We start from the raw sequence: 70,289 nt of genomic DNA, 5'->3' as shown, positions 1-70,289 counted from the left end.
CTCATCACGACCTCTATTGACCAAAATGTTCAAATGCACTACAACACAAACTATAGAAACGTACCGTCAACGTAGTTTGTCCGGCTTCATCCATGATACACACATCAAATCTCTTGTTTGAAAGCAATGGGCTAGTTATCCCCAAACAAGTAACAGCAACGACTTTGCTTTGCTCTATCCTTTGCTTTATCTCTTCAAGACCATGAGTGTCCATCACTGTAGGAGAAAGTCCAGCAGTAAATTAGTATTCTGTGGGCCAATCATGAAGCAAACTTTTTGACAAAGTTACCAGAAACCAACTTGATAAGCAATTCTCTCGAACTTACTCGTGTACAACCTCATATCTTCCAAACGAATAAATCTATACCCTGCAACGGTATATATGTTAGTCCCAATGTCCATGGAAGTGGTAATGCAGTAGGATTGTATGTAAATGTAAAAGCACTACATTAATTGTGCCTTGTGGTTGGCAGTCAGCAGAAGCATACCAGAGAATGAAAGCACTAGGAAAAATAAATGATACTCCGTAATATGTAGGTGAAGCATGTCGAGAAATCATTCCTAGCAGGACATTTCAAAAAACCATGCCCTTAGAGGAATAAGAAAAGAGAGATTTTCCTCGATAACGCTTACATGTCAGTCAATCATCTTCATTTTACTAGCAGAGAGGCTGCATATAGTTGAATATTTAAATGGATAAAACGAAGGATCTTTAACTTGATACATTTATACACGAAGAGGTAATTGCGTTATTTTTTACCTTAGGAATCAGTAGGCTCTTGATTTGATCTAAATGTATGTGAGGAGAGTTATAAAGATAGAATTTTGGTTTTCTGCCATGAAGCTAATAGATTATATTTGTTTGTCCCTTCACCTAAGCCCCACTAACATACATCCGAACAGCGCTATCTAAAACTTTTCATGGTGAGACCAAGTTATACATGATCTACAATATGGGGCAATCAAACTTCAAAGTAAATGACTTGTGTTTATCCATTTGGACTCGAGATATCCGTTGTTTAGACTTTCTGATAGACATTTGTTAGTTTTCCTTGAAAATGCTTCAAGTTACAAAACAGTTTACACTTTAAAGGTTGTTATTAATTATGTAACATCCAATACATTCGGACTAGGTGGATTTATTAAATGGGTATTAACTTGATATTTTAGACATATGAAGTCCTAGCGGGATGAGTATGGGTAAACATAGTTGTTTTGGAATCAAGATGGAAAGTGAGGTGCATAAGATTTGACAAAATCGACTAAGTTTGCAGAAGGTCTGTCTTCCAGCAAGGTTTAGTGAAAATGTGTAAGGAATTTGGGAAAATTCAAAGCATGAAAGTTGTAGGCCTTTAAAATAACTTTCCAACGATATATTGTGGAGCCCAAACGGAGCTCTGTGCAAAAAGTTATGCCCGTTTTACAGAATGGTGCGTAACCACCGCGTTCGGCCGCATTTGACCGCGATCGCGGTCGTGAGGCAGTGTTCCAGCGATTTACCGCGGTCGGGACCGCGTTCAGGCCTACTGGGACGCGGTGGCCAACTTGGGAAGTCATTTTTTTAGCCCTATTTCGTCCTCCACGGCCCCAAAACATAAAAACTTGCTCTAGAAAGGAAAGCCCTCAGAAACCTAACTCCTTAAAGGTCCCTCCACCATCCAAGGTAAGTTCTAATGGTCATTCTAAGTTTATTTCAATTCCCCAACACCTTATTAACATCGGTAAACCCTCCATATCATTAGATACTCGATTGGGACACCATTGTTGAGAGAAGAAACCCTAGAACTCGAATTCAAGAAGGTTGAACGTCGAAAAGGTAATATCTTCACCCTCTAATTGATTCTATCATTGAATTAATTGATTCTAATTAGTTCATGAGATATGAGTTGATGGGTTTGATAGAAAAGCATGAACGGTTATAGGTTTGGGTTGTTGATTGTTGATTATTGGTTAAGGGTGTTGTTTACTTTATGTGTGATAAAGAATAATATTGATTATAACCATTTGAGACTTTAGAATTTATCTAGAAGCAAGAGAATGGGTTATTGGGTGTAGAGACACCATTAATAAGAGCTATGAAGCTTTATGCCACCAGGTGTTTGATAAAATGCCTAAGTGACCAAAACATGAGTATTGTTGCTAATTTTGAATCCCTTTGACTTGTATTGATATAGATTAAAGTTAAAAGGGTTGGCGAATGTTGTATTACGCTCAAGGACAGGAAGTTAAGGTATGTGGGGCTAACTCTCTATGTTTGGGAATGTTAATGATTCTCCATACACTACGTTTCTTTTACGACGTTACTAATTGCCTCAGAAATATAGTTAAGCTTAGTTCCTTGAATAGTTGCAGAACTTCTATTCTTTAGCTTCATAACTCTTTCATGACTTTCGTTCTGAACGTTGTGAGCTCAGTGCGTATTCAATATAGACTTGGGTTTGATGCCCCCGAGTCTTAGTATAGATTACTCAGTATGCCATAAACAGTTGAAGTTTCAGTGTTCATAATCAGTTCAGAATACATGTCTCAGTCTAGTCCCATTCAGTATTCCAGTATTATGTAACTCACTGTGATCCAGTATTCCAGTATCATGTAACTCAGTGTAATTCAGTATTTCACTATCATGTATTGCAGTATGATTCTCAGTTCCTGGATGTTGAACACCTGTATTTGGGCCTGAGGCCGCAGTTTATGCTTTATGCATTTTGGACATGAAGTCGCAGTTATGTATATGTATACTTGGGCCCGAGGCCGCAGTTTGTGCACATATATATATTGGGCCTGAGGCCACAGTTTAATATTTAGATAAACAGGTTCATCATTCAGAAGAGGGAGTATTCATATCCTTACTTCCTTTGTTCAGTTTTGATAGTTATCAGTTATCAGTTATCAGTTCAGTTTTGATAGTTATCATTTCAGTTATCAATTATCAATTCTCAGTTATCAGCTCAGTTTCAGTTTCAGCATTTATATTTCTTTCTTTCAGTTCTTTACATACCAGTGTAATTCAAATGTACTGACGTCCCTTTTGCCCGCGGCCTGCATCTCACGATGCAGGTAATGATTTACAGGTTGACGATTCAGAGCGCTAGGACTCTCGTACCAGCTATTTGGTGATCCCCAGTTCTTTCTGTAACACCCCAAAAATTCGTCTTAGGTATGAATGAGTTAAAGGAGTAGTAAGGTTATATTTTGAACATGTGAAGTCCCGTCGGGATGATTATGGGTGAAAATAGTTGTTTCAAAATCAAGATGGAAAGTAAGGTGCATAAGATTTGACAAAATCGACTAAGTTTGCAGAAGGCCTGTCTTCCAGCAAGGTTTAGTGAAAATGTGTAAGGTATTTGGGAAAACTCAAAGAATGAAAGTTGTAGGCCTTTGAAATAGCTTTCCAACGATATATTATGGAGCCCGAACGGATCTCTGTGCAAAAAGTTATGCGCATTTTACAGAACAGTATGTGATATGCGCGCCCGGTAACGCGCCCATAGCGCGACCGCGCTAATTTTTAGGCAGTGTTACTGCCGTTTTGCGAGGTCAGTAGCGCGGGCAGGTCTCCAGGTGCGCGGGCGCGCTCGTGGGGGGTCGTTTTAAAGCCATATTTCGTCCGCCACAGCCCCAAAACATAAAAACTTGCTCTAGAAAGGGAAGCTCTCAAAAACCTAACTCCGTAAGGGTCCTTCCGCCACCCAAGGTAAGTTCTAATGGTGATTCTAAGTTAATTTCAATTCCCTAACATCTTATTAACATGGGTAAATCCTCCAAATCATTAGATATTTGATTGGGGCATCATTGTTGAGAGAAGGAACCCTAGAACTTGAATTCAAGAAGATTGAACGTCAAGAAGGTAATGTCTTCACCCTCTAATTGATTCTAGCATTGGTTTAATGATTTTAAACCTTAGTTCATGAGATATGAGTTGATGGGTTTGATAGAAAAGCATGAACGATTATAGGTTTGGGGTGTTGATTGTTGATTATTGGTTAAGGGTGTTGTTTACTTTATGGGTGATTAAGAATAATGTTGATTATGACCATTTGAGACTTTAGAATTTATCTAGGGAAAAGAGAATGAGTTATTGGGTGTAGAGACACCATTAATAAGGACCACGAAGCTTTATTCTCACCAAGTGTTTTATAAGATACTTAAGTGACCAAAACATGAGCATCATAGCTAATATGGAATCCCTTTGACTTGTATTGTTATAGATTAAAGTTGAAAGGGTTGACAAATGTTGTATTACGCTCAAGAGCAGGAAGTTAAGGTATGTGAGGCTAACTCTCTATGTTTGGGAATGTTAATAATTCTCCCCACATTATGTTCCTTTTCCCACGTTACTAATTGCCTCAGAAATATAGTTTAGCCTAATTCCTTGAATAGTTGTAGAACTTCTATTCTCTAGCTTTATAACTCGTTCATGACTTTCATTCTGAATGTTGTGAGCTCAGTTCGTATTTATAGACTTGGGCTTGATGTCCCTGAGTCTCAGTATAGCTTACTCAGCATGTCATAAACAGTTAAAGTTTCAGTGTTCATAATCAGTTCAAGAATACATGTCTCAGTCCAGTCCTATTCAGTATTATGTAACCCAGTGTGATTCAGCATTCAAGTATCATGTAACTCAGTATGATTCAGTATTTCAGCATCATGTATTTCAGTATGATTCTCAGTTCCTGAATGTTGAACACCTGTCTTTGGGCCTAAGGCCGCAATTTATGCTTTATGCATCTTTGGGCCTGAGGCCACAGTTTATGCTTTATGCATTTTGGACTTGAGGTCGCAGTTATGTATACGTATACTTGGGCCCGAGGCCGCAGTTGTGCACACATATATATTGGGCCTGAGGCCGCAGTTTAATATTCAGATAAACAGGTTGTTCATCATTCAGAAGAGGGAGTATTCATATCCTTACTTCCTTTGTTCAGTTCAGTTATCTGTTATCAGTTCAATTATCAGTTCAGTTATCAGTTATCATTTTAGTTATCAATTATCAGTTATCGGTTCAGTTATCATTTCAGTTATCAGTTATCATTTCAGTTATCAGTTATCAGTTATCAGCTATCAGCTATCAGTTATCGTTTCTGTTTCAATAGTTATCATTTCAGTATCAATTATCAATTCTCAGTTAGAAGCTCAGTTTCAGTTTCAGCAATTGCAGTTCTTTCTTTCAGTTGCTTTACATACTAGTGCAATTCAAATGTACTGACGTCCCTTTTGCCCGGAGCCTGCATCTCACGATGCAGGTAATGATTTACAGGTTGATAATTCAGAGCGCTAGGATTCTCGTACCAGCTGTTGGTGATCCCCAGTTCTTTCGGGGCTATTATCATTACTNTAAAGAGGGCTGTGGCTGAGGAGCTGCAAATCAAATTTCATACTTAAGTAGAGCATTCACCTCCAGATCAACTATCATCTTCCTCAGATGAGAACTCTGCTCATTTTGCAGAAATAGTTGTATGAGGTTGTATCTTCAAAACCAAAGCAGGAGTAAATTACGCTTGGACAAAGATATGTACTTCAGATGGAGATAATAACACATGAAAAAATTTGAATACCTCATAATTGCAATCGAACCCATAAATTCATCTTTATGAATTCGCCACAACTGCTGATGAAGATCTTGTGCCTGTGAAGTCCGGCTGCTACCTGGAAGCCTTAAGCGTTTGGAAAGAGATACCTGAATTATGAAAGCAAATATTGCAAGTTAAAATCTGCGCATGCTTTTTTCCTTTTACATATTATCGGACCCAAAATCTAAAGGAGTACCCAGGGCATTTTATATTCCAAACTTGTTAATTAGTGCCAGAATTATCATAAAGGACTATGACAAATCCACAAATATTTTATTTCTTAAATCAAAGACATACAAGGGAATGTAGCCTGGCTCACTTCAGAATGAGTGACAATGGACCTTTACCACTTGAAAACAATACTATGATAAGATAGACAGGCTAGGTCGTAGGGAAATCTTGTATAGATATAGATATATTAACAAAAGAATGCTTTAGCCCTAACAAAATACAGTAAGCTAAACACTAGTATGCTTTAGTTGTAATTTTTTCTTAAGACGAACACTGGTTTAGAAGACTTCCGTATATGGACTTCTTTAATTTTCATTTTGGAAAAAGCTTTCCAGGTCCTGAAGTAGTTTTTCTTTTGAAAGTGGGATAAAAAGGAAGAGCCATGTGAAGCTTTAGTTTTGTTAATGGTCAGGGCTCTAACTTTTTTGTTATGTTTTGTCTCAACAAATCAAACTATTTCATTCTTAATCATCTCCTTGTATAGTTTGGAGCTACCTTATTTATTAAAGAAAGGCAAAAGCTTTTCAGCTGTTGAAAGGGACAAAAGTGACATCTAACAGCATTAATGAAGATAATTGGCAAATGAGAAATATAAGTTTCCTACTTTTCAATGGAACAAATGAGATTATTTGAAAAGTTCGGGTTGCTCCATCTAAGGAGAATGAAAAGAAGGAACTGAAACATTCTAGGCTTTTTGCAGCAATGACAAACACTATAAAGTAATAGCTCCTTGCATTGAAGAATTAATACCAAATAAAGATCTAATACTCACCGAGATGCGAGAGCAACTCATATCTACAACAACTCCAGTAGCTATTAGTATACCACCAGGTTCAGTGCTCAATATCTGAAAAGTTTAAAATTTATATTGTCATACCGTCAATTGATCATGACCATGAATAGAACCAAACATACAGCGCTTATAAGACAGCACTTTCAATTCAAACGATCACAACTCATACACTACGCTGAGCTGAAAGTGCAGGGGCGAAACAAAAAGTTCAGCTAATGAGAGGCTCAATGAAACTAGAAATTACTCTATTTGCAGGCAACTTATACAAACATAAGCCATGGCCCCAACTAAATCAGAAATTACTCCATTTTTTAAGAAAATATTGACTATTATTCTGTTTTTTGTTATTGAATAGTGAGAACTCCCTTTCCTCTATGAGCTTCACGAAGCCTAGCGGTCCCAAACCCAAGTAAAGCCCGAGGGTTTGACGCTAGTAGAGAATTACTAAATTTGTGGGATGATCCCAGAGCCACCAAGGCATGTGCTCCCTGATAGAGTGGAATGAATAAGAGGATTACTGTAGCTGACCACAACTAATTCAGGATCAAGGCATAGTTGATTCATTGAATTCTAAGAAGCTTCATTACTTCACCAAAATAACTAATTGAACTATTAGTTCAAGCCATCCAATTAATATATTTCACAGGGACAGGATCATGCAGTTTGCTATAGATGCATATAACTGCTCTGTCTCACTACTTTTCTCCTGGAGGCAAACAGATGATGTTACAACTATGGACAAGTAATTCTTGCTTCAGCTGATTGCTGTGAAAATATAACATTCAGGAGTGCATAAAACAAAAAGAATATGAGAAAGAAGAATACCACATAATCCCCATTCCTAAGTGAGGATTCAAACTTTTTCATAGGAAAATTATAACTATTAAGAGCATCTCCATCCTGTTGATGAGTGCCCAAGGAAGTCCAATCTCGATGTACAAAGTGATAAGTAATTGATTTCCTTTGCAAAAGTTTGTTGGTGTGGTTCGTTCTGACGTATCAAGGACAAGAGAAGATAGAGCGTAAAGGTCATTCTTTGAACTTTGTGAACACCAAATTTCTTTCTTTGCAACCTAAAAAAAAATAACAAGTAAAGAGATATTGAATTGCCATGAAGTGATTTCTTAATTTACGGTCAACAATGAATTGTACCTCAACTTCTTTAGCCTCCAAGTCAATCAACTGATCCCATTTTTGAAGAAAATTAGTATGTACATTTGTTAGATGGCTAACAAGTGAATCAAACACACCGCCCAAACCGCTACCTTCTGTGGTGCCACCATATGCCTATGAAAATTTTCAGGATCCAGTAGTATAAGTTTTTAATTTCAACAAAGTCCCAATAATATTGAATATTGATGTTACCCATAATACGATGTATAAGCACAACTAAGATGAGAATAAGTATTTGGGCATACACCAAGAAAAGATGGCTGATTTTCATGTCAACATTGATTAGGCTCATATGGAAAACATGCATGTTGATTTATCATCCCCATTATTTTACCCATTTGGTTAACAAAAAAGGAAGCAATTTCTGCTCAATTGCAAATATGTTCCTTTAGTCCTTTCCACATTGCACACTGCAAAACTGCTGACTCCTCATCATTAGGCAAATCGATTCGTATTCAGAATGCAGTTAGATTGCCTTGATTACATGTCTAGCTTCTTAGGCGCTACCAAGTTTTGGCACCTTTGTCAGAAACTAAGANTTCGCATCTAAAAGGGTCTTCCAGCCTTTTCTAAAGGGATATCATCCAATTCCTTGATGGCTCCTTCAACCCCTTACTCCATGAGAGAACACATACTTCCAGCAGAGCTTCAAATGACAGCTGGAGATACTCCTTAATGCCCATTCACTGACCACATTGCATATGCATCAAATTCTCACAAGTGGAGGAAGTGATTTCAATGAATGCGACAATTTGGTGATTCAAAAAGGATTTTATTCGATGGAGTTACCACCAAGCAGCTTTATGCTAGAATTTATTTCAGGTTATTTGAGGTAGTAAAATGTGAGGTGTATGCTTCTAAATGATCGAAGGATAAAGAGGAAATAATGATGTAATACTAATACCAGTAGAAACTAGTGTAGTTGCCATAGTAGGCCCTTCTTAAATCAACCAGTTTCATCTAATGCTACACATCAACTCCTATGCCTACCTTGTACCAAATATAGATTTCTTTAGTTTGCTAAATCTAGCTTTCCCAAGATAATTTAAAGCAAGAATTTTATACTATGTTGACACCAGTTCTACAGCTTATACCTTCTAAATTTTTGAGATACAGCGTAGTAGTTAAATAAAGATCAAAGCAATAAGTTTCTAATAGAAGCATCAAGGATGGAGACCTGAGCCTTCAGTTTGAGAAGCAGATTATCAACAGCTGAGAATGTATAGGAGGTAAGCAAAATGGAAGAACCTCTCATCAACAGCGCCTTCACAGCTTATACCTGTCCCTGGCATTCCTAGTATCAGCGCATAATCCTTTGCCGTAAGTATCTGCATTAATGACAATTATATATGACGCTGTTCTGATAATTCACAATACAATTCTGACAGTTTGATATGGTTGAGGGTTCTGCCAACTCGAATGCTGTAAATTTTGCTTTGTATCTGGTTTATCCAATTAAGATTCTGATAATACACAATACTTTTGATTTGCAGGTGCAGATATAAACCCAATTATAGAGAGTTTCTATAACTTTTCACCTTAAGTATGGCTCGGCGTTGATCGTCATTCAAGTTTTTCTCTGACCAAATGTATGAGATGGCAGGCTCTTGACTAAATTGACATCCACTATCAAACCTAGGCACCTGCAGAATTTCAAAGGTAAGATTTTCTTCTCATTCATTAAAGAGGGCTGTGGCTGAGGAGCTGCAAATCAAATTTCATACTTAAGTAGAGCATTCACCTCCAGATCAACTATCATCTTCCTCAGATGAGAACTCTGCTCATTTTGCAGAAATAGTTGTATGAGGTTGTATCTTCAAAACCAAGCAGGAGTAATTACGCTTGGACAAAGATATGTACTTCAGATGGAGATAATAACACATGAAAAAATTTGAATACCTCATAATTGCAATCGAACCCATAAATTCATCTTTATGAATTCGCCACAACTGCTGATGAAGATCTGTGCCTGTGAAGTTCGGCTGCTACCTGGAAGCCTNTGTTAAATGAGTTCCTCTTGGTCAGGTAATAATCTAATTCAGTTTTCTGATCCCTTTTATGGTGTTTACTTATAATTAAGGCGATAAATGATTGTGGCCTGGGATAGTGGTGGAAGATGACAACCATGCTTAGGTCTCTACAGGAAGAACTAGTATTCAATACTAATTATGAAGGTGTATTCGGAATGAACAACACTTAGCGGGCAAAACATTCACCTCTATGAAGACAACCAAATCAAGGGGAGGGGGAGGATATATTTCAGTAGAGATTTTTATGTGGTACCAGAGAGAACAGGTTACAGAATACAATTAAGAGCCTTCTAACCTTAACAATTTCTATAAATTTACAGGACTGTGCACGAACAGAAAATAATAGAAGGACACAAGGAAATGCGGTGTAACCTGAATGCTTAGTGGACAACACGCCATTATGTGGAAACTGATCAGCCACATATTCAATGACTAGACAGTACTAATGCAAAATATTCAGTTCTAGCAAACACTATCTGTATTTAACCCAAGTATAACAGGATGAGACGGAGATACCTTACCTGTAACATTGGTGGCAGTTGTTGAGTTATAGTGGTCTTGAGAAGATCATTTGCAAGTTCATTACGGCGCATTATTAGGCCAACCAAGTCAGATCTTCGAACAGTAATTCCCTTGAAAAATGAGTGTAATTTAGAAGGTTGCAAAAAAAAAAGAACAGAAAAGCAATCTTTATAATTCTTACAGATGCTAGTTTTCACCTACTTCTCAAAATCAAATGCTTGATTTTACCTGCGTCTGATCTGTGTGCAGATAATACAGGAGACCATGTCCAATATGCTACGAGTATCTAATTAGGAGAAAAATAGATGGCAACGAGATGAATCTATGAAGAAGAACTAAAGGAAAATCTACATGGCAGTACAGCATATGCCAACAGTAGGTGAATAGTTATGCAAATAGGCAGGGTTCGGTGCACCTTTCTGACATTAGAAGGGTATACAGCATCACTTGAGCATTATGTTCCATAGCTGTCTGCAGAATGTAATGCCAACAATAGCCTAGAGGTTAGGTGCCTAGCAAGAACGTGTAAAGTGGAAAATTATCATCACTTCACAACTAAGTGGTACTATTTTGCAAATGCTCAAAAAGACTTGCCTGTCCATTTGTTGCCTTCCCAGTTTTAAATTCGAGAGGCATAATCATCTCATTATGTTTACAGGTGTTGAATTTTACATTTACTCGCAAGGATGCATCAATCATGCCTTTCAACCCATATTTTGGGGCCCATGCCATTTCTTCAATATCAAGTACCTATATTAAAGGACATCCAAAATGAAAAGAATATAAACTCAGGGAGGATAGACAGACTGGACAGGGTGAACCATGTTATATGCATTTTCAAAACAATTATAGGTGAACATATGTTCTTGACATGTAAGTAATGTTTCTCCTTTGTTTCCAGAAAAGAAGGGTTTGTCATGTAGATAAAGCTACAAAGCACCAGTAGTTTTGCATCATGTTGCAGTTTATTCTCCTTTAAGACAAATAATGTCCTTCAGAAAAAACTGCTCAATATCCAGTCAAAACTAATAAATCAGGCATAATCTTGGTTAAAGAAAGCAATCCCAAGTGCATATAGCTAACTGAACTGAAGCACAAATCCTGTAAACCACTTTGGGAATGTAATATTAGTTAAATGTTAGATTAACATGTTCCATTGGTTGCTCATTACTAGACATCCTCTAACAATCTCGCTACCATAAACTTTACAAACACAATTTGTATCTGACGTCCCATAACTCATCAATTAACAATGAACCTTTTCTTTTTTTAAAATCTTAACGTTATACTTTAGGAGGACAAGTTACATGTACTTTCATATTCCAGTTGCGACACTACAGTATAGTAGATAGAGTGTGAATTAAATTTCAATTTGAGGTTGCTGCGTAGAAAGCTTGTCGATTATTTCTTATTTTGTTCATCATAAATAAAAAAAGACACTAATGTTAGAGATAAATGTGTTAAATTGGAATGAACCATTCCTTTTTTTTTTTGATGAAGTAATGAGTTATATAGAAAAAGGCATCAAGAAGATGCAAGAAGTACAAGAGGGGGAAAGAGTCAGCTTTGATACAAAAAAGAAAAGAAATACTAGGCTAAAGCAAAAGAGCTGACAAAATCCAAAAAGTTAATATGGCAATCTACGGGGGCTAAATACTGCCAACTAAATAACCAAAGGAGACATCTAGCTTTGAGTGTGTGTGTTGGAGTTGATATCCCATCAAAACATCTGCGATTCCTTTCGTCCAGACATACCAAAAGATACAAGCAGGGATCATCTGCCAGACTTTTCTGATGGCTCTATCAACTTTCCAACCAGACCAGCATTCATAGACTTCTCTGATGCTTTGTGGCATGACCCAACTGAGACCAAAGATAGAAAGAAACATGCACCATATGTCTGAGGCAACTGGGCAATGTAGCAGAAGGTGTCTGTTGGACTCTGAATGTTGCCGGCACATAAAACATCTGTTAACAATTGGCATACCTCTTCTGTTAAGGTTGTCCTGTGTTAAACAAGTTTCATTAAGGGCTATCCAGCTGAAGCAAATGATCTTTGGGGGAAGGCTTGTCTTCCATATGTACTTCCAAGGCCATCTATCAATGATTTCATTAGTTGAGCATAAATGAGAGTACCCTGCTTTCACTGAGTAGAGGCCATCCATCCACTTAATATTGTCAGCAATGTTGTGGTTGACTGAGTATCCCTCTAATTTAGCCAGGAGACTCAACAACTGTGGAATTTCCCAGTCTTGGAAATCCCTTCTGAATTGGATTTGCCAGCAATTGTCTTGCCAATTCTGAGAGATAGAGGAATCTTGATCATTACTATCTGGTAGAGGTCTGAGAATTCATTCATTAGGACAGTCCCTTGTAACCATCTATCCTTCCAAAACTTGATGTTGATGCCATTTCCTAACTTGAAAGAGGTATTCGTAGAGAATTCATTCCAAAGTTTCCTGATAAATTTCCAAGGCCCTACTCCATATGTCAAGATCTTGACAGATTGGTGCACCAGTGGCTTTGAGATCCATGAATTGCAGTCACCACCTGTTTCCATAGCGTATTCCCTTCTTGACAATATCTCCATAGCCACTTCATAAGCATGCACTTGTTACGTATGTTGAGGTCCCTGATACCTAGTCCACCAAGTTGCTTTGGCATGGTAACTTTTGACCATTTGACTAAGTGAAGTTTGTGACCTTTACTTGCCTCCTTCCCTACGAGAAAGGTTCTTCTCATTTTATTCCAACTGCTTGACTACCTTGTTCGGAATTGGAATCAGAGACATGAGATAAGTAGGAATACTATCCAATACACTATTAATGAGTGTCAATACTTCCCCCCATAGAAAGATATTGTCTCTTCCAAGAGGCTAACTTTGTTTCAAACTTNTCGTGGAATCAGAAAAGTTACCCAGAAATCGTATGACTTTATTAGCAATATCAGTCCACCCAGTGTTGTAATCATGTTCTGGAATATAATAGCATCTTTCTGTCCCCAAGCCATGCTTCAACCCTTAGGAATCTACCATGAATGTTGTAGTTTTGATACACTCTGTATGTGTAAGCTTCAATCTTCCGTCCCCATCTTCTACAGAGGTTTCCTCTCCCCAGTGATGCTTGTAACATAGCATCGCATACCCAGTGCAGATTATCAGCATTGATGATAAGCTTGCTAACAAACCTTCCTCTGCGTTCCGTGATTGAAAACCATCTGTTAAAGTCAGCGCTAATGTTTTGAAGCTCGAAAGATTTTTTGCCAGATATAAAGAATAATTTTCCCATCATAACTAGTAAGTCAGAAAACTGAAAAATTGAAGAGCATAGTAGTTAAGAACAGGAAGATAGCCATCGGAAAAGAAGAGAATCACCGGAAAGAGTTTTTGGGCTCTCTCCTCGAAACTCGTGTCTGAGAGAGTTAATCAGTTATGAACCATTCCTAATGATCATCCTGATGTGGTTAATGCTTTGTATATCAGAATATTTGCAACATATGCTTCTGAGAACTAACACAAGATTACTAAATTATTCAAGATGGATAGCCTTAAGAGATATAGATTGCAAGTTTTAACTCAAGCCTGCATTACCAAGAAAGATAGAAGGAGGTTCCTTACTTCAGATACTTTAATCTTCTTAACTCCATCTTCACTTCCAAAATCAATACTTGGGCCTTCTGAAACCTAACATGAGTTAAGCTCATAAATATGTTAGGTAAACAAGGAGAGAAACTATATCAATGTGGGAACAAATGCGAGAATGGGCACAAATTATAATCAAGATGTACTGAGAATCAAACACAAAGAACTAGCCACCAACAAAGTAGAAAATAGTAAAGGACATGGGAAAAGGACAAGTGTTGCCTATTTTACATGGATCCTTCAAAAAAAACACTGCACCAAAGTTGATCCAAATTGATAAGGGCATGGGTGTGAGATACCACCGCACTTGGTTAATTTACCTAGGCTGCATTGGCTACAACTATGGCCGAGAAGCATAGGTTGGCTTTGTTTTAGGTTTCAAATTTTGGGTTTTACATAAGTATTCAGATAAAGTATTCTGAAAAATTTAATTGTATGTGATATACTTATGGAATTTGTTTTGATAAGGAAATTGTATGTGATATACTTATGGAATAAAAGCTTAGATATTTAAAGCAATTTATTTGTATTTGTTTTTGTCGGATGATCTTTCAAATGAGTTAGTCATACAAATATACATGTTATACTATACATTAGTGGTATCTCAGCACCCGTATCTGACCACCTTTCCTAATTCCCCAATCCTAAGATTTAGGTGATGACATATCATAATCCACACCCATAAAACCACACCTGTATCCATCTATCACACATTTTGGTTGATGTGACTAAGAGGAGGACTAGCCTATGTACAAAGAATTTGGAACAAAGTACTTTGAAGATGGCTCTAACTATGCTTTCTTTAGGTACCATATCCTTTTTATTTTTCAATTGTTTCTGTTAGAATAGTCATGTAAATAGGAGTAAATAAATAACCCTAATCCAATATATATTAGGAGTAGGACATGTTATGTGTGTATATATATAGGGCTCATTGTAACATATGAATATACATCAATAATATATTTTCTCCCGTGCTTTCTCACATGGTATCAGAGCAACCGTGAGAAATTTATCGTTGTGCGTCATTCCAACGATATCCGGGAAGAAACAACTCAGTCACCGTGCAATTTTCCGGTGACCTAAGTGACTAATTGCGTCAAAGTCACTAATTATCAGTGTTGTGCAAAAACCAACACCACCACAGGGTTCCCAAGGCTCCGGCGACCAAACCCCAGTAAACCCCACCGGAAAACACCCCCTCACGCGCCCTCACGCGCCGGCGATATTCCGGCAAATCTGACCCACGCGCCCCCACGCGCCGGCGCGTGANATGTAGACATAAGCTGAATGTAGACATAATCTTATGTAATATACATAGCTAGCATAATTATAGGGATTCACAGCAGATTTATAGGATTTTCTTTTTTATTCTTTCCATAGTTAAGGCTCTATGTACTTGTATATATACTTGTTATTTCTTGAATACAACACAAGAGAGATTTCTCTATTGTCTCTATACTTTACATGGTATCAGAGTCGAGCTTGTAGCTCGCCGGAATTTGTCCGCTGCCTAGCCGGAGTTTGTCTGCCGCCTTGCCGGAATTTGTTCACTGCCACGCCGAAATTTCTGCAAACTTTTGAAGTAACAGTCACAGCCTATCTAGGGGGAATCGCCTCCCTTCGATCTGAAGAAACCCACCGGATTCTAAGTTCTTGAAGTTCACGCGCCACTGATAACTTTCTGGCAGAATTTCGTTGGCAAGCACGTGGAATCAAATTTTCTGTCCAACTGATTTCGTTGGCCAAACCTGGTTAGACCATTCCTTTCTACTTCCTTTCTTTGACTAGTTGTCTGATTTGGTAAGTGCTGTTGTTTGGAGAGACTCTTGGATCAGACTACTTCTCTGATTTGTTGGAGCATATTTTTTTGGGTCTGATTAGTTATCTGAGTAATTGACTGGTGAGAATCACTGTGGTGATCAATTAGTGACTTGATATTGTCTGTTGGGTCTTTCCTTATCAGAAACTTTTTTGGTCTCTATTTTTGTTTGAGTTGGGGACAAATTCGTTTGATTCTCTGATTTGGTTGAGTGGATTATTAAAGTTGAATCCTGTTCAATAGATTGTTGATTTCATATCCTATTTGGTTGAGTGGATTATTAAAGTTGAATCATGTTCAATAGATTGTTGATTTCGTATCTACCAGGATCTGTTTGAGTATCTTTTAGCTTCGGGGCCCTCTGTTAGTTTAATCAGTTTGTTATTGAAAGGAAAAAAAAATGATGGTAAAGAATAATAATGCAACAACTCCTAGTCCAACAATATTGGTTTCGGACGAATTTCTAAAATTCCTTCAATATCATAAATCAGTTAAGGAATCTTCTTCAGTTACTGCCTTTGCTGGGTCAGATAAAACATATCATATCACCTCTTCCAATAAATGGGTGATCGATTCTGGTGCTACAAATCACATGACAGGTAATCCAAATATTTTTTCTAGCTTTCGCTCACATAAAGCACCCTCTCCGGTTATTGTAGCTGATGGATCAACTTGTAGCAGTGTTGGATCTGGAACTGTTAAACCAACTTCCTCTATTACCCTGTCATCTGTATTAAGTCTACCAAACTTGGCTTTTAACTTGATTTTTGTTAGTAAAATTACCAAAGACCTTAATTGTTGTGTTGCATTCTTTCCCGATCATTATTTGTTTTTAGATCTTAAGACGATGAAGGTTATTGGTAAAGGATATATATCTGGTGATCTCTAAATTCTTGATGAATGGGAGTCACGGTCTGTTGCATGCTCTAGTATCGTGTCTCCTTTTGAAGCACATTGTCGACTTGGACATCCCTCTTTGCCTTTGTTAAAGAAGCTCTGTCCTCAGTTTCAGAATATTTCATCATTGGATTGTGAGTCATGTCGATTTGCAAAACACCATCGCATCTCGTTAAGTCCAAGGGTTAATACGCGAGCTGAGTCAACTTTTGAGTTGGTCCATTCTGATGTTTGGGGACCATGTCCGATTGTTTCTAAAACTGGGCATAAGTATTTTGTCTTCTCGAATGACTTGGATTTACTTTATGAAGAGCCGCTCTGAAGTGTTTACTCATTTTCTGCCTTTTGTGCTGAAGTCAAAACTCAATTCAATGCTTCAGTACGTACTCTAAGGAGTGATAACGCTAAAGAATACATGTCAGAGTTATTTCAGTCCTACATGAGACAACATGGTATATTATATCAGTCTTCATGTGTTGATACACCCTCTCAAAATGGAGTTGCTGAGAGGAAGAATCGACATCTACTTGAGACAGCTCGAGCACTTTTGTTCCAAATGAAGGTTCCTAAACAGTTCTGTGCTGATGCGGTTTCTACGGCTTGTTTTCTGATTAATCGCATGCCATCTAGTGTACTCGATGGTAATGTGCCTTATAGTGTTCTTTTTCCGAATAAGTCATTATTTCCGGTGGAACCTAAGGTGTTTGGAAGCACATGTTATGTTCGAGATGTTCGACCATCTCTTACCAAGTTGGATCCCAAGGCCGTGAAGTGTGTTTTCCTGGGCTATTCTCGCCTTCAGAAGGGGTATCGATGTTATTCTACCGAGCTTGGCAAATATTTAGTGTCAACTGATGTGGTATTTTTAGAGACTATACCATTCTTCTATGCACCTCCCATTTCTACAAGCCAGGGGGAGGAAGATGAGTGGCTAGTATATCAGGTTACCCGTACTTTGACAGCACAATCAGATGATACTCTTCGATCTCCCAGTTCTTTTATTGAGCACCAATCGACTATTATGCCTTCAGTACCTGCTCCAGCAAGACCTCCAATTGTTCAAGTTTATTCGCGGAGGCGAGAGACAAATGATACATGTCCCTCACCAGTTCCTGTATCATCTGATTCTTCTTTGCCTGATCCTCCAGATAACCTTGATCTTCCTATTGCTCTTCGCAAAGGTACACGTACTTGCAAATCCACATATTCTGTTGCTAACTTTGTTTCCTATGACCACTTATCCTCTACGTCTAGATCTATGATTGCTTCTCTAGACTCCATCTCCGTACCCAAAATAGTGAAGGAGGCTTTGAATCATCCCGGATGGTCTGATGCAATGCTTGAGGAAATACATGCTTTACAGGACAACCACACATGGGATTCGGTAGATTTAACAAAGGGAAAGAAACCAATGGAATGCAAGTGGGTCTCTACCGTTAAAGTTAATCCAGATGGTTCTGTGGCAAGACTTAAGGCCAAACTTGTGGCGAAAGGGTATGCTCAGACTTATGGGGCGGATTATTCTGACACCTTCTCCCCGGTTGCCAAACTCACTTCTGTCCGCTTATTTATCTCTACCTGCGTCCGAGAATTGGCCTTTACATCAGTTAGATATCAAGAATGCGTTCCTTCATGGTGATCTTCAGGAGGAAGTGTATACGGAGCAACCACCCGGTTTTGGGGTATGGGAAAGTCTGTCATTTGAAGAAGTCCTTGTATGGCTTGAAGCAGAGTCCACGAGCTTGGTTTGGCAAGTTCAGTGAGGTAGTTCAGGAGTTTAGGTTGAAAATGAGTAAGTGCGACCACTCAGTCTTCTATCGAAAATCAGTAGCTGGCACTATTCTCCTCGTTGTATATGTTGATGATATTGTTATCACAGGAAGTGACTATGCTGGGATTTCTTCCCTCAAGTCTTTTCTGCATACTAGGTTTCATACAAAGGACTTGGGCCAGTTGAAATACTTTTTGGGAGTAGAAGTAAATAGAAGAAAGAAGGGAATTCTTTTGTCTCAGAGAAAGTACATTCTTGACTTGCTTGCAGAAACTGGAAAGTTGGCAGCTAAACCTTGCAGTACTCCAATGATTCCTAATGTGCATCTTATGAAAGATGATGGTGGTCCTTTTGACGATCCAGAGAGATACAGGAGGTTAGTTGGGAAATTAAACTACCTTACTGTGACTCGTCCAGATATTGCTTTTGCGGTAAGTGTTGTTGATCACGCTCAACTGAGTCTCGCAAAAGACTACGCGGGCGTTGCAAATATAATCTGAGTATTTATGCCCAGAGTCGAACCACAGAGAATTAATCTATCAGTTACTATTGTCAGATTTACAAAATTCACACAATCTGTTTCCCCAAACTTTTTGATTCACAATGGTTGATTTTTCTAACAACTAAAGACTGAAAATAAGTAACAGCTGGAAATTAGCTATGCTTGATGTGTAAACAGTTGGAATAAGGTCTAAGGCAATGGTTTCCCCCGTTGGTAATTTCCTTGGTTGTATATGTCTTATAACTATGATTTAGTTGTCTCTATCAATCATGAACGCTCCAGCTATCATAAATCTTTCTCAAGCAAATATGATAATTTACTAGACGCACTCTCTCAAGCTACGCTAGCTAGATTCACAATATGGTTCACTTAGATTGCACCCGAGGTATCGTTATCTCTAATGCAACCTCTAAACCCTCGGTTATGACTCTCGTCTATACTCCGGGAGTGATGTTGTTCATACAATCACCTAAATATGCACTCTCTCTCAAGTAGATACATAATAAATAGGAACGGATAATTGAGGGCCCTTTTAACTAACCACAATCAAAACATAGATGAACAAATAGAGATTAACAACCAAATCCAACTATATTAATAAAACAACCAAGTCATCCCCAACGGGTTCCACCAAAACCTTAGATTAAGGTATTTAGCTACTCATAACAATGGAGGAATAAACTACTAGAAGATTCATAATCGAAGATTGAAAGAAAAATAAAAGAGAATAAGAATAATGATGTTTTTGGTGATCTCTCACACTTGTTTCTCTTGCCAAAGTACTCTCAAAAGTAAAATCTGCCCTAATGTGGCCGAATTCCTACTTTTTATAAGGGTTTTACACCAAGTTTTCCCGACTTAACACTTTAGTCCCTGGCTTTTCCGCGTTCTGCCGCGGTCCCACCGCGGTTACGCCAGGACCGCGGCCAAATAGGTCCTCTGAAATCTGCAGCTCTGCTCTGCCGCGGTCCTACCGCGGTTACGGTCTGACCGCGGCAGGCCAAGTTTAGCTCTGCTTTTGTCTCTTCACTTGGTGCATTTCGTGGGCATTGTTTGATTGGCCTCCTTTTCTCCGTAATTGATCCCAAACTTGCTCCATCGACTTTATTCGTTGGATATAGCCTGCAAAGCATGAAAAGCACTAATCAGAGCATTTGGTTATCACTTTTTTACCACAAAGCTATACAAAAATGTGGTTCTTTAGGGTCCAATTATAGTCTAATTCACCTATTATCAGTTGTTAGCCAGTTCATGTCTGCACCAACGGTCAAACATTGGGCAGCTTTGGAACAGATTTTGTGTTACTTGAAAGGAGCTCCTGGACTTGGCATATTATATAGCAATCACAATCATACTCGTATTGAGTGTTTTGCAGATGCTGACTGGGGTGGATCGAAAATTGATAGAAGATCTACTACAGGTTATTGTGTCTTTGTTGGAGGAAACTTGGTATCATGGAGGAGTAAGAAGCAAATTGTTGTATCTCGATCTAGTGCAGAATCCGAGTATAGAGCTATGTCACAGTCTACATGTGAGATTATGTGGATACATCATCTGTTGACTGAAATTGGGTTAGAGCATCCAATACCAGCAAAACTCTGGTGTGACAATCATGCTGCCCTCCATATTGCGTCAAATCCGGTGTATCATGAAAGAACTAAGCATATTGAGGTTGACTGCCATTTTATTCGTGAGAAGATTCAGGAGAACTTGATCTCCGCTGGCTACATGATGATAGGAGAGCAACCGGCTGATTTGTTCACAAAGGCGTTGAATGGAATTCGAGTTGATTACCTTTGTAACAAGCTGGGCATGATCAATATCTACGCTCCAGCTTGAGGGGGAGTGTTAGATAATGAATGTAGACATAATCTGAATGTAGACATAATCTTATGTATATACATAGCTAGCATAATTATATGGATTCACAGCAGATTTATAGGATTTCCTTTTTGATTCTTTCCATAGTTAAGGTTCTATGTACTTGTATATATACTTGTTATTTCTTGAATACAATACAAGAGAGATTTCTCTATTGTCTCTATACTTTACACTAACCAAGGCACCCCTTCATCCTCTTGAATCAAATCCATTTCACCAGTATAATGGCATATCACTCAACATAGAGTCCATCCCACCAAAATTCCCAATCTTTGATGGAAGTTTATTAGGAATAGGGTTCTTCTTAGCACTACTTGGCAGGGGCGGATTTAGGTGGGCGCAAGGGTGTTCACCCGAACCCCCTTCGTCGAAAAATTACACTGTTTATATAAGGCAAAATCCGGTTTTTACCTCTATATATTATGTTTTGAATCCCCGTCAAACAGCCCAAAAGCATGGCTTAGTGGTCAAGGGGGTTCAAAACCATTATGAGGTGATTGGTTCAATTCCCACTAGATACAATCTCAATAAACTTTTTTAACTTATTAGTTTTTTGAACCCCTTAGCAAAAGCTCTGCCTCTGCCACTGCTACTTGGCTGGCCTTGCATCATAAAGGGCAGTTCGGTGCACAAAGTATCCTGCGTTCACGTAAGGTCCGGGGAAGGGTCGGGGTGTGATATAGGCAGCCTACTTTAATGCAAGCATCAACCTAATTCCACTGCTCGAACCCATGACTTATGAATCACACGAGGACAACTTGACCGTTGCTCCAAGGCTCCCCTTCTGGCCTTGCATCATAATCTGACCATTTTCCCATACAAGCTCAACCAAGTCATTCTCAGGACTGCATAAATATCAAGAAAGAATCTCAAAACAAGCAAACAACCAACTAACTAAATATTAATCGTAGCTTAAACAAAAATGCAAAAATGGAAACAGTAACTCACAAAGAAGAGAGATGAGTTGTAGATGAGGTTTTCTGCTAACTCAGAATTGCTCCAACTTTTGGGCACTCTGGCTTTATTAGATACTTTAAAATAATAAAGCAACCAACTTGAGCTTTTTTGAGTTGAAAAGTTTAATCTTTTCATTTAATTTCAATCATTAGAGTACCAATCCCTTCAAGATTTCCTATATTAATTAACAACCCACTATTTATTAGACTAATAATAATAGAAAGAATTAGTTAATTTAAAACAAAACCCACCTCTTCAAAACACACTAAAAGTAACACTCTTACTTTTTTATTTATAACTAAAACATAATTTTCTAATATAAAGTATGTAATTTTTTTTTAAAAAAAAATTACTCATTAAAATGGATACACAAGTAATGCTCAAATTTAACTATATAAATTCAACATTCATTATTTCCGGAGCTTATGCTTTTATTTGTGACTCAGCACTATCAGAAATTCGTTTTATTTCGACTGACATATCCGACTACAAAAATTCAGAGGGAATTTTGATTACTTTTCCGACTGAAACAGTCGGACAATAAATAATTTCGACTTCTAATATTAAGTGGGCGTTTGGACATAAGAATTGTAAAATTCTGAAAAAAGTGAAAAAAAATAATATTTGAAAGTTAGGTTTGTATTTGAATATAAATACAATTTGGGCTATTTTGAATTTTTGTGAGTGATTCGAAGTGAAATACAAAACAGCTTTTTAAAAATTTTCAACTTTTCGAAAAATTCTGAAATTAATCTTATTTCGTGACCAAACACTGATTTCAAAAAAAGTAATTTTTTTTGAAAAAAAAGTAAAAAAATTTGTATGGCCAAACCGCCCCAAAATATTCGGACTAGTTGGAATAGTGAGCCGTGAAAATTACCGTACTCGGAATTTAAAAAAAATTATTTAATTTTCTGACTAAAAAAGTTTTAAAATAATTTCAAATTATAACCTACCCATTCTCTCAACCCTCTCTCTAACCCAGCTGCCACTCTCTTTCTCTAACGGCGGCATAGGGCGGCGTTGGACTGGCGGCACAGTGGTAAGTCTCTCTCCCTTTCATCTCTATTTCGTCCAACTCCCTTTCCTCTCTCTAACCACTTTCTTCCTTTGCCAATTTCAGGCGGCGTTGGGCTCGGCAGCGCTGACGGCGACAGCACACGGCGGCGACGGGATCTTTTGAATTATTTCCCTCCCGGCGGAGGCAGCACAAGGCATAGTGGTAAGTCTCCTGAATTCTGCTGCTGCCCCGTTTTTGAATGCTGCTGCTGCCGTACAGATTTATTCTTGATTAGAAGGATCGTTTTGTATTTGAATTGAATTTAACGAACTTGATTCCTTCAAAAAAAATCCACATATTACTGTAAACTCAGCCATGCTTATAAAAAAAAAACTGGAGGATTGTTGTGTAGTTAATTTTCGAGTTATTAATTCCTGATGTGCAATATCCCAAACCATTAAATTGAAACAAGCATAAAGATTTATTTTTGTACAGTTAAGAATTTGGTTTCCTTGTTCTGACGGAGGACTTTTTTCCTTCCTTTTTCCATCTTTCATCTTTTACTTTATCAAATGAGGAAAATGACCCCTACCTTCAATTTAAGCTTCCAACTCCTTGATTTCTCCCTATTCAGGTTTCTTAAATCTGATTCTTATACTGTCGTCATATATGGGCTGCGATTAATTGTATCAACTTAATTTAAAAATAAAAAAGCTAACAAAATCCGATGAAATGATCTATGAAATCTACACTAGAGAAGTCCTTATCAATTAAATTTATTTATATTTGAAGTAATGTTGTCCATATCAACTTACTTTAGGAGCAAGGCTCCCAAAAATCTACTTTTTTCCAATCAGATTTCTATAAAATTCTGACTGTTTTCTGGTTGTTTGGCAATTTAAATTGTTGGACCAGGGAAGTCGGAAATTTCTCACTAATGTAGTTTCCGACATTTCACACACTAGAGGTCTCCGTTTCGAACCCGGGCTCTGACAATTTTTTGCCTTGAGCCGAGGGTCTATTGGTAACAACCTCTCTACCTTCCAAGTAGGGGTAAGGACGTAAGGTCACACTACCCTCCCCAGACTCCACTTGTGGGATTATTGTTGTTGTTGTTGTTGTTGTTTTCGACATTCATATTTCCGAGTACTCTGAAACGGTCGGAACGAAGTCGGAAAATTGGATTTTTCGACTACTTTCCAGCTGATTCGGTAGTCGGATAACGGTGATTTTCTGGTAGTGCAAACAAAATTTGTAATATAATATTTATGTGATACATTTATAAAAAGTTTACTCATTGAGATGGGGTACACGTACAGTAAGACTAGTGATCATAAAAGCTTCTAACATGAGAAAATTATAATTTGCAATCTGGAGAACATGTAATATTTTGAGTCATAGATGCATAAATAACTTATTACATTATATTTATGTGATACATTTATTACATTATAATTTATTACGCTGTCTCCTTCAGTCAAGACTCAAGAGGGTTTCTTACCCCAAGTCTCCAGAAATCCTAATTCAAAGATTTATAAAAAGTTTTTTTGGAGCTGTGGAAGATGTACGGTTCCAACCCTAGCACCGACGATGAAGAGCGAACCGCTTTTAGAAAGGCTGAAAAGAATTACAAGCTGTATTACGACAATACCCGAAAGTAAGCTTTTAAAGTTCGATAATTTTTAACAAGAATTTTTTCATTCTCTTGTATTTTTCTTCCCCTTCAGCAAATACAACAGTTGATTTACTTTAATGGGACATTATTATGTTGTTAAACTCAGGAAAAAGCAACCACGACCAGTGGATTTGTCGGAGGTAATTGATTTTAAGTCAATTTCAGAGTCTTACCGACAAAATGGTGAACTTCCTTCAGGCATTTTCGCAATTCAATGCGATTTTGATAGTGTTGTCTTCTGCTTGGAGAGTCATCCAGGGTTTTATTTCATTCCTGGAGCATTAACTGTTGAGGAGCAGTGCCGATGGATAAAGGAGAGTTTAACAAGTTTTCCTCAACCTCCAAACAGGACCAACCATAATGCAATTTATGGTCCTCTACAGGACTTATTTGCTGCTGCCAAGGATAATAAAGCTTTGATTCAAGAAGATAAGTACCGTGGGACCAATATTTCTGAGGTGGAAATCATCCAGAACGACATAAACATTCCCAAGTGGAATTTTCTTGATCAATCAGGTGCATTATCCAGAGGAGCTACAAGCAAATTAGTGCCAGCCTCCGTTTTGCTTCGTAAGTTACGGTGGAGCACTCTTGGCTTGCAGTTTGTCTGGTCGAAGAGGAACTATAATATTTCTCTGCCTCACAACAAGATACCTGATGCACTTTGCCTGCTGGCTGAAAGAATGGCAGCAGCTGCCCTGCCATCGGGTGAAGTGTTTCAGGCAGAAGCAGCAATTGTTAATTACTTTGGGCTAGGCGACACGCTTGGTGGCCACGTTGATGACATGGAGAAGGATTGGAGTAAACCTATTGTTAGCATGAGTTTGTGCTGTAAAGGTATTTTCCTTATCGGGGGAAAGTCTAGGGACGTTCCGCCAGTTGCAATGTTTGTTCGAAGTGGTGATGTTATTCTTATGGCAGGTCAAGCAAGGGAATGCTTCCATGGTGTCCCTAGGATCTTCACTGATAAAGAACACGCCGATATATCCTCCCTTGAATTGCAGTTTTCTGATGAAGATGACTCTGCTTTCTTGGAGTACATTAGGACTTCTAGAATCAATATCAACATTAGACAAGTATTCTAGACTTATTTTTCTCTTGAAAGTTCTGTAGAGATGTGATACTACAACAACAACATACCCAGTGGAATTCGGAATTACACAAGTGGGGGGTCTGGGCAAGGTAGTGTGTATGCAGATTGTACCTCTACCTTGATAAGGTAGAGAGGCTATTTCCGGTATACCCTCGACTCAAAGAAAGATGATGTTCTTGACAATTTTGAAAATACCCATATGGTAGGTATGGAAAAGATTGGAGAGTACAGAACCAATTAAATGATTGCTTCTGTAGAGATGTAATACGAAGTTAGATTATTTTCACAGAATAAGTAACATTATTTTTGCTTAAATTCTCACATAATTTTGGTATTATACGAGATGCTCCACATGGATTGTCTTGGAGCATGTGTGAGTGGACAACTTGGAATCAATCATTGAAATTGTTTGGTGATATTATTACTTATCAATTCAAAAAAAAAAAAAAACTTACTTACTCAATAATACTTACTATTTCTGATTCTATTATTTGCTTTACTAATTAAAGTTAGATTTACGATTATGTTCAGTTACTTTAATGTGTCAAACAGAGTTTTGTAACTCTATGTTATAGTGAGTAATGTTTAGTGACTTTATTTTTAGTGGTAAAGTTAAATTACTTTATTTTTGAAATGGATAAAGTTTAGTAAGATTAACCCATGGATAAAGTTCAGTAAAGATTAACCCTTATGTCTGCATCCGCTAAGTTTGTGATCCAATAGTTTTTTATTTTTAGTTTTAAGACTCCGTTTCTGTTTTTACACATGAGAAGTTTGTTTTTACACATAAGAAATCAATCATTTACATATAAGAGATCTAAAAAAAATATTTTTTTTAATTTCAACACTAAAAAGCCATGAAGGCCTATTTCCTCTATAGAGAAAATATTAGCTGAATATTTGGAATAATGACTTTAATACAGAATGATCAAAAGTAAGATCCAACCAGAATAAAATCTCCAAAAATGTGATTTGACAAATTGTTGTTTCACTTTGCAATTCACTTAGGACCTGTTTGGCCATAAATTTTCCCAAAATATACTTGTTTTATTTTTGGCAAATACATGTTCATAAATTTTTCATTTTTGGCAAATTCCCAAAACCCAAATCCCAAAGGAATTTTTTGTTCCTATACAATATCTGAAACTTATTTACCAAAATTATCTTAGTTTTGTACTACACGCTCTAAACAAGGATTGTTTACAATTTATATATATTTCATTATTAGTGCCTTAAATTAGGGATTCAGTTACACCATTCTCCTTTTATCTCTCCTCTCCTCTTTCCCTATTCTCAGCCGCCTCTCTCCATGTACAATCCATTATTAATGCCTTAAATTATGGGATTCAGTTACAGAAATTTAATGGGATACTTTGTATCTTCTTGAAAGCAAAAATCATGATGCCACTTGGTAAAAAGCTTTGTTGTGCCGTCAATTGTCGACTTGTCTTGCACAAGATTACATCAAATATTCACATAAATATTTTACATATCACCTGACTACTAGCCTGGTTGGCGAAGCTGGAGAAATCAGCTTATTTTGATAAGTGTTTTTTCTAAAAGTGCTTTTGACAAAAGTACTTTTGGAGAAAAGCAGTTTGTGTTTGGCTAATTACTCTGAAAAGCACTTTTGAGCAATAATTTGTGTTTGGCCAAGCTTTTCAGAAAGTGCTTTTAAGTATCAAATTATGAATAAGGATATGAATAGATTTACTTTATAGTTAATATTATAAGTAAATAAATAATCTCAAAAATTTGTTATTACATGCAATAATTAAATCTTTTCATTTTATTTAAGTAAAATATGAAAATAAAATTAAAAAGTATTTAATTCTTTTAATATAAGTTAAATATATTAAAAATCATTCAACAAATATAAAAGCATTCACCGCTAAAGTCACTATATATTAGAAAGCTATCCTAAAAATAAGAAGAAATATTTATACATTAATATCCTAAGTATTAGGTTTAACGGTTATTTTGATATATACTATATTTTGTTAAGGACATTTTTGGTAAGAAGAAAAGTCAAAACTGCTTCTGCTTCTGCTTTTGGGAAGAAGCTACTTTTTTCTGCTTCTCAGAAACTGCTTCTGCTTTTTCCCAAAAATACTTTTTTTCCTCAAAAAAGCTTGGCCAAACACCTCAAGTTAGGGAAAAAAAGTATTTTTGGGAAAAAAAGCACTTTTGGCCTCCTGAGAAACTTGGCCAAACAGGCTATTCTTCATGTCTTTTAAACAAGAGGCCTTACAGTAATGTCAAAATACATATGCCTTGACTACTCAATATTTGTTAATTCAAGATAATCTTTGCTAATTTTGAATCCATTTTGAGTTCATGAATTTATTTCTTTTTTTCACTTTGGACTAATGATGTTCATATACAGATTTTAGAGAAAGTAAAAATGTCCGGGAGAGAAGAACAACTAATTATACGGTATACAACTTATTTACAACTTTCATTCATAATTCTTACCCAGTTAAATATAACTACAATATTATACAATTTAAATACTATTTTCATACAAATTTTATGCAATTTTTTTTTGTATATATTTTGTATGTGGTGTGTTATTCTTCCTCTCTAAAATTCCAATCAAAACTTTCTCTTTTAATACAATTTTGATACATATAAACAACTTTATTTAAAAAGATAGTATTTATAACTTGAATACAAATTTCACACAATGATTCATATATTATACAACTATTTTTCAACTTTCACATAACATTTCTCATAAAAAAATATATATAACTACAACAGAATATAATTTAAATACGAATTACATACAACTATAATACAACTTTAATACAAATTCGTAACTATTGTATGTCATGTGTTCTTCTTCTTCGGGTTTCAATCTGAAATTCAGCTAAAATCAAGTCTAATCTTCATTAAACACCCTCAAAATTGAGATATAACTCCAAAGAATATTTCCAATAGTTTGCAACAATACTCAATCCAAACAAACAATAGTTTTTGCAAACCCAAATTTGAATTCAAAGTTTCGGAACTTTTTAATGGCTGTTAATGATGGAGAATCAAATACCTTCAAAATTTATTGATTGACAATTTCAATCCTAACACCAACTGTGCAATATGAAAAAATTGCTAAGTTAAAACTCTATATTATAACAACTGAAATGCATTGATGAATTTCCTGGAAAAAAGAGAGGATGAAAAGCAGTGAAAAATGAATGAAGAAAATTGGTGAAAGAACAAAGGAGAGAAAGAGAGAGAGACGGAGAGAGAGCACGCGCGCATTGAGGCTAATATAAAGTGATACTCATTAAAAATTAATTTGTATATAATTGGTAAATTGTATATGAAATTAAATTAAAACTAGATTAGTGAGTGTAATAAAGTTTCATATATAGTATAGGAAAGTAAAAATCCCAAATTTTGGCCCAAAATATTACTATTACATTTTTTAAAAATTACCCCAAACTTTTATAATTTATGAAAGAGCCCACATTTATTATTTTGTAACAATGTTGTTTCGTCGTTCATTATAAAAATGATAATTTTGTACCAAATTTTGCGATAATAGAATAAATGTATTGATGAAGGTATTGTTGAGTATTTGTGATAATTTTTAGAACTTGTGAGTACAAGTCATTTTTTTTTATTTTTTTTATAAAAAAAGTGAAATATATTTTTGAAAACTAATAGCCAATACACATTTTTCATCTTCAAACCAAACTTCAACCAAATCAAATTTCTCAAAACAAATTTGGAAATCTATAGCCAAACACTAGCTTAATTTCAAGCAAAATATATCATCGATTATCAACAAACTATTACAAAATATAACATTTAAGATTCAAATCTGCATTTAATATATTTTGAAAAATATTAATGTGACTGATCCTTTACAATTTGTTGGTTTTAACTTTTTATTTTTTATTTTTTTATAGATGTTTGACGTCATAATCCAATCACATAACAAGTCTGCAATTCGACAAATATATATGCATAAAACGGAATACCAACCAGATAATCTTAAAAATTTTAATAGGGGGTGGGGGGTGGGGGGTGGGGGATGGGTATCACAATATGCCTATTCTTTTTCCCGTTTTTCCAAAATCTAAGGGGCTACAATAGATTAAAGAAAAATATCAAGCACTTAGCGTAAACAAAACACAAAACTGCACCCTTAATCCAAAAACCCCTAATACAAGATCATAACAACCCTAAATCCCCAAAAACCTGCTCAAAATGATCATAACAAACCCTAAATCCCCAAAAAGAAAATGATCATTTGAATTTTTTTTTAATCATTTGATTTTTTCAATAATATCAGAAATGACCTTGTCCATGTCCAATGCCTTCATTGGGCCAAATGGCCTCTTCATATCCAAAAGGCTAACAAATTTCTCCCCATTTTCACCAACCTCCCTTATTTCAAAGCAACCCCTTCTCGGCTTTTCCGGGTTGACCCGAACTTCCAAACCGGGTACTCCATTTTCCAACCCTTCTTTCACCTTCACAGCCCTGATCTTGAACTGGTTGCACTGTGTACAGTGCTCAATCACAACACCCTTTGAAGCAGAGTCAACAGCAGCCTTGACTTCGGGTTTGGGCTCGGATTTCGGGGTGGACTTTTTGGCCCGTTTTGGCTTGGGTGGTTCTGGGTCAGCGTAGTTGGGCTTGGGGTTGACACTGCGAGTTGACTTTCGAGTTACACGGGTCGTGGGCTGCTCCATATTTGGCCTTTTCTTAGGTGCCATTGAAAATCAGAGGTTTTCTTTCTCCTCTTTGGGTGTTTTAGGGTTTCTGCGATTGGGGATTTGTGGATTGGATTTGACTTATTTATGACTTGTTCAGCTTCTTGTGGACGCCAGCTTTTTGGTCTTTGATTTTAGTTTCCCGCGCTTTTTGACGGCTAAGATTAATTGAGAACTTTTTGGAGACCAAAATGCCAATATTCCAACTTTTGGGGATCAACATCAGGACAGGAATTTATGGGCCCTGTAATTTTTCAAATCAATAAAATTTTAGTGTTAAAATATCATGGTATAGCCAAGTTTCACACTGGTCAATGAAAAATAGCCAGAGTTTATCAAGTCAATGAAAAATAGCCACTATTTTGCTGCAACAGGGACCGGTCCAGTATAATATACGGGAGTTCTGGTGCATTTGTGTACGAGCTCCAGCATATTATGCTGGACCGATATACTTTGCTAACTCCTGTAAAATTTGCGGGAGACTGGAGCACCAGTGCTCCAAACTCCAGTATATTATACTGGACAATTATACTTGCTGGAATTCCTGTAAAATTTGCGGGAGTTCCAGCATAATTATGCTTGAACTCCCGTAAAATTTGCGGGAGTTCCAGCATAGTTATCCTCGGGAGTTCAAGCATACTTATGCTGGAACTCCCGTAAAATTTGCGGGCGTATTTTTCCGGATTTTGAACAGTGTTTTCGCTCAGATTTAAAGTGGCTAAATTTCGATGACTTTTGAAACTTGGCTGTTTTTCAACGACCAGTGGTAAATCTGGCTATTTTTGAATTTCTCCCAATTTTAGTACTATCTCAATTTCAAACTATTTTTGACAACTTTATGCAAATATTTTATATTCATTTTCTTATTGAGAGCTGCTATTCAGCCAAACTCAGTGTGGCCCAAAAATGATCACACTGGTGAAATACCACTAATGCCCTTCATTTCACATTTGGCTTAATGGCCATTTTTCCCTCCAAAATATTTCCCTCCAACATTAGTTAATAAATATTGATTATCCCAAAACATTGGTCTCATAAATCATCATTCTCTCATGGGAAGATCAACCAACTTCATATGTATACGTATACTATTACGTATTTATTTTATTTTTAAATAAAATTTATACGGATAGGAAGATCAAAAGCCTTCGTATATGTATACCTATACTATTACGTATTTTTTTTCAAATACAATTTATACGATGGGAAGATCAAAAGTCTAGTATCTATACATAATATTATTTTTTATACGGTATACAAACTTATACCATACACTTATGTTAAGAAAGCCTTCATTAAACGCATATATCACCACCCTTCCCCCTAACCTAAACATGAATGCTAACCTAGAAACTAGTTTGGAGCCATTAAACATGGAAAATAAAATATACATTGAAGAATAATGTTTGTAACATATTTTTACGAATATTCAAAGAATAATGCATATTCTTTGAACAGAAAGCTAAAAAAAGATACATAAAAATTTTTACGAATATTTTTAAGATACAAAAATACATTGAAGAATACTTGGACAATATTTTTACGAATATTCAAAGAATAATGCATATTCTTTGAAGAGAAAACTAAAAAAAGATACAAAAATGATATAGCACGTTGATGAGGTAGTTGTCAAATAGCAGTTTATATAATAGTCGTTTATAATAAGGTCATTCGTATCGACCTATAGCTACCATATAAGTCCATTGACTAATATGGTTATAGTCATATAACATATGCTAATTATATCGTTTGATTCATAGTAATATCGACCGCTTGTATAATAGCCGGTTATATTAATTTCATTCATTAAGGTCATTCGTATCGGCCTATAGAAATCATATAAGTCCATTGACTAATATGGTTGTAGTCATATAATCTATGCTAATTATATCGTTGTGATTCATAGTAATATCGGTCGCTTGTATAATAGTCGTCTATATAATTTCATTCATTAAGGTCATACGTATCGGCCTATAGCAACCATATAAGTCCATTGACTAATATGGTTGTAGTCATATAACCTATGCTAATTATATAGTTGTGATTCATAATAATATCGACCGTTTATATAATAGCCGGTTATATTAATTTCATACATTATGGTCATACGTATCGGCCTATAGCAACCATATAAGTCCACTGACTAATATGGTTGAAGTCATATAACCTATGATAATTATATCGTTGTGATTCTTAGTAATATCGACCGCTTATATAATAGCCGTTTATCTTAATTTCATACATATCGGCCTATAGCAACCATATAAGTCCATTCACTAANGCTTAGTGAAGAAGAAGACAAAGGAAAAAGGGGGCAAATTTATATATAAACTCAACCGTCGATAATTAAGAAGTGTAATGATAGAAAGCCTATAATAAAGGCAACTATCACTTCGTGAATAGTGGAGTTAAAGAAGCCTTAGAAAAAGGCTGCAAAATCGCAGAACTAATGGAAATGTGACATGTATATGGTGCATTAAATAGAAGAGACAATTGAAGCGTCGACACTGTCATAGCATTGATTATGGCAAAAAATTCCCTTTTTAATGAAGATCCACTTCCCAAATATTTAATTGATAAATAAATGGAAAGTGGGGGGACTATCTATATTGGAAAAGAACTGAATTTATAATTGAAGGTGACGTGGCATGACACGTGGACTGGTCAAATGGTCAAAATATGATGATCAGTTAAGAGGCACGGGCAATATCAGATACGAGGAGAAGAAAGTTAAATAGGCACGAGATGCTATTCAAATGATACGAGTCTCGTATCTATTTAACTTAATTAAAGCCAGGAGGTCAGAAGGAATTGAAGATATGAATCTGATGGCATAAAGGAGTCTAAATTCAGTATTGAATGTCAAATACGTTAGCGAATCAGTATTGAATAGGAATGATTGTGTAACGTTTCATTTAATGTCATTTAATGCTCATAATTGCCTATTTAAGACTAAGGCATTATACCTTTTCCTAGAAAAATCAACTATAAAAGGAGGAGGTCTCAGCATTTGTAAACACACGAAATATCATTGAGATTACATTGAAATACAAACTTATTTACTGCTTTATTATCCTCAAAAATTTCTTATTCTTTTCGTCTCCTGATTATCAGTAACCCGATTTTTCCTCTTAATTTCTAGTTTTAACCGAAATTCTATTTTTTTGGTTAAACAGAATTGACGGATGGCCTTTCTTAGGTGCCATGAACATAACAGGCTAAATTTGGAAGAAGGAGAAACCTTTTTTTCACTCAAAATTTACAGCATTATGAATTTGTGAATCCCAAATCATCTTATCGGAACTACCTCTCTTATTTATTAAACCAAATTCACTCTGTGCAAATGTTTGTATTAGGGTAAGCTGTCTGGATTACACTCTTGAGGTGCGGCCCTTCCCCGGACCTTGCGTGAACGCGAGATGCCTTGTGTACCCGGCTGCCTTTTCACTATGTCCGAATGGTTCATTTGCCGTCAAATTAGATATTTCAGGCAAAATTTGAGAACAATAATCTTGTTGCATGTAGACTATCATCTGCTGAACAACCTAAATGTTAGATAATGAATGTAGATATAATCTGAATGTAGACATAATCTTATGTAATATACATAGCTAGCATAATTATAGGGATTCACAGCAGATTTATAGGATTTCCTTTTTGATTCTTTCCATAGTTAAGGCTCTATGTGTATATATACTTGTTATTTCTTGAATACAATACAAGAGAGATTTCTCTATTGTCTCTATACTTTACATGGTATCACAGCAGGTCTACTGCTCGCCGGAGTTGAGTCGAATCTGCTGCCGGAAATTCCTTGGCCAGAAGCTAATCTGAGGTTTTTTTGACATCTCCAATTGACTTGTGGTGGTTCTCTGATCATAGAACCACATTTTGGCAAAGAACAACCTCAGACCAGATCGTATTCTCACTTTGTTTGGTCAGGTTTGAGTTTGGTTTATTGGTTATTCGATTTCTTTAATTCTGTGGTATTTTTCTTGGAGGCTGCCTGTGTGAGAAGCTTGCATCTTTAATTTTGACTCAATGTGGTGATCGATTAGTGACTTGATATTGTCTGTTGGATCTTTCCTTATCAGAAACTTTTTTGGTCTCTTATTTTGTTTGAGTTGGGGACAAATTCGTTTGATTCTCTGATTTGGTTGAGTGGATTATTAAAGTTGAATCCTGTTCAATAGATTGTTGATTTAGTATCTACCAGGATCTGTTTGAGTTTCTTTTAGCTTCGGGGACCTCTGTTAGTTTAATCAGTTTGTTATTGAAAGAAAAAAAATGATGGTAAAGAATAATNATATAAGTCCATTCACTAATATAGTTGGAGTCGTATAACCTATGCTAATTATATCGTTGTGATTCTTAGTAATATCGACCGTTTATATAATAGCCGTTTATATTAATTTCATACATATCGGCCTATAGCAACCATATAAGTCCATTGACTAATATGGTTATAGTTTATATAATTTCATTCATTGTGGTCATACGTATCGGCCTATAGCAACCATATAAATTCAGTGACTAATATGGTTGAAGTCATATAACCTATGGTAATTATATCGTTGTGATTCTTAGTAATATCGGTTGTTTATATAATAGCCGTTTATATTAATTTCATACATATATATCTGCCTATAGCAACCATATAAGTCTATTCACTAGTATGACCTTGTTTATATAATAGTAAATATATAATTCGGCATATTTTTATTGGTTAGTCTTAATTGTAATAATCTTCACCAAATATCTTAATTATAATAAAAGGAAAATCATGATTAAATTTAGAACTTTATTAGGAGGGAAAACAAGATGATATTTTTGGACTAAAATGTCAAATACATTTTTCGGAGGGAACAAAGGAAAAAGTAAAAATATGATTGGAGGGAAATAGAAAGTTTTGAGTCTTTATATATCTCTTAAACACAAGAACGACATTTCCAACTTTTTAAACAAAATAGATACTCTAAACATGAATGCTAGAGGATGGATTGAAGATGAATTCTATCCATAGTTTCGGTTGGACGTTCCCAGTTCGTACATCAAGCGTGATTACGTGGTAATTTTTTTATAATATTTTCATGATTTTGATAACTGTTGATTATCCCAACTAGCAATGAAGCATGAACCTTATCTTTACATTATGTTCTTGCAGTTTCTTCCAAAGAGTATCTTTGGCTATCTTCCTCCTATTTCGGTTAAAACAATGCTTCGATATAACGGGAAGGAATGGGCTGTGACTTCCACAAGTGGTTTTCGGAGAAGACTCGTTAATGGTGGAAATAATTTGTTGTCGACAATAATCTGAAGAAAGGGGGTGTTCTTCTCTTGGAACTAGCTCAGGCTACATCAGGGGCTGTGATCTTCTCTGTTGAAGTGCTAGGATAAACTAATGTTTAGCTTGATAATTTCTTCTCGTTAGTTATATTTACTAACTTCAAGTGGATCAAAGTAATGGATTAATATGATTGTTCTTATAATATTGTTTGTGTTTTTTCCATTTATTATTGTTATATTTATTTATTTTAAGAAGACTATTGGTTTAAAAATAGCCAATTAAAATTGAGAAATCATTTAACAATATATTTAGTGCAGAAGTCCCCCTATTCTTTTCTATCATTTTACAACCAAGAACAAAACTTGAAAGATTATTTTTTTTAAAGTTTAAAAATCGACATTACTTTGCTCATAGAGAAATGGAAAAATCAACACGAAAAATCAAAAATTGTATTTACCACTACAAAATTTTGGATACCGATCCGTTATTAAATAGAATACAACCACCAAGATGAAGGTTAAGACTATGAGATAAAACCTATGAAGTGCACTCTCACTATATGGTAGAAGTATAAAAAAAATTTTTAAAAAAAATCCAAAATATGTGAAGTGCACTGCCACTATATGGCAGAAGTTAAAAAAAAAAAATCAAAATCTGTATAGGCGGATGGATAAAGACAAGCTTCTACAATTAATTGTAGTCATGGAGGAGAGTAATGGTTGCATGGAGGAGTGAAATTGACTACTGGGAAGTGTAATGGTTGCATGAAGGAGTGGAAGGGACTACTGGGAAGTGTAATAGATGCATGGAGGAGTGGAAAGGGCTGCTTGGATGTGTAATGTCCGCATGGAGGAGCAGATATGGCTACTGGGAAGTGTAATGGTTGCATAGGGACTCTACAAAGAGACTTTAAGTCCTAGTGGGAAGTGGACCAGCTTATAAGCTTAGCCAAACACCCTCTTAGTCACCACGCTTTTTCACCGCTAAAATATAACTAATTTTAGACAAATAATAATTTTCACTAGTTGCCTACAATATTAGAGATGAAACTAGTTTGTCACCAGTAACTTTAGATATTGTGACTAATGTTACTAAATAACTAGCGACAATCCATTTTTTTGGTGGAAAACTTGAGTAGATAAAACTATCACTACGAAATTTTTATTTCTTTACTAAATGTATGTGCGTGTGCATTTAAGTACGACTCTAATTTTTGTTCCAAAAAGATAATAACAGTGATGAACTTTATATGCTACCTAATAATTTCATAGGTAAAATAGAGATGATACACCGATCGTCACTAATTTGTTTATGCTATTAGTGACAAAAACTAAGGTTGCAAAAAATATAAAACTTTTAGTGAGGAAACTATTTTGTAGCGAAAATATAACTAATTATAAGACGAACAATTATTTGTCACCAATTGTCTACAACATTAGTGACGAAACTAATTTATCACCAATAATATTAATTTTGTGGCTAATATTAATTAATATTTGGCGCCAATTCATTTTTTTGTGGGAAACTTTAGTAGACAAATTTTGCTATAAAATTTATGTTTTGTCACTAAAAGTATGTGCCTCATGTATTTAAGCACGAAATATAATTTTAGTCACAAAAAATGGATAATTAGTGACAAATTTTCTGTTGTAGCTAATATTTTCGTGGTTGAAAATCACACTTGTTGTAGTGGCTTCTTAGTTGAAGCACTATATATTTAAGTGTTAGGGTTAGAAAGTAATAAAATATTATTTTAGTGATATAGTAATATAGAAACTATAATACAATAGTTTAATCGTATTTTTTTAGCATACTATGTGTATATTTTAGTTTATTTCGTTTAATTGGTATAGTATATGTATATGAGTATAAATTGCTTTATGAAAAGTAGTGTAGCATGCATGTGTAAATGTGAAAGAAGCATAGGGAAGGTAAGACAATTAAACTAATGAGAGAGAATTGGAGGGAAAAAATTAAATTAAAAAACAAATCTGCTAAAGGGTATATCTGGAAAACGAAAATGCTTAAATATCCATTATGCCCTCAAAAGCCGTGCGAAGTTACCATAATACCCCCATTCTGGACATTTGGGTCATTCTTAGTTTGGCTAAATATATTTTCCGTTTCTTATTTGGATACATATTATTTCAACACTTGTAAGTTGTAACTTACATTTGTTATTAAGACAAATTAAGAATACTCTAAAATTGAAGATTCTCTAATGATTTTACCACAAGTCTAATATATAAGCAATAATTAATGAGCTTTAATTTCAACTAGTTGATATCGCCTGTATGAATCATTTGCTCCCACCATAAACTAATCCACTACAACTATGTAGCTTTTTTCTATTTTTTTTTTTTGGTGCGGTATTGGATAGTACTCCCTCGTTCACTTTTACTTGTCCATTATTGACTTTGCACGCCTCTTAAGAAATAATAAATAAAGCATATAATTTACTATGATACCCATATTAATTGGTGTATAGCCTTAATGGATTTGGCATTTTTGGAATGAGTAATTAATGCTAAGGCCAAAGCAGAAAAAATAAATTATTTTTCTCTTGATATGCGAAAATGAACAAGTAAAAGTGAAAATCTTTATTTAGAATAGTGGACAAGTAAAAGTGAACACGGAGGGAGTATTTGAATGCATGTTTTAGATGTAATAGAACTATAGAAGAATGATTTAGCATAAACATCAGAAGCGTTTTATATTACATGAATCATTTCGTTCGAATAAAGCTTTACAGAGTTTGTCAACAAATAGCTGAAGAACACGAACTATTGTTGCGGCACATCATTAGCTGAAGAAAACTTGTACATTCATGCATTACGCGCGAGGGCAATCAACTCATCTGGATTTTACAGTTGTAGGATTCAAATTTTAGAGCGGCTCTTAGCAGCATTTCGTCTTGCACAGCATCCCACGAAGTAGATTATCGACTGATACAAGTAAGAATCAGCAGATGACGAGAATGAGTGGAAGTAAGAAACCACAAATGCCATATCATGTATATAGTCGTAATTTTCCAACACGAAACAGGAATCAATATGGGCATTTTTTGACATCTTAATTGAAGGAGTGACTTACCAAGACGACAAAGAGAATCACATTGAAGATAGCAACCACTCTCCATTCAGTTTTCATGTATTGTGCGACTCCAGCCCTGAGAATATTGTAGGAGAAACGCCATGAGCTGCATAATAACCAACCTTACATGAACGGAAGAATGACTAGATCAGAAGGCGATCCTTACTTGCAGGAATCACAGTTATAGCACTTGACATTCTTTGAGTTTTTGTAAAGCTTGCAGTCCTTGTTGGAACTCGTCGGATGAAAGCTCAAGTCATAGTGCGATGCATTAACAGCAGGGTAACCACACCTACAAGTGGAGCGGAAGGGATAGAGGTTGGTGAAGCAACAGACATAGAGAATATATCTGAAGCGCGCAAGTTGCATAAATATTGGGCATATTAATCAAGATTTTTCAAGCCACTGGAAAAATATCAGAATCATTCTAAAACTGGAAAAATATATCCACAGAACATTTTCCTCTTCTGTAACTACTGATTCGCAATATAAGCTTCTGTATAAAATAACTCCCAGACATGAATGTTTTCCTCGCATGTATATTTAAAGTAGTCTAAAACAAAATAGCTCGCAAAAGAAAGAAAAGGAAAAAAAGGGTAACTTACTCAGAGGGTGGTCTGCAGCAACCAGCTTCAATAGGTGTTAGTTTTGCTAACTTATATTGCTTGAGAGTCTGCAGCAATGTAGCGGAGGCATTAATATGATTTCAAAATTTATAGATCATGATTAGGTTCTTAATTAAGTCGGAAAAAAGACCTTGTATCTTCTTGATAGATTACTACAGTCGTCCGTCTTGACTAGACAACTTTTCAGGTGCTTCCAGTTATGGGTGTTATTCAGCTGAAACATATGAGCAAACACCTAAGTTAAGCATCTAAAATAACCACAATAATGATTTGACATGATGCCTTTCTATCACCAGCAGTTTCTTATTTTTGCATATAAACAGGTGCTTACTTCTTTTAGAAACCACAAACTGTAATCTTGAAGCTGATACTCCTTGTACCTGGCCAGATGAAAACCATTAACGATACACACTTTCATAATAGCACAGGACGTAAATAAAAAAGATAAAGAACTAGAATTTCTTGCGAGCTCCATGAAATATACCTTAATCCATTAACACTATGACCTGAGCCGTTATTCGTCACAATGAACCTGAGACAAAGCAAAACAATAAGTGTAACCTCAAATATGTAGGTATCAGGCATTTCTGACATCAGCATGCAAAAGGATACCATGGTTGCCACCTTAAGCCAGTTAACCGTAACACAATGGTAGTTGCCACTTAATGAAAGATTAAATATGAGAAATCAAGCTTAGAGTTCCATATTCACGACAGAACAGATTAAGAGAAAATTAGAAATGAAACTAGCGTTTGGACATAGATTTGATTGAAACTTGAAAAAATAGTTTTTGAAGTTGTGCTGAAAAATAATTTTTGAAAGTTGAAGTTGTGTTTGGACATGCATTTTATTTGAAGAAAAGTTGAAGTTTTGTGAGTGGAAGAAAAAATTTCACCCAAAAACTACCCTAAACCAAGTTTTTGGGAACTTGGAAATATTTGAATTTTTTTCCCCAAAACATGATCATATTTCATAAACAAACAATGTTTTCATTTTTTTTTTGAAAAAATGAAGACAAAATCAATGGCCATACGGGAGCGAAATTCATTGAAAACAAAGCCAAAACTCTTGCATATAGAGATTTTACTTGAATGGAAAGGAATGACTGAAAGAAATAGATGTGAAGTTAAAATATTTGCTAACTAGCTAGTTTAGCTTTTGTCAGTGCGTGATTAAGACCAACGCATCTTCCTGCATTTTCTTGCTCAGTTATAATGCAGAACCTCAGAAAGGTGACGGTATAATCTCAGGAGACCTAGCCCTGAGGGCTTTGGTTCAACAGCAAAGGTTAGTGCAGTAGGGAATATGTGTTAGGCGCACGTCCCGAGCTTGCGTCCTACTAAGAAACAAGCCTGGTGTTTAATTGGAGAAGGGTTAAGGGGAGGGTTCATTATCCACTGAGTTTTGAAGCTAGAACTTGGTTATTAGAAAAAAAATCTGAGCAGTCCTATGAACATTACTCCTAATGTTACCACTTCACCTGCTAAAACCTCAGCTGAGCTATCATAGTTCACTGTATTTTTATTCTTTTTCATAAGATATTCCTTCAGCAAAGAAGGTAAATTTTGGCACACAACAGTTGTCTAAATCAAGAGCGTAACCCCGGGGGGGGGGGGGGTGGGGGGGGGGCTCTCTCTGCACAGACATCATCCTGTACCACTCTGTCAGCCACCAGGCTCCTATTAGGCCTGAAAGAGACTATCATTGTTTTGATGTGTTGCTGTAGGGGTATCAAACAAGAGAAGTTCTGCTTATTTTCAGATAGTGGCCTAATTTGCAAGATTTGGAGTTACTTCTGTAACACTGCAGGTGCGAACATTGCAAAGAACAGAAATTCTTTAGATGAATGTTACAGGTCATTCCATCTATAGTTTGTTGGAGATTTGGAGAGCTAGGAAAGTCAAGTATTATAAGGAAACTAGACGAAAAGAATGGATCAAAACCGAAGGTAAGTTTCCAAACATAGATAATTCTTTAGGCTCCACTCAACATGTACCTTTTCCAAGAATTAGCCAAAATAACCTATTCAAATGAGCAGAAGATATTAACCAAAAGTTTCAGTAGAATTGGTCAGATGGGAGAAACCCCCAAGATTAAAGCCACAAAGTTTATGGAAGCTGCCGAGAAACGGGGAAGGATATACAAAGGGTGGTGTGATAAGAGCAGAAGGGAAGAATATACAAGGGGTGGTTATTCTGTATCGGCAGAAGTAGGCACAAAAGCAGAAGTGCAGGTAATGCTTTTTGGGCCAAAATACTGCAAAGAAAACTCAGTTGTGGATATTTTAATATAAAGATGGAATCTTTATAATAAGTCAAAGAAATTGCAGGAACTGATGGACACATGGCAAGTGCAAGATGCTATAGTAGAAGCCAGAAATCTATTTTAGGAGGTCAATGTCATGGAGAACTGAACATGTCTACAAAGAAGCTAAGAAGGTTGTCAAATTGGAAACTAATCATATTTATCTGAAAGTTCATGACGGGAAAGGACACTTCAGGTTCTAAATGATGCAATGTCCGTACTTCAGGATAAGACCAAAAAAGTAATATGAGTAAGCCTACTTGGTTGTTATCTTTTTCTTTTTTGGTAAGTAAAGGTTTACTTGGTCTTTAATAGATATAATTATTTCCTCAACATTGTAAGAAGGAAGGATGAATCCTCCATTTTAGGATTATGCGTTTAAGATTAAACTGCTTCCGACAAAGATAAAGGTTCAGATGTAAAGGAGTGAGCATGTTCATTCCATATGTAGACTATGAGGAGGTAAGGTAATATGTTCCTTCCTACATGTATTTTCCTTTATGGATCTTAATAGCTACTTGGTGCATTTAACTCAAAAAGAAAAAGGCTTTGACTGACGGTACTAGGGCTTTCCAAATCTGAGAAAATCTATGCACCACTTGACTCTTTTTAAAGCTCATTTTAGTATATCCGAAGTAGTACTCCACAAGATGGGTCCATAGCTCAGTGGTAGAGCATTTGACTGCAGATCAAGAGGTCACCGGTTCGAACCCGGTTGGGCCCTTTTAGTAACTTTATTTTCCTTTTCAAAATACTCAACATCTAAGCATACGGCAAGCAGGGACAATGGATCAGGAACAGACACGCATACCGACCGAACCTATAGAACAACTTGTTAAGGATATTCATGATTAATTTTTGCTTTCTTTCTAGGTTCCAGTCAGGGGACCAACCCCGAGGCGATGTCTTACATTGCTATAGCTATTGATAGACTGCCCAAAGAGCCGTCAACATTATACAATCATGGCCCTTATTACATAATATTACCTAATAGGGAGATAAGGAGCGAAACTAGCTAGTTCTAGGAAAGATAAACACAAAAAGGTAGAAACATTACATCCCAAAATTTATAATTCTAGTAAGACATTAGAAGAAAAGTCTCTTTCTATTCTATGTATTTTGAGATCAATTAGAAAGTATGAGACTGTCACAAACCAATTCTGTAAAGCCAATAACACAAAATTTAATACAGAACTGATTAGTATTTGTTTCATATTTGGTAGCAATTTTCCAAGTTTGGTAACAACCTTGTCACTTGCAAAGTATACAGCAAAGAAAACGAGCAGGATGTCTAAACACACTAGTTACTTTCATACGCGATGAAGATGGACTATACATAGCAATAACAAAAATATCTCGCAGGACCATGACTAGAATAACATATTCCGCAATACCTTTTAACTTCAACTTAAATATTTTCCATGCAAAAAAGTATAAACGTAGCTGTAAGATGCATTGATAGATAAACCATAAACTTGTCAATGAACATTTGCATAACTCAGCATCATGATAATTTAATTGTTCTTGGGTATTGCAATACAGAGGCGAGAAATGGGGAAAAGCAATGGCTAGTCTATCAGTAATGAAGAAAATGCACCAACGTATTGATAAAATTCCAAGTAGCATTACTTACGCCAAGACGGTGAAGACCAATATTGCCACCAAAATCAAGCACAACATGATTAGATACTGAAATATAATGTTAAGGAGAAGCAACCAAAATTTTATGCCAATCGCAAGAAATCACAATTTCTCTTCGTTTGAACATTTGATACAGTAAGGATACAATCCACAACAAGATGGAGTTGTTCTTCCATGCTCCAAGAAACCCAACAATTGATCTGAAAAAACATGAAAAGAAGAAAAAATATCACAATATATACATAAAACAGGCCTTGGGTGGTAGAAGGTAAGGGGAAACCAAATGAACAAAACGGGGGAACCTACACGACGAATATAACTCCTCCAAGACCTAGAACAGGCAGAGTGAGTGACTTTCGACAGCCATCATGATGAGCGCTCATCCAAATTCCAAAACCTACGACGCCCACAGCTAATAGCTGCACTTCCAAGATCCAAATGGGGGTATAAGAACACTTAACACCATCAAAATAAAACTAAAAAATTAAACTTTCCTGCTCTAATTTAAGCTCTATAACAACCTCAATTTAAAAAACAACAAAAAATGAAAATACATTCTACCTCAGAATTGCAGAACTAGTGTAAAAGGGGGTAAAAGATAGGTTTTTTCTTCTCAAACAGCAAATAAATCAAGCTCACTTAACACCCAAAAGCTAATACAACCACATTGACCAAACAGCAACAGCATTTGGACTAAATTGAAACAATTAAACTGATAAGCACCTAAGTAAAATTGCCAACCACAAGAAGATAAACAAAACCCAAAACCATTTTAGGGGTTCATCCTTTCTTGTCAATGAATGGAAAAAGGAAAAAAACAACCCAAGTTACACATAACAACAACTACTACTACTACTGCTACACCTCAGTCCCAAACAAATTGGGGCCGGCTATATGAATCATCACATCTCCATTTAAGCTTAACTCAAACCATTGTGAGCAAAATTAACCCAATTTACATACACAGAGATAGTAATAAATAGATAAAAGGTAGCAGAACAGGAAAAATCAGGTGGAGCTGAAAAGAAAGATAAAATATGGAAATGGGGTTTATACCATAGTGAGAAAATTAATCCATCTTATCACAAAAATGCTGGTTGATGTACTCATCTTTGAGCTTTATGCTCTTTCAGGAGCTCAGAAAATTAATACATAGACACAATATATATGTAAAAAGACAAAGAGAAAAACAAAAGCTCAAGAAACTGGGGTGTCAGAAATTCTTGGAAATGAAAAGACAAAGAAAAGATTGAAACTTTATGCCAAAGAAGTGGCACTTGCACTACAAGAAAGCAGGAAAAACAAGAAAAGGGGTTTGGTTTTTTTGAAAAAAAGAGAGGACAATATTGGGGGGTTAAGGCAAAGAAGATGAGGGTAAAATGGGAAAGAAATAAATAAGCTCACATGATTTCTTTTGGTTCTTCCTACAAAATACTACACGACACGAAACAATGGATAACTAACTGAAATAAAGAAGAAAGAAGTAGTTCACAAGTTTGGATCTTTGCTAGCTGAGAATTTTTAAAAATTGCAGCCTACAAATAATATTTTACTTAGCTGTGAATTTCAATTTATTGGTCAAGTGGTCAAAACTAAGTTTGACGACTGTGATAGACAGACAAAAGGTAATTGTTCTTAATTATGTATATGGAATCTTATCTTTGTCACAATTGTGTCTATAAATTTAGAAGATACAACAGATTCGAAAAAATTGATTTCTTTGTATATATAGGACTTAATATGTTTTTTGCACATATAGGCCAAATTAAAATACAGTAAGAACATCACACGACATTTGGTGTGTATATATATATATATATATATATATTATAAAACAGCTCGGTGCATAAAATATTCTACATTCATGAAGGGTCCGAGGAAAATGAATGATTGGAAATAAGAGAGGTTAAGAAGAACTTTTGCAAAAAAGATGTTATTATTAAGTGAAACTGTTGGAAATAATTATGATTATCAGTTTGTCATCACAAGGTTAAAAACTTTCATAAAAGGTAAAACTTTAAATTGAAAAAGTTGATTTCTCTTCCTATAGCTACAAATAAGTTTGAGTTGCTAAGTTTGAAGAGTTAATTTTTCCTAAGTTTGAAGAGTAAAGCTAGATTAATGGTCCTTATATTATTTGTAATAACGTATAGTTTATTACTCTAACTTAAAAGATTGTGATTTTCTCATGTAGTGTTTAGAACGAAATTTGAAGGAACAAAACCAAGAAAAGATTATTATTTTTGGTTGGGCTTATCTACCGATATTCGGGTTAAAATAGCACGGGCTACCCAATTTTCAGATTGGTCATTCAAAAATAGCCAGCATTTGCAAAGTCATTGAAAAATTGCCACTATTTTGCTGCAACAGGGACTGTTCCAGCATAATATACTGGAGATTGGAGCACCTGTGAATGACCTTCCAGTATATTATACTGGACCGGTATATTATACTGGAACTCCAGTATATTATGCTGGAGTATTTTCCGAATTTTGAACATTTTGTTCAAATTTATCTTTACATGAAAATTGGCTAAATTTTGATTACTTTTGAAACTACGGCTATTTTTGAATGACCACTTGTAAATCTGGCTATTTTTGAATTTCTCTCGATATCCGGCACCTGCATTGGAGCTCGACTATATCCGAATTCGTGTAGCGTAAGACCTATTTAAGGAGAAAGCGCTCCCTAACATGATTTTTTTCATACCCATAGTTCGAACAAGATTCCTCTAATTAAATGTGGAGGGATCCTATCCATCCCACCACAACTCATATTGGTTAAAAAAAAACAAGAAAAGATAGATCTTTGATTCATACTTATCATTGTCTTTACAAAACAAGCAATTTGATTAGGTAATCTATTGTTAGGGAATATTTGTAATGTGGAACTTGTAAAATGGATTGTCTTGACAAGTTAGTCTAGATTGTTAGATTTAATGCGTATGATGTCATATGTTTTTCCTTCTTTCGTGATTTCTTCTATATTTTGCGTTCAAGTACATTATACACTAGCTTAAATGTATCATTAGAATTAAGACCTTATTAACGACACTAAAATTAGTGTTTACTCTATTTTGGGCATGCATTCACTAATCCATTAACTCATACATAATACATTGTTATTATGACATTATAATTAAGTTCTCAATATTGTCAAGAAATATTGGCTTTGGTCAATCCTACTTATAAAAATCAATATGCCTTAGGTTGAAATTTCAGCAAATATATATTTCGAGTTCATAATTTCAAAATACAGTAAATTCAACCTAAAAATTTTAAAGGTTGAAAAATCCCGAATTTGCCTCTTTATCATCAATGTCAACTAGTGACCAACCAATAATTCTCTCTCATCGTGTTTATTCGGTCATTCCAACATAGCTACATTTTGATCAGTGATGCAAATATAGATGCATGTTGTTTAAGTAAATTTATAAGAAAATACATAGAATGAGTAAAAAAAAACAGTCCAGAGCACAAATTGTATTACGCGTTCACGCAGGGTATGGGGAAGTCGCATAAGTCGCATAGAAACAACTTTATGTTGCTCTCCCAAAACACATAGAAGGAGTGTGAATGACAATTCGCAACAACAACAACAACAACCTAGTGAAATCCCACTAGTGGGGTCTGGGGAGGATAGTGTGTACGCAGACCTTACCCCTATCCGAAGGAGTACAGAGATACTGTTTTCGAAAGACCATCGGCCCAAGAAGACAAAAAGACAAAAGGCGACAATATAGATGACAATTCGCAAATTAAATAAAAAAACATATGATGAAATTAGAGAGGGAAGAAAAAGGAAATTAGACAATTGCTAAAATGTTGCAAACTAGGTATATTGTACTATTATGACTAATCTTGTGTCTCCTCTGGTTTAATTGGTTCTTCAGCAGTAGTAGTACTAGAGCCTTCTTGATCATTTTCATTTTTCTTCATTGAAGCAGTTTTGCTGAGATGGTTGTAGGAACCTTTTTCTTTGAATAATTGAGAGAAATGAGGTTTGCAATAGAGACGTCCATCAAATGCAGCATAAGATGATGTTGTAAGTTTGCAACCTCCATGTGCACATTTGAAGCATAATTTGTGGTACATTTCACCATCTACTGTCACCTGCATGGGTTGATTTGACCAAAAAGGATTACTGGTCAGAGGCGGAATCGGAATTTTAAGCTAGTTTTTGCAGAGCCACTATAATAGAAGTGAAAATTTGAGTCCAAATCCGTCCAACCCGCTCGAAATTGGGCCGCTCATTAACCCGTTCATTGTTGAACTCGGTTCATCTTGACTCAACACGTCTCAGCCCATCTAAAGTTGGCTGATTTTTAGCCTAAATTTATTCATGAAACTTTGCTAAAATATCTTTAACATGATTCATTTTTGTTTGATATATGTCATATATGACTATAACAAAAGAAAAAGTCTCATTTGATTATTAAACTTAATAAGAGTTGCGTGGGCTAGGGTATGACCAAATTTTGGCCCATCTTGATTCAGTTTATCTCAATTCTCACCCCAAGTAATTTTTGGGTGGATCAATGACCCACTCATTTATTAATTCAGCTCATTTTAACTTCCACAAAATCAGTCCAATCCGCTCATTTGATACCCCTACACTACGTACTTCATCAACTATTACCATGGAGTATGGACAAAGGTAGGAACTTAGTACCTTTTTTTTTTTTTGAGTTAATTAATTGTATGTATAGAGTTCAAATTGAGGGTAATGTATGCCCTAACAATATATAACATAGTCACCATCTTTACTACTTGATTTTTATCTTTACTTTTTCAAAATAAAAATTAAGATCCTTTCACTATCTCCTTTTATGTCATATAAAACTCATTTTCGATGAAACAAAAAATATTTGAGAAAAAAAATATAAGATTAATTTCCTTGTAAAATAATTAATCAACTAATTGAAATAGAGATTTGCAATTACGTACATAGTAAATTAAGAAATATAGCATGCATCTTTTTTGGATTGTGTTGTTAATTTAGCATAAACCTGTGTGTACATATCAAACTTTGATTCTTAAATAAAAAGAACTGAAATTTTATTGACATTTATTAGTTCGAAACAGGGGTAAAATAAAATAAAAGTACTAACCTTTTCTAAGGGGTAAACAGTCTTTTTACATGCGGCACATTTATCTTGAGTACCAGAAAAGAGAGCCGAAACTTTGCTAGGGCTTCTGTTCTGTAATATACAAGATTAATTTAATTAAGGAACAAAGATTAGTCATAAAGATAATATTGAGAAATATGAGTAATATTTGTCAAATAATTTTCATTTTGCCCGAATAATGTACAAATTTTAAAGCGCATGGTCTTGGATATACGATTAAATATTAATCTCGTATTGATATGAGATGAATTTGCTCTAATCACAATATTAATGCTACACGTAATATTTTTAGCGCGTGTAAATATAGGCGATACATACCAGTTCATTTAGCTTCCCCACTGCTCAAGAAATGAGAAAAATAAACAAATAATTAGGGTAGGAAATTAATGAATAAAAATTGTTGGCCTTTTTAAAATGCATTAATTAAAACGACTAACATGATGTAGAATGCTTCAACGAGGCACCTCCTTTCTCCTTGAGAATTTGTTCAAAATGAGGCTTGCAATATAAAGCTCCATCAAGGGTTGAATAATTGCTCAACTGTAATCCCAAAAATTAATATAAATATATTATAAGAAGCTTAAATTTTATGTAAAAAATGTCATTAAAAAATGTAGATAGCAAAATATTCGATTCAACATAAAAGGTACACGGTATATTTTCCCAAAAAAAATGATGTTTTTTCCTCGTCCTTTGAGAAAACTAAATTATTATCGCGTTATTTTTTCACTTTGATAAGGTAGTACGTCAAATATCCTTTTTCTTTAGCTCATCATACGCGCTTGCACCAAAGATGAACGGGACTAAGCAGACCGTTGAAGCTATAGGATGTAAAATTACATCAATAGGGGCGTATTCGGCCTTAAAGAGAAGTCTCGGAGCGAGCAATGGTGGACAAAGCAAAAGCACCATGCATGCATGTTGGCTTGTGTGATGTAAACATTTGTGAGAATCCAATGCCTCTATAAGGATACCTCCACAAGGTTCGTCCACAGAAGATGAGTCTGGCCTAAGTTCATAAGTTCACATGTCAAAGGCGTAATCGACAGACAACAAGTAAGTATTTCTCTATTACCCCTTGTTAGATCCGAGGGGTGGAGGAGGCTAGGATTATTTACATTTCTCGTCCTTTATTGATCTATATATCGATATATCCTCTAGATTAACCTAAGGTTTCCTCCACAGGGTTCGTCCACGGAAGGTGAGTCTGGGCCTAAGTTCATATATTCATGTCAAAAGCATAATCAATAGACAACAAGTAAATATTTCTCTACTACCCCTTGTTAGCCAAGAGGGACGGAGGAGGCTAGGATTATTTACATTTCTCGTTCTTTATTGATCTTTATATCTATTTGAGATATCAAAAAAGATATTATCGCTTAAATTATTTCAATTTGGTAGAAGTATACGGTAAAATTGTCATTATAGTACATGAAAATATACATAAGAGATTATACAAAAAAAAAAAAAAAAAAAAACTTACTGCAAGCCTTCCATTGCAATGATTGCACCTAAAGCATGTATTATGATAAACAACACCATTTGTAGAAATCATCTCTGCAATATAAACAGTTTTTTCACAAGCTTTACATTTCTGCTGGCTTCCTGAAAATGCCATTTTCTTTTTTATTATTATTTCAAGTTTAACTGGAAATTGAGATTTGAAATCCTTTTCATTCAAAAGTCTATAGCAAGGATTTGAATCTCTAACTTCCCAAAGTTATAACAATAGAAAACAAACAAAAAATATTAGTAACATGGTTATCTATTTCATTCAACTAGTTAGAACCAACCTCATAGAACGAGTGGAGAAGCAAAAATTATGCTAACGTTGACGCCACGTAATGAAAAAGTAGTTAATTCAGTTGGCAGCTAAAAATTGAAATTGGATAAAATTAAAAAAAATAGATCATTTTAAAGAATATATAAAAAGACAATAAAAGGGAATGAAATAGGGTATGGAAAAGGAAAGTTATTACTAATATTGACCGGAAATCAAAGTAAATGTTCACATACTTGAATAGGATGGATATGATTCCTTCATCCTTAATTAGTGTCTTGGGTTTGAGCCTTCAAAATGAAAAGAAAAAAAAAATCCTAATTGGGAGCTCGTCCCCCTTTAATATTCTTTATGGAGTGGCGAATCCAGAATTTATAAGGCGTGGCTGCTTCACTGATTTTAGTGTAAATTTACAGTGGTCAAACATGATCATAGTGGATACTCATGGTCAATTATTTAAAATTTTAAGTATTATCTATGAATACATAATACAACTTGGCCAAAGCCAATGGGTGCTTCAGCACCCCTACTTCAAAACGTAAATCTGCCACTGCCTTTATATGGCATGAATCCGGATTAGTCACGACCTCAAAGCAAGTGAGAAACAAAAAAGAACATGAAAAATTGAACCAACTTAACAAAAATTCTGAGTTTTTGTTCATAACACATGATTGTTCTATCAAAAATATAAAACAAGAACTTGCTCTATACACAAAAGGATCAGTCATTAAGCAATTATACCCAACCAACTCAAAGAAATAAAACTAGAAACGTCATGGTAACAAATAGGGTGGGGATAGGGGGGAGGGGACAGAATGCAGTGTCTGCATATGATTGTTTTTGAGATATTTGATAAAAGAATTTAGCGGCCAAAGCAACCCAAGAACTTTTTGGGAATTCCAGTTTCACGAAATTTTGCAGCAGTTTCCTCTACTTTTAGAAAATCTTGACCTCGATTTGCTTCGATCAGCGTCCTCTTTTCTTCTGCTTCCCTGTGAATTACAGCCATCTTGTTCTTCATTTTCTCTGCATATTCTGCCTTCTTCCTCTCTAATTCTTCCTGTTAAGTAAGAGGGACAAGAATTTATTTAGGGGTGTCAAATGGGGGTTGGGCCAATTTTGGGCGGGTCAAAATGGGTTGAGTCAGAGCGGGTCATTTTACCTGCCCAAAAATTACTTGAGCTTAATGGCTGGATTAAGATACCTATAATTTGGGTCATAGCCTAATGCACCCAACTCATACCAACTTTAATTAATATGTATTATTTTCTTATGATTATATAACTACTAAACAAGACTTTTTCTTTTTGTTATGGTTATATATAACATATCACGAAAAAAAATTATTTCTAAGATATTTTGGCAAAGTTACTCATTGATCAATTTGCTTAAAAATCAGCCCAATTTTAAATGGGTTAAGATGGATTGGGTCAGAATGCACTGACTTTAATAAATGAATGGGTCGATAACCGGCCGAACCTTAGGCGGGTTGGGTGGGTCATTTGGCATGAGCCAAGTTTGACAGCCCTAACAAGAATTTAAAAGAATTGAATTTTTCTTTCCAGCTACTTGCGTTAGGGTAGATTGTCTACATCACACCCCTTGGGGTGCGACACTTCCCTGAACCCTGCGTGAACGAAAAATGCTTCATGTACCGGGCTAACTTTTTGAATTTTCCTTTTTCAAATACATCCACAATCATGAAAATTAGTCTAGGAAATCATAAAAGTATGATCTTAGAACTAAACAAGCAAGAGTAATTTTTTTCATTTATTAGTGAACTAGCAAAAGTAATTCTTATCCCCCAACTCTTTTCGCTATTAAGGTGGAAACAATAGGAAGTTGCATGCTTGATCAGTAAAAAATGACACCAGGGTAAAAAAAAAAAAAAGAACTCAAAAAGTGACAGCAGTTAAATAATATGTACTAAGTAAATCAAAATTTCACCTCAATTTGTTTCAGCTCAAATTCTATTGTGGCCTTCTTAGTGTTCTCCCAAGCTCCAACAGCAGATAACTTTTTAAATGCCTGATATTTGTTGAAAATCATGACTATTATCAACAATCCAAAACAAAAACCTTACATGAAAAAATTGATATCAACAGATAAACAGTGAAAATACATAATGCGACAGCCTAGGCGAATTTCGCATCGACAAAACACGGAAAAGATGCTGGAAATATAAGTAAACAAACTTAAGACTCTAGTGACGTATTTTAAAGTGGTGCTGTCTATGCCCAAAGCGGATAGTATCACTAGTGGGATAAAGTATTATACATACATATATAGGTGTTGCAAATTCCTGTGGATTGTCCTCCTTTATTCTAAATAAGCATTTTATTGAATATTGTCATATTTATGTGTCAATTTTTATTTCCTAAAACAATTTTCCCATGACCTAGATGAAATAAAATTGCAGGACCATAGACTAAGTACAGAATGCCAATAATTCCTAGAAAGTTAGATGTAACACTATTGAAGGCACATTCAGTTCATTTTGTGTTCACCTAACAAATAAAAAAGTACGCTTATTTTCTCTTTCGTTTTTTTTTTTTTCTGTTGATATTGATTGCCATAATGAAAATAAATAAATAAATACATGAATAAAAAGGAATAGAGTGGGAAAAGTCAGGAGGGGAAAATCATATAGTACTTTGTTATCGGCCTTTGCTTTTTCATTGTCTTCCCATGCTTTGATCAAAGCCAATCTTTTCTCTGATTCAACTTTTACAAGGGCAGCATCTGTAAAACCAAAAATACCCAAAAAATAACAAAAATCAACAATCCTTTCAATAGTGAAATAAAGAAAGTTACTCAATGGGGTATAGAAATATTAAACTAAAAGATTTTGAGAACAGCCTTTAAAAATTTTACAAAATTAAGTCCTTTACACTATAGTTTTTCAATTAGTGGTACCTTTCAAGGTTTCACTTCACCACCTTATTTTTCATTTTTCTAAAAGCTTATTCTTAATAATAATTCCCTTAATCAAGACAGTTTCCAAAATGTTCTCATTTTGGAAAATGATTCTCAAAAGTACCCCAGTCCCCATATATCATAAATGAATAATAATAATAATAATAATAAAGGCAAATTAATTAGACAAAACTAAATTAAACAAAAATAAAAAAAAAACAAATTTACCTCTGTCCTTGGAACCCCCTGTACTTCTCTGAATCCCAGAATCTGCAGCCTCTGTCAGAAACCCAAGATTTTAACCAATCAACACTCCTTAAATTAAAATGGCAAAAAATAGTCCTAAAAAATACAATAAAGGACAGTTCGATGAACACAACATCCCGCATTTATGCAGTATTCGAGGAGGTGCCGCAACCCTAAGGGTGTGATGTAGATAACCTACTCTAATGCAATATTAATGGTTGTTTCTACGGTTCGAACGAGTGACCTATAGGTTACAACTTTATCGTTGCTTCGAGGCTCCCTTTCCTCCTCAAAACTACAATATACAGTGACAAACCAATAAAAGAAAAAATAGAAATCTCAGATATGTAAGCAAAAAATATACACAAAATACAACAAAGAAAAACTATTTTAAAAAATGAATACTAATATATACTTTCTGGAGCAGGAGGAGGAGGTTTAGAGGGAGAGATTTTCTGTTTATTATCCTCTATAAATGGAACGAGAGCAAGAGCATTTTCTTCAACTTTCTCTTTTGGCTCATTTTTGTTGTCATTTTCTTGAGTTTCCTTAGAAGATACTGGAGAAAGTACAAGAATTGCTTCTTCTCCCATTGATTCTAACCTATATGAAAATGTTGTGTTGTGTTTTTGATATAAATATACTAAGCCCAAATAATTGAATATTCAAGAAACTCAAAGAGTGAAATGAAAATAGAGAAAACAAAAGAGAGATAAAGGAAGTAGAAAGAGAGTAGGTAGAAATAGATATAAAGGAAGCTGCCAAAAAAAGTTATAAAAAGATAATCACAGATAGGGAAGGATTATCTTTCTCTGATGTTAATAAGAATTCTTATGAAAGTTAAACTCTTTTTAAATTAGATACAGTTAGATTTTTTATATATTACTTGTGATTACAAGTTACTTATCATCTATATCAGATTACTTATTTATGCTTATCAAGTAATAATATATACAAATATTTTTACATCATCATTACATAAATAAACTCTTTTTCAAAAGAACAGTTTGGGAATATATCCACATTAATTTGGCTGTTTCACGAATCATAATGGTTCCTATTAATTATTATATACAATTATATACGATAGACCTATGAGCAGGGGATATAGCTTTAGGCTACAGGTTCAACTGGACCCCTAATTTCGCACGAAGTATAAATTTATAGGTAAAAGTTTATTTAATCTTGACAAATATTATATCCATAATTTTAATAGTATAATAAATTTAATGCTGAAAATCTTAAAACTTGAATTTATTAAATTTAAATTCTAAATCAGTCTCTGTCTATGAGTAGATGTTTCCTAATTTTCATCGTAGAGTTTGCTTTGTAGAATTGATATGAATGAAACGTACTTTCAGCTTTTTTTATGCGCAATTATATTTCGAGAGTTAATATTTTTTAGATTCAATTCTCTTATACTCCATATTCATTTAAATCTTTCACTTCTTTGCTTTAGCGGGTAAAATTGGGGTATGTTCTTTGAGATGATTGAATTAAAATTATGGGCGTTCAACCGAACCGGAAAATTGCATTAAATTGAAAAAATCAAATCAAACCGATTAAAAAACTCGACTAGGTTTGGTTTAACTTGGTTTGATATTGAGTAAAAAAAATCGAACCAAACCGATATATAAATATATAGTTATTTATATATATTTTTAAGACTTTATATTGAATTTTCTTTAAAAAAAAATATAAAAATATTTGGGATCCTCTCATGTGTTAACCTTGAAAGCGTACATTGACGGAAAATTATTGATAGACGACTATGAAAATAACTATCATATGTTACAAACAAATTTCTCCCATTGGAATATTTTAATAAATCATACGTTTGTCAATTTTTTCAATATTTACTAAACATTTGTTCACTTATTAAAATTTTATCTATAACATTAACAAAGTAATATTCGAATAATATCCATGTAACAAAAAAAAACCAAAAACCCAAAAAACCCGAGAAAACCAAACCGATATAATTGGTTTGGTTTAATTTTAATAAAAATCGAATCAACCCGATCCATGTACAACCTTGATTAAAATAATCAAGAATGGCTGTGGTATGTTGAACAACCAAAATTTTTTAGTCGTAGGTAAAAGATATAACGATAAATTCAAAAGCAACTATATATGAATAGGACCGACTTAATTGCATATTGAATTTTAAATTACAAGTAAATACACCAATTTTTTACACGGTACTCAACTTACAAGTCACGACCACTTTACGTCATACTAATTAGTAAATTAAAAAGACTAGATGCTTTTTTCTCATCCGTCCAATTTTTGGCGGATAGAGTTATTTCATATTTATGTTGATAATAAGTAAGAGATACCTCGTAGAATTAGTCGAGATAAGCTGGCCGGTCCAAACACCACGGTTATGAAAAAAGTAAATTAAAAAGAACATGACGATTGTTCTCAAGAATCACGTTGAATGATTGAATTATCTATTCTTCAAATATGCATATCTTAGCTGGTATTAATCATCAACTAGATTTTCCAGGTATTGAAATAAGTAGGAGTAATTAATTAGTAGTAAAAGTTAGTAATGCTGATGATTTTCTGTCTTTTGCTTTCATTGTTTTGCCAATTGTAAAGCATCAGCGTTTACGATTTCCTGATTCCTGACACGTAAGGCAATCGTGCTTTATTATCTAAAGTTGACAAGTAATTAATCTTTATTAATTCTTTGGGACTATATTATATTATTGGGACTATATCTAAAGTTTGACGCAGTTGTGAAAGTTGGTATTCTATAACGTAATACGCAAAAGATAACGCCAACACACTAATTGATGACGAATGAATTAATCTCATTAGCAAAAATTTAGGTGGTGTTTAGAAATGATTTTGGTTCAGTTTTTAGAAATGATCTTTTTAAAAAAAAAAAAAAAAAAAAAAACTCTTTTGTTCCGATCAGTTTTTGGGAAAATGTTTTTCTTTTTTAGTTTTTGTGATACGTTGTATTGCAAGCTGGAAAAGTTTCCCGCGGTTTGACTAGATTCTGTTTTTCGAATTTTGCAACACCAAGATACTCCCTTCGGTCATTTGGTATTTTTTGACTTTTTACGCCCCTTAAGAAAAAAATTATTTTATCGTGACACCCATATTAATTGATGCATATTTTATTGGATTTGAAATGAGAAATACTATTAGTAAAACAGGAAAAAGTTTGTTGCCTTCTCTTTATATGTATAAAGTGCCAAGTAAAAGTGAACATTTGTTTTTAGTATATAATACATGCCAGGTAGAAGTAACCGGAAAGAGTATATAAATTTAAACCAAACCAATCAGAACTTTTTATAGTTAAATAATCCCGACAAAATGTCACTGATATTTTACCCCAAAAATTTTCACCCTAATTATAGGCTTTTAACAATTTATTACTGAACCGTCGGCACTAATTTAGCGGCAAAAGTCAGATTGATTTGGATTTGGATAATGTTGCAGTAGCTAAGCCAAACGGACCAAATTCATTTTCTCTTTTTTCACAAAATTGATGACAATTAGAAAATTTCTGATCATAGTTCTTCATTAACTAAAGACGAATATCTTCACGATGTTGCGACTTGTGAGACGTTTGCGTTGAATGAGTTTGGTGAACACTCTCACTAATAATAGCACGTGCTAGTCAGTTTTTGGACTGGTAGTTGAATAAAAGCTATTGTTTGCAAAGTCATTGAAAAATAACCACTATTTTGTTGAAACGCGGAAAGTTACAGCATAATATGCTGAATTATGAGCTCCTGCGTATGAACGTGTAACGACCCGGCCGGCCATTTTATGAATTTCAGCCCCGTTTTTCCCATTTTTGCTTCTTTATGTCTTGTTCAGCTGTATTATGTGGTATCGGGTTGATTGGTTCGAGTTCGGAGTGGTTTTGTGGTGGAATGAGACACTTAGTCTCTTAAGTTGGCCATTTAGTTGGGGAAAAAAAAGGTCCACTGGAAGTTGACTTGTGAGTAAACGATCTCGGAATTTGATTTTTATGATTCGGATAGTTTCGTGAGGTGATTTGGGACTTAGGAGCGTGTTCGGAATGTAATTTGGAGGTCCGTGGTAGATTTAGGCTTGAATTGGCGAAATTGGAATTTTGGCGCTTACCGTTGGTAGTGAAAATATTGATATCGGGGTTGGAATGGAATTCCGGAAGTTGTAGTGGGTCCGTTGTGTCATTTGTGATGTGTGTGCAAAATTTCAAGTCATTCGGACGAGGTTTGATAGACTTTTTGATCGAATTTGGAATTCAAAAGTTTTTGGAATCCTTAGGCTTCAATCCGAGGGTGATTTGATGTTTTGATGTTGTTTTGAGCGTTCCGAAGGTTGGAGCAAGTTTGAATGATGTTATGTGACTTGTCGGTGTGTTCGGTTGAGGTCCTAAGGGCCTCGGGATGGTTTTGAGGGGTTGACGGGAAGTTTGAAATTTGAGTTGTGCTGCAGATTTTGTTGTTCATGTTATTTCAGCACCTGCGGATTGAGGACCGCAGGTGCGACGTCCGCAGAAGCGGTTATGTAGCGCATGTGCGCAACAGGGGTCGCAGGTGCGGTTTGGTACCAGCATCTGCGATGACCGCAGGTGCGGTCATGCAACCACAGAAGCGGAAATGCCTTTTAATGAAATTTCCGCAGAAGCGGAGAATTTTTCGCAGATGCGGCTCCACAGATGCGTAGTGGGGACCGCATATGCGGAAGTTCTGGGCAGAGTGTATATAAAGGACCCTTCGCAAATTTTTGGTCATTCTTCACCATTTTTGGCTGGGATTTGAGCTTTGGGCAGTAATTTTCAAGAGGAATCAAGGATTTTCAATGGAGTAAGTTACTTGGGCCTTATTATTTGTGTTTATGATGATTTTTCCATTGTTTAATCATGAAATTTGCTGGATTTAAAGCCTAAAAATTGAGGATTAGGGCTTGAGTTTTGGAGAGCTTTGAGTGGTGATTTGAGGGGCTATTTGAGGTCCGATTTTGATGTTCTTGGTATGTATAGACTCATGGGAGGATAAGGATTTTAGTGATGTGATTTTTATCTGAATCCGAGGCGTAGGCCCGGGGGTTGGGTTTGACCAATTTCGGGATTTGTGATGTAATTTGATTATTTTCTCATGGGATTTGTTCCTTTAGTATATATTGATGTTATAGTTCTGATTTTGTTTAGATTCAGGGCATTTGGAGGCCGAATCGAGAGGGAAGGGCATTGCGGGCTAGGGTTTGGCTTGACTTGAGGTAAGTAACGCTTCACATGAGGCACTCAGCATGTGCATTGACATGTAGATGTAGCAGAGTACACTTCTTTACCTTGTTCATACTTGCTCCATTTTACTGTTCAAGCTGTTTATTTAACTGAAAGCATGCCTACGTTTCTGTACGTTATTTCTGTTATCCTTGAGGAGGTTGAGTTCGTCACTACCTATCAGTCCAAAGGTTGGACTTGTTACTTACTGAGTTGGTGTACTCACGTTACCCCCTACACCTCGTGTGCAGATTCAGGCACTTTGGATCCAGTGGCGGATGTTTGATCGAGGCTTTTGACTTAAAAGATTATTGAGGTACCTGCACGGCGTTCGCAGGCCTTGGCTCTCCACCTTACTTTCCAGTTGTATTTCAGTTGTTTCCTTAGACATTATATGAGACTATGTATTTTTCCTTAGACGCTCGTGCACTCAGTGACACCCCGATTTTGGGCTGGATTGTATTTATTCTTGGAATTTCCTATGTTTCAAATAGTTCTTTAACTGTTAAAAACTTCCGTAAATGTTTTCAAACTTATTATTATCGGGTTGATTATTGAGTTGAGGCTGGCCTAGTTTCACGATAGGCGCCATCACGACGGGTCGAGTTTCGGGTCGTGACAAGTTGGTATCAGATCCTAGGTTACATAGGTCTCACGAGTTATGAGAGGGTTTAGTAGAGTCTCGCTGATCGGTACGGAGACGTCTGTACTTATCTTCGAGAGGTTGCAGAACCTTTAGGAAATAAACTTCACATTCTTAAATTCCTATCGTGCGACATTGATTCAACGTGAAACTTAACTCCTTGAATTCCTTCCACGCATTTGTGTGCGCGCATGAGCGCTCGGTATCAGCTGTGCATCGACGGCTTGTGATTCCCTTATCGAAGGGCGAGATGTGATTTCTGTGTGTTGATGTTGGGCCAGTCTGGAGGACTTGAGGCCGAATTTTTGCCTATAGCTTGAGCGCTGAGGCGTTCATTGTGTGGGCACGTGCTTCTGGATTTGTATATTCGGTAGTGTCCCTGTTAGTGGAATTGATGACGGGATGGCTATGTGGTGAGTATGATGTGACTGCGAGATGTGTTCATATGAATTGAATGTGACGAGAAGGGTCTACTTGAGGAAAGAAGGAACTATTCGGTGCTTAATTTCCATCTTGATTTTGATGTATAGCCCCGAGTTATGAGTGTGTGAAGGATCTTTTCATGTGGTATAGTTGGGGAATACAGTAGATTTCATGTTACGATATGAGTTCTGACTCAGGAAGATTTGGTGATTGCGTGATGTTTATGGCGGTGGAAGTGTATAGAGAGAAGTTAGTTTGAGGCAGAGCAGGTGGGTTATCTCATGCGGAGTGTTCAGAAGTGGTGTGAACCCTATGTTGTTTGTTGAAGGTCCTCCTTTACCAGTGAAATATATGTGTTGCAGTTTAGTTTGAATCGCATACGGGAGTTTTCTTGACTGTTACGAGGGTGAATGCAAGAATTGCAGATGATTTGAAATACTAGATAGGTTGCGTTGCATGAACTTATGAAGGATTTAGTTGAATCTCACTATGGTATTATGGCAGAAATAGAGTAGGGGCATTATGAGTTTTTGGGGTGTTTTGGTCTATGGCTTTGAGCCAAGTGGGGGAGTCCGCTATTGATTAGTTGATTGCACGGTTATGTGTTGTATTGGTTTCAGTTTGAGGTATATTAGTGAATCAGTTATGGCTTGCAGGGGTTGAGATCGAGGATAGCTCGAGTAAAGGAAAATTCCGGTAAGGGTTGTGTTATGCTTCGAGGTCGTATGAGAGACGTCGGATGAATTAGTTGTTATTGTAAGGTATGTACCGGGTATGGAGTAGGATATCACTTGGTTGCTTAGAAGGATGGGTTACTTCTTTAGGTGTTGTTGATGGGGCACAGGTCGTTCGGTTCGTTTGATCAGTGTAATTGAAACCTGAGTGGAGTGGATGACTCCCAAGAATGGTTTAATGGATTCGAGACTTATATGTAATAATTGGAGATCTTCAGGGGGTGCATTTGACCAGAATTGAGGTTTACATTGGGGAGTATTAAGACTTGTGGCATTTCTATATCATTATGGATTCTATACATCAGTATCAGGAAGGTGAAGGTAATGGCTTAGATTCGCAGGAAGTCTCTTCATGGTAAATATTTTGAATGTGGTGCTTTTGGGAATATTTAAGAGAGTATTTAGCGGCTTAGGAGCCTTACACGGTGCGGTTTCATGCTTGAGTCTCGTGTGGTGAGTCTGGTTGAGGATTGCGGTATTATGGCAAGGGAAAATATCAATTTGAAAGAAATTTAGAAGTAACTTGGATAAATAGGAGAACTTGGTAGTAGGCCGGATCGGCATGGTAAGAGATATGATTAGTTCTTTGGGTGCTTATGAGATAATGAAGTTTCTACAGGTGAGTCGTGGCAATGCTCTTGGGTTTTCGGTGGCTCGCGTGTCTTGGTTGAGTTAGGAGGATTCAGTTCTTACGGTTTGGTTTTTGTGCAAATGGGATTCGGGGAATTCTTGATGGTTTCTACCACGGTTAGAGATGTATAATTTCTACTGGCTTGAGGAGCATGTGATGTATAGCTATTTTCTTCTAGATTAGATTAAATGGAAAGTTCTTGGCTAGTGGAGTACGCAGTTGCTTGTGACTCGGAATGGATTATGAAGTTCTCATATTTGTCATAGGATGGCATGGTATATGCGGTGTGTTGTGTAGGGTTGAGATGGGCATGTGAAAGGTCACGGTTCAGTTCTGAAAGGAAGGTCATAAATTCTTAGGCAGCACGGACAGTTTTAGATGATTAGGCAAATGATATTGTGAATTGTGCGGCTTGATGAGGGTAAACATTTTAGGAAGGGCAATGTGTTTGAGTTAAGGGTACTTCATTGGTATTGGGACGCTCTCTTGTTGGGCAGACTGGTGATATTCAAGTTGCTTGGTGGCACAGAAGAGTTATAGGAGTATCCCTCGTAGAGTGATTGAGTATTAGAAGTGTCTTATATATTCGAGCGGTGGAGTTGGGATCAGATAGAGTGATTCGTACGCTTTATGGATTTGGGGACTGGGAGTTCTCATAAACATGTTATGTTGTAGTTGTGGACCGTGTATATCGGTCTTGTGTGGCGACTATTAGGGGTTTGGAGACCCGGCTGGATCCTTTGTTGCTTAGTATGTTCGATTTTGATGTGATATTGGGTATGGACGGGTTGTCTCCGCGTCGTGTTATTCTGGACTGTTGTGCTAAGACGACGACGTTGGCTATGCCGGGGATGCCACTGATTGAGTGGCGAGATTCGACGGATTATGTTCCCAGTAGGGTGATTTTTATTTTAAAGACCCAGCGGATGGTGGGAAGGGTTGTCTTTCTTATTTGGTCTTCGTGAGGGATATCAGTGTAGAGACTCCTACCATTGATTCAGTTCAGGCGGTGAGGGATTTTTTCGGATGTGTTTCCTGCTGCTGGGCATGTCGTAGGACAGGATTGTTGATTTCGGTATTGATTTGGTGGCCGGGCGCTGTATCGTATGGCACCGGCGGAGTTAAAGAAGTTGAAGTAGCAGCTTCAGGAACTCCTTGATAAGGGGTTCATTGGTAGGTTAATATGGATGTGCATTCTGCATCGAGTCGGTCTTGTTGACTCCGAGTTGCTATTGCCGAGGGATGTGTTGATTCCATTGTTATTGAGCTTATTAGTGTTCTGGGGAGATCTATGGGTTACCTTTCCGTGTTGCGGGGCATTATGATTTGTTGGTTATAGGCACATATGGTGCGGTTCTATTGGGGTCTCATAGTGGAATTTGAGCGAGAAGAGTATTGAGTATTGCTCGGTGGATGGCGTATCGGTTGTGTCCTTTCGGGCTTGTGTGCTGTTATGTCATTTTCTTCGTCGTGGTTATGATGATTTGCTTTTGGTTCTAGACTGCAAATTGCACGTGGTTGTTAATTTTGGAGCATAGTGACTTGAGGTGTTTCATGTGGACCGGTGTTCGGATAAGGCCGCGCATTGTAGCGAGGTTATGTGGAGGTATGATCCTTCGGGCTAGATTCGTGTGTACTGGTTCTACGATGCGTGATGGGTTCTCAGCATTGCGTTGGGGTGGTACTGGTGAGCTTACGGTACAGCTCTCTCATTTTAGTCATCTTTCTAAGATTTGAGTACATTCCGACTGTTGCTTATTGGTGTGCGGGTTGCACGAGTTGTGGATTTAGATTGTATCGATGTGTCATGTCACTAGAGTAGTCGTGTTGGATGAGGTGAGGTCATTGGGATCTAGAATGGATACTATCGGATTCGATTTCAGCATGTTGGAAGGATAATATCGGGACCCGGTTTAGAAATTTACTATGGTCTGTGCCGAAGGAGAGGGAGATCCACGACCAGTTGACCTGGGGAATGGTTATTATTTTCTGTGTGTTTCATTCATCGTTGGCAGTACGAAAGTGTTGGAATGAGGCCTTATATGGTAAGAGGTTTATTATCGATATTCGATTATTTTGAGCAGTTGCTGTGATTTGGAGTCTTCGCTATGAGTGTTCGAGTTGTATGGTATATCCTGTGGCTTCCATCTTGAGTTGTGGTTATGGCTTGCTACATCGTGCTCAGAATTATTCGGTGTGCGGATGTGAGATTCTGATCTTATAGATAAATTTCGAAAGTGGAAATTTGGTTCTAAGGTTTATGGGCTAGGTGATTGTGAAATTTCAGTTACGTTGTGCTATCGGACCTATATGAGATAGGGTGATGTGGGATCACCCCCAGGTATGTGCATGGTAAGGTTATACAGTAATCTGATGGTTTTTTCAGAACAACTCTGGCACATTCGAGGACGAACGTATGTTTAAGTGGGGGAGGATGTAACGACCCGGCCGGTCGTTGTATGAATTTCAGCCTCATTTTCCCCATTTCTTCTTCTGTATGTTTTGTTCAGCTGTATTATGTGGTATCAGGTTGGTTGGTTCAAGTTCGGAGTGGTTTTATGGTGGAGCGAGACACTTAGTCTCTTAAGTTGGCCATTTAGTTGGAAAAAAAAGTCAACCGGAAGTTGACTTGTGAGTAAACGATCTCGGAATTTAGTTTTTATGATTCAAATAGCTTCGTGAGGTGATTTGGGACTTAGGAGAGTGTTCGGAATGTAATTTGGACGTCCGTTTTAGATTTAGGCTTGAATTGGCGAAATTAGAACTTTGACGTTTTCCGGTTGGTAGTGGAAATTTTGATATCGGGGTCGGAATGGAATTCTGGAAGTTGTAGTGGGTCCATTGTCTCATTTGTGACGTGTGTGCAAAATTTTAGGTCATTCGGATGAGGTTTGATAGACTTTTTGATCAAATTCGGAATTCGGAAGTTTTTGGAATCCTTAGGCTTGAATCCGAGGGTGATTTGATGTTTTGATGTTGTTTTGAGTGTTTCGAAGGTTGGAGCAAGTTTGAATGATGTTATGTGACTTGTCGGTATGTTCGGTTGAGGTCCTGAGGGCCTCGGGATGGTTTTGAGGGGTTGACGGGAAGTTTGGAATTTGAGTTGTGCTGCAGATTTTTGTTGTTCCTGTTATTTCCGCACCTGCAGATTGGGGACCGGAGGTGCGAGGTCCGCAGAAGCGGTTATGTAGCGCAGGTGCGCAACAGGGGTCGCAGGTGCGGTTTGGTCCCCGCATCTGCGATGACCGCAGGTGCGGTCAGGCAACCGCAGAAGCGGAAATGCCTTTTATTGAAATTTTCGCAAAAGCGGAGGATTTTTCGCAGATGTGGCTCCGCAGATGCGTAATAGGGACCGCAGATGCGGAAGTGTTGGGTAGAGTGTATATAAAGGCCCCTTCGCGAATTTTTGGTCATTCTTCATCATTTTTTGCCGGGATTTGAGCTTTGGGCATTAATTTTCAAGAGGCATCAAGGATTTTCAATGGGGTAAGTTATTTGAGCCTTATTATTTGTGTTTATGATGATTTTTCCATTGTTTAATCATGAAATTAGTGGGATTTAAAGCCTAAAATTGGAGGATTAGGGCTTGAGTTTTGGAGAGCTTTGAGTGGTGATTTGAGAGGCCATTTGAGGTCCGATTTTGATGTTCTTGGTATGTATAGACTCGTGGGAGGATAAGGATTTTAGTGATGGGATTTTTATCGGAAGGCGTAGGCCTTGGGGTCGGGTTTGTCCTATTTCGGGATTTGTGATGTAATTTGATTATTTTCGCGTGGGCTTTGTTCCCTTAGCACATATTGATGTTATAGTTCTGATTTTGGTTAGATTCGGGGCATTTGGAGGCCGAATCGATAGGCAAGGGCGCTGCGGGATAGGGTTTGGCTTGGATTGAGGTAAGTAATGCTTCCAAACTTGGTTCTGAGGGTTCGAAACCCCGAACTATGTGTTCTATGATTACTATTGAGGTGACGCAAATGCCAAGTGACGGGCTTGTGGGCGTGCACCGTGAGAATTGCAGCCTGGATCATTCCATGGCACCGCTTAGTGACTCTTTCTTGCTGATATCTGTGTTGTAATTATGTGATTAAGTTAATGAGCTGCAAATCATGCTAATTATCATGTTAAGGCTTCACGCCAATAGCGTTGATATCCGAGAGGTCTTTTCTTGCTGTCATATCATTAACTTTATTAATATTCTGTACTCAGTCCTGTTCATGCATATTATATCATGCCTCAGTCTCGATTATTGTTATTTGACACATCATATCATTGTTCGGGCTAGTATCATGACATTTTGAGCCCGTGTGTTTGAGACTGGAGAGTGATGACTATGTGAGGCCGAGAGCCTGATATTGAGTGACAGTATGGGATCGGGCTGCACACCGTAGCGAGATATTGATCATGCCTTCGTTGGCTTTGTTATAGCGCTTGGGCTAAATAGAGAAGCCCCTCCGGAGTCTTTACACCCCCAGTAAGCGCAGTTGATGATATTAAGGGATGGATCTTTCGTGGACATGGATCTTGTCCGAAGTATTTATATTTGGAGATGGATCTTCTCCATAGGCTGGAATGGCCTTCCTCGGTACTGGATGACTGTTGTCAGTAATCTGTATATATTCCGGGATGGATCTTCCTTGGGCCTTGTGAGCCATATACAGTACCGGGTGGTTGTGAGTTTGTTATTGATATTATCTGGAGATGGATCTTCTCCGTAGGCTGGAAAGGCCTTCCTCAGTACTGAGTGACTGTTTGTCAGAGATGTATATATTCCGGGATGGACCTTCCCTGGGCCGTACGAGCCATATAGAGTACTGAGTGGACGAGCATTTGAGATTATGGGCACATGAGGCACTCAGCATGTGCATTGACATGTAGATGTAGCAGAGTACACTTCTTTACCTTGTTCATACTTGCTGTGTTTTACTGTTCGAGTTGTTTATTTAACTGAAAGCATGCCTACGTTTCTGTGCATTATTTCTGTTAACCTTGAGAAGGTTGAGTTCGTCACTACCTATCAGTCCAAGGGTTGGACTTGTTACTTACTGAGCTGGTGTACTCACGTTGCCCCATGTACCTCGTGTGCAGATTCAGGCACTTTGGATCCAGTGGCGGATGTTTGATCGAGGCTTTTGACTTAGAAGATTATTGAGGTACCTGCACGGCGTTCGCAGGCCTTGGCTCTCCACCTTACTTCCCAGTTGTATTTCAGTTGTTCCCTTAGATATTATATGAGACTATGTATTTTTCCTTAGACGCTCATGCACTCAGTGACACCCCGGTTTTGGGTTGGATTGTATTTATTCTTGGAATTTCCTATGTTTCAAATAGTTCTTTAACTGTTAAAAACTTCCGTAAATGTTTTCAAACTTGTTATTATTGGGTTGATTGTTGAGTTGAGGCTGGCCTAGTTTCACGATAGGCGCCATCATGACGGGTCGGGTTTCGGGTCGTGACAGAACGTCCAGCATATTATGTTGGAAATCCAGCACACGAAAAGTTCCTGCATAATATGCTAGATTATGGAGCTCTCGCGTATAAACTTCCAGCATCTTATGTTGGAACTTGCATGGGTCAAAATTTGCCCTAGAGTATTTAAGATAAGATATCACTAAAGAAATAATTCTCGAGCTGTCGTTAGTCGAGGTAGATCAGGAAGCAGCAAGACTCATAGCCGACGAGAGCCATGGTCGAGATGTCAATAGAATTGGTCGAGGTTGAGCATTGTTGATGAAGCTGTAACGGCTAGTTTTCGAAATAGGATATTAAAGGAAATATTCTAGTGGATATTCTCTCCACCTGTATGCATTGGGGAAAATAAATATTATATGTGGAATTAACTATGTAGCTGAGATGGCAAGACATGTGGATCACTAGAAAAGCGACAGCTGGAGAAGAGTAAAAAAGATGTGAGTCTTAATAGGTACGAGTAAAACGTCTAAGATACGAGAAGAAACGGTTGCTCGAGTCTCTTTAGCGATTTGAAGAGGCACCGGATGAACCAAGACAATAAAAAGGGAAGATTCATTGGCCTTCAATTAATGAACATGAATGATTACAAAACGTTACAGAATCTTCACGAAACAGTTATGATTACCAATTATAATATTTCATTAATATCATTAATGCTCATAATGACTCGGCCATAAAAGGGAAAAAGACGTTGTACTTAGAGATACTATATAAGGAAAAGAAATGTAATTTGTATGGACACGTTCTGATTATTATTGGAATACAATACTTTTGTTTTCTACTGATTACTTTGCTATTCTAATTTTCTTTCTTGCCTTAAGAATATCGATTTTCTTGATTATCAGTAACCCGAGTACTTCTAAAAATAGACTATGGCCGAAATTCCTATATTTTTGTTACACAAATTGGCTCCGTTACCGGTAATCTGATAATCCATTCACTTTCCAAATTCTTTTTCTGTCACGACCCAAAAACCGACCCGGTCGTGATGGCGCCTATCGTGGAACTAGGCTAGCCACTCATTTCCAATACTCTATTTTCCAATTGAAAAGCTTTAGAAAACATCATGTTTTAACGAAAATTCAATGACATAAAAATAGAAGTTCCAAAACCAGCAGAAAGAAAATACAAGCTCGACCTCGGGTGTCACTAGTCATGAGCAAAAACTACTACAACTATTCGAAATAACAAGACTAGTACATTCTGAAATATCCACCATATAAACTAGACGAAGATAGGGAAGGAGAAGGCGAAACTGCGGTCGCCAAGCAGCTACCTCGCAATCTCCAAGTGAAAGTCCGCACAATATAATTAGCAGCCGCTACCGTGACCCAAGACACCTGGGTCTGCACACAAGGTGCAGGGGGTAACGTGATTACACCAACTCAGTAAGTAACAAGTCCAACCTATGGACTGACAGGTAGTGACAGACCAAACCTCAATAGGTAATAACATATATCTGAACAGGAAAAGTAGATATGCTTACAGTTCAAGTAAAGTTCAATAGTACTTAAATGCAACTGAACAGTACGAAGTTCAAAACTCAGAGATTTACATATACCAATGCACAACTAGCATGATTAATGTTCCATGAACCTCCACTCACAAGTACTCAACCCCTCGGTACTGTATATGGCCATCCGGCCCAGGGAAGATCCATCTCGGAATATACATCACTGACCTCAGTCATCCTGTACCGAGGACACAGGTCAATCCAGCCTCACGGAGAAGGTCCATCTCCCGGTATAATACTTCGGACAAGATCCATGTCCAGGGAAGATCCATCCCTCGATATCATCATCTGCGCTCACTGGGGGTGTAAAGACTCCAGAGGGGCTTCTCTCATTAGCCCAAGCGCTATAACAAAACCAACGAAGGCTTGTTCAGTATCTCACTGCGGTGTGCAGCCCAATCTCATACTGTCACTCAATAGCAAGCTCTCGACCTCACTCAGTCATAACTCACCAGTCTCACATACGGGCTCTAAGTGTCACGATACTAGCCCGGTCAACAATAAAATGTGGAAAATAGTAATAATCGAGATCGGGACAGGATATAATATGCATGACAAGGACTGAGTACAGAATATCAATAAAATTAATGATATGACAGCAAGAAACGACCTCTTGGGTCTCAATAATATCGGTGTGAAGCCTTAACATGATAATCAGCATGATTTACCGCTCAACAGCTAAATCACATAATTATAGCACAGATATCGGTAAGAAAGAACCACGAAGCGGTGTTCTGGAATGATCCAGGCCGCGTTTCCCACGGTGCACGCCCATACGCCCGTCACTAGGCATGGTGTCACCTTCATAATAATCTTGAAACATATAGTTCGGGGTTTCGAACCCGCAGAACCAAGATTGGAAGCGTTACTTACCTCAATCCAAGCCAAACTCTAGCCCGCGACGCCCTTTCTTCTCGATTCGGCCTCCAAATGCCTCGAATCTCTAAGGAACCCTCTTGAATTCTCCCTTGAATTTCCTCTCCAAAGCTTCTTCCCATTTGAAATGTTATGAAAAATAACCCAAATTCGCGAAGGGTAAAATATACATGTTCTGACCCAGCAAAATCGCATCTGCGGTCCATTTATCGCACCTGCGGTCCCAGGCGTGCATCTGCGGATTCCACTTATTCGCCCAGCCACCGCACCTACGACCAAGTTCTCGCACCTGCGCAATCGCAGGTGCGTCCAAAGTTCCGCATCTGCGGCTCCAGCCTTTCCCTCTCTTAGCTGCATTTGCGACTTCATTTCCGCTTCTACGGGATCGCACTTGCGGTCCCCAAGCTGCAGGTGCGGTTATGACAGGTTCAACAGCTTCAGCTGCAACTTTCAAGTTCCAAACTTTCCGATAACCATCCGAATCACCCCGAGGCCCCCGGGACCTCAACCAAGAATACGGACAAGTCATATACCACTATCCAAACTTATACCAATCTTTGAAACACCTAAAACAACATCGGAACATCAAATTAACCATGGATTCAAGCCTAAGAACTCCAAAAACTTCCGAATTCTGCTTTTGATTAAAAAGTCTATCAAACCTCGTCCGAATGACCTGAAATTTTGCACGCACGTCAAAAATTACACAACGGACCTACTCCAACTTCCGGAATTCTATTCCGACCCCTATATCAAAATCTCCCATATCAACCAGAAAACGCCAAAATTCCAATGTCACCAATTCAAGTCTAAATATACTCCGGACTTTCAAAACACATTCCGATCACGCTCCTAAGTTCCAAATCACCTCCCAAAGCTATCCGAATCATAAAACCCAAATTCCGGGATCGTTTGCTCACAAGTCAACTTCCGGTTGACTTTTCCAACTAAGGACCAACTTAAGAGACTAAGTGTCTCAAACCTTTCCCAAAACCATTCCGGATTCGAACCGACTAACCCAACACCACATAATACAGATGATCAAAGCATAAAGAAGCAGAATGGGGGGAAACGAAGCGGTAACTCATGAAACGACCGGCCGTGTCGTTACATTTTCCTATCAAAAAATCATGTCGAATGCTAACGACAACAACCAACAAAATCCGCAACACCAGTTGAACCAGCAAAATCAACAAGGGGATGGAACTCCAGTCCCTTCACCTCTCCTCAACAATCCCGAGAAAGGTCACCTGACATGTCTGTATCACATGCGAATGACCAAGGTATTGATGAAGCGTTAAAGCAATTAATCGCAGAACAGGTCAACAATGCTCTTCAAGCTTTTGGTAGTGGGTTACCAATTATACCACCATCTCCACCTCCGGTTAACACCGCAACCATAGAAATTTTCTCTTTATTATCCTCTATAAATGGAACAAGATCATTTTCTTCAACTTTC

At 36.6% G+C, this 70,289-nt stretch overlaps 7 protein-coding genes, 1 non-coding gene and 1 pseudogene across 12 annotated transcripts; 2 read left to right on the top strand and 7 right to left on the bottom strand.

Annotated features, from left to right (window-relative positions):
- Positions 1-7,918, bottom strand: part of LOC109208542 — an 11,784-nt pseudogene extending 3,866 nt beyond the window's left edge.
- A 410-nt stretch (positions 7,919-8,328) lies between these two features.
- On the bottom strand, positions 8,329-9,726 carry LOC109208538 (DNA replication ATP-dependent helicase/nuclease DNA2-like). Its single transcript, XM_019371663.1, has 5 exons — positions 9,667-9,726; positions 9,509-9,581; positions 9,306-9,410; positions 8,945-9,095; positions 8,329-8,453 (listed from the first exon to the last, which is right to left on the bottom strand). Exons 1-4 carry the CDS (start codon positions 9,687-9,689, stop codon positions 8,973-8,975), a joined length of 324 nt encoding a protein of 107 aa, XP_019227208.1. The 5' UTR covers positions 9,690-9,726; the 3' UTR covers positions 8,329-8,453; positions 8,945-8,972.
- A 569-nt stretch (positions 9,727-10,295) lies between these two features.
- LOC109208539 (DNA replication ATP-dependent helicase/nuclease DNA2-like) lies at positions 10,296-14,029 on the bottom strand. Of its 3 annotated transcripts, none has more exons than XM_019371664.1 (5): positions 13,936-14,029; positions 10,914-11,069; positions 10,735-10,790; positions 10,521-10,558; positions 10,296-10,429 (listed from the first exon to the last, which is right to left on the bottom strand). In XM_019371664.1, the coding sequence occupies exons 2-5, from the start codon at positions 11,049-11,051 to the stop codon at positions 10,407-10,409; spliced, it is 255 nt and encodes an 84-aa protein (XP_019227209.1). In that variant the 5' UTR covers positions 11,052-11,069; positions 13,936-14,029; the 3' UTR covers positions 10,296-10,406. The 3 variants fall into 3 exon arrangements, with proteins under 3 accessions (XP_019227209.1, XP_019227211.1, XP_019227210.1); XM_019371666.1 differs by having other exon boundaries at positions 10,548-10,558; XM_019371665.1 differs by having other exon boundaries at positions 13,909-14,021.
- Positions 14,030-22,731: 8,702 nt separating this feature from the next.
- On the top strand, positions 22,732-25,973 carry LOC109208537 (alpha-ketoglutarate-dependent dioxygenase alkB). 2 transcript variants are annotated; one of them, XM_019371662.1, is made up of 5 exons: positions 22,732-22,831; positions 22,913-23,011; positions 24,267-24,446; positions 24,571-25,301; positions 25,386-25,973. In XM_019371662.1, the coding sequence occupies exons 3-5, from the start codon at positions 24,352-24,354 to the stop codon at positions 25,547-25,549; spliced, it is 990 nt and encodes a 329-aa protein (XP_019227207.1). In that variant the 5' UTR covers positions 22,732-22,831; positions 22,913-23,011; positions 24,267-24,351; the 3' UTR covers positions 25,550-25,973. The 2 variants fall into 2 exon arrangements, with proteins under 2 accessions (XP_019227207.1, XP_019227206.1); XM_019371661.1 differs by having other exon boundaries at positions 24,571-25,973.
- Positions 25,974-29,614: 3,641 nt separating this feature from the next.
- LOC109208545 (selenoprotein H) lies at positions 29,615-30,406 on the bottom strand. The gene has a single exon (XM_019371670.1). It carries the CDS (start codon positions 30,285-30,287, stop codon positions 29,835-29,837), a length of 453 nt encoding a protein of 150 aa, XP_019227215.1. The 5' UTR covers positions 30,288-30,406; the 3' UTR covers positions 29,615-29,834.
- A 7,830-nt stretch (positions 30,407-38,236) lies between these two features.
- On the bottom strand, positions 38,237-44,692 carry LOC109208536 (tetraspanin-10). Of its 2 annotated transcripts, none has more exons than XM_019371660.1 (11): positions 44,292-44,692; positions 43,542-43,659; positions 43,381-43,435; positions 43,228-43,283; positions 39,775-39,822; positions 39,622-39,670; positions 39,421-39,504; positions 39,270-39,337; positions 38,831-38,956; positions 38,665-38,740; positions 38,237-38,516 (listed from the first exon to the last, which is right to left on the bottom strand). In XM_019371660.1, exons 2-11 carry the CDS (start codon positions 43,616-43,618, stop codon positions 38,451-38,453), a joined length of 705 nt encoding a protein of 234 aa, XP_019227205.1. In that variant the 5' UTR covers positions 43,619-43,659; positions 44,292-44,692; the 3' UTR covers positions 38,237-38,450. The 2 variants fall into 2 exon arrangements, with proteins under 2 accessions (XP_019227205.1, XP_019227204.1); XM_019371659.1 differs by having other exon boundaries at positions 43,542-43,654.
- On the top strand, positions 42,247-42,318 carry TRNAC-GCA. The gene has a single exon. It is a non-coding gene; the product is annotated as a tRNA-Cys (tRNA).
- Positions 44,693-46,757: 2,065 nt separating the features above from the next.
- Positions 46,758-50,082, bottom strand: LOC109208544 (LIM domain-containing protein WLIM2b-like). Its single transcript, XM_019371669.1, has 5 exons — positions 49,847-50,082; positions 48,801-48,903; positions 48,682-48,701; positions 48,346-48,435; positions 46,758-47,347 (listed from the first exon to the last, which is right to left on the bottom strand). Exons 1-5 carry the CDS (start codon positions 49,979-49,981, stop codon positions 47,090-47,092), a joined length of 606 nt encoding a protein of 201 aa, XP_019227214.1. The 5' UTR covers positions 49,982-50,082; the 3' UTR covers positions 46,758-47,089.
- Positions 50,083-50,755: 673 nt separating this feature from the next.
- On the bottom strand, positions 50,756-54,086 carry LOC109208535 (remorin-like). Its single transcript, XM_019371658.1, has 5 exons — positions 53,721-54,086; positions 53,288-53,338; positions 52,797-52,885; positions 52,091-52,171; positions 50,756-51,203 (listed from the first exon to the last, which is right to left on the bottom strand). The coding sequence occupies exons 1-5, from the start codon at positions 53,896-53,898 to the stop codon at positions 51,006-51,008; spliced, it is 597 nt and encodes a 198-aa protein (XP_019227203.1). The 5' UTR covers positions 53,899-54,086; the 3' UTR covers positions 50,756-51,005.
- Between the last annotated feature and the right edge of the window lie 16,203 nt (positions 54,087-70,289).

This window comes from Nicotiana attenuata, unplaced genomic scaffold (genome assembly GCF_001879085.1).
Source record: "Nicotiana attenuata strain UT unplaced genomic scaffold, NIATTr2, whole genome shotgun sequence".
Taxonomy (NCBI): Eukaryota; Viridiplantae; Streptophyta; class Magnoliopsida; order Solanales; family Solanaceae; genus Nicotiana; species Nicotiana attenuata.
This window is presented reverse-complemented; position numbering and strand designations above follow the sequence as displayed.

Bases quoted from the DNA above. Each gene is read 5' to 3' on its own strand.
- LOC109208544 (XM_019371669.1), bottom strand. From the start codon at position 49,981: ATGGCATTTTCAGGAAGCCAGCAGAAATGTAAAGCTTGTGAAAAAACT. The intron at 48,904-49,846 runs GTAAGTTTTTTT...TTGGGATTACAG, and splicing joins ATTGCAATGGAAGGCTTGCA to TTGAGCAATTATTCAACCCT. The intron at 47,348-48,345 runs GTTAGTACTTTT...CAACCCATGCAG, and splicing joins CTGTTTACCCCTTAGAAAAG to GTGACAGTAGATGGTGAAAT.
- LOC109208539 (XM_019371664.1), bottom strand. From the start codon at position 11,051: ATGGCATGGGCCCCAAAATATGGGTTGAAAGGCATGATTGATGCATCC. The intron at 10,791-10,913 runs GCAAGTCTTTTT...TACATTCTGCAG, and splicing joins GGAAGGCAACAAATGGACAG to ACAGCTATGGAACATAATGC. The intron at 10,559-10,734 runs GTGCACCGAACC...ATCTGCACACAG, and splicing joins ACCCTTCTAATGTCAGAAAG to ATCAGACGCAGGTAAAATCA.
- LOC109208537 (XM_019371661.1), top strand. From the start codon at position 24,352: ATGTACGGTTCCAACCCTAGCACCGACGATGAAGAGCGAACCGCTTTT. The intron at 24,447-24,570 runs GTAAGCTTTTAA...TGTTAAACTCAG, and splicing joins TATTACGACAATACCCGAAA to GAAAAAGCAACCACGACCAG.
- LOC109208545 (XM_019371670.1), bottom strand. From the start codon at position 30,287: ATGGCACCTAAGAAAAGGCCAAATATGGAGCAGCCCACGACCCGTGTA.
- LOC109208535 (XM_019371658.1), bottom strand. From the start codon at position 53,898: ATGGGAGAAGAAGCAATTCTTGTACTTTCTCCAGTATCTTCTAAGGAA. The intron at 53,339-53,720 runs GTATATATTAGT...GGTTTCTGACAG, and splicing joins TCCTCCTCCTGCTCCAGAAA to AGGCTGCAGATTCTGGGATT. The intron at 51,204-52,090 runs GTGAAATTTTGA...CTTACTTAACAG, and splicing joins TTGAGCTGAAACAAATTGAG to GAAGAATTAGAGAGGAAGAA.
- LOC109208538 (XM_019371663.1), bottom strand. From the start codon at position 9,689: ATGGGTTCGATTGCAATTATGAG. The intron at 9,411-9,508 runs GTGAATGCTCTA...GAAATTCTGCAG, and splicing joins AGATGATAGTTGATCTGGAG to GTGCCTAGGTTTGATAGTGG. The intron at 9,096-9,305 runs GTGAAAAGTTAT...TCATTAATGCAG, and splicing joins AACGCCGAGCCATACTTAAG to ATACTTACGGCAAAGGATTA.
- LOC109208536 (XM_019371659.1), bottom strand. From the start codon at position 44,345: ATGAGTACATCAACCAGCATTTTTGTGATAAGATGGATTAATTTTCTC. The intron at 39,823-43,227 runs GTAAGTAATGCT...GCTTTGTCTCAG, and splicing joins TTGGTCTTCACCGTCTTGGC to GTTCATTGTGACGAATAACG. The intron at 38,517-38,664 runs GTAAGTCACTCC...TACTTGTATCAG, and splicing joins TGATTCTCTTTGTCGTCTTG to TCGATAATCTACTTCGTGGG.